Source organism: Camelina sativa, chromosome 4 (genome assembly GCF_000633955.1).
Source record: "Camelina sativa cultivar DH55 chromosome 4, Cs, whole genome shotgun sequence".
Classification (NCBI taxonomy): domain Eukaryota; kingdom Viridiplantae; phylum Streptophyta; class Magnoliopsida; order Brassicales; family Brassicaceae; genus Camelina; species Camelina sativa.
This window is the reverse complement of record NC_025688.1, coordinates 2227737-2298722: the sequence shown is the minus strand read 5'-3', so window position 1 is coordinate 2298722 and position 70986 is coordinate 2227737. Positions and strand designations below refer to the sequence as shown.

The 70986-nt window shown below is 35.7% G+C and overlaps 8 protein-coding genes, 2 long non-coding RNA genes and 1 pseudogene across 12 annotated transcripts; 5 read left to right on the top strand and 6 right to left on the bottom strand.

Moving 5' to 3' along the window:
- LOC109132648 lies at window positions 20084-22249 on the bottom strand. Its single transcript, XR_002037642.1, has 2 exons — window positions 21468-22249; window positions 20084-20388 (listed from the first exon to the last, which is right to left on the bottom strand). It is a non-coding gene; the product is annotated as an uncharacterized LOC109132648 (long non-coding RNA).
- LOC104779593 lies at window positions 22917-24491 on the bottom strand. Its single transcript, XR_766503.1, has 6 exons — window positions 24382-24491; window positions 24133-24272; window positions 23944-24005; window positions 23766-23840; window positions 23511-23556; window positions 22917-23124 (listed from the first exon to the last, which is right to left on the bottom strand). It is a non-coding gene; the product is annotated as an uncharacterized LOC104779593 (long non-coding RNA).
- LOC104783467 (zinc finger BED domain-containing protein RICESLEEPER 2-like) lies at window positions 28925-30217 on the top strand. The gene has a single exon (XM_010508621.1). It carries the CDS (start codon window positions 28925-28927, stop codon window positions 30215-30217), a length of 1293 nt encoding a protein of 430 aa, XP_010506923.1.
- Window positions 31816-33126, bottom strand: LOC104779592 (NADH dehydrogenase [ubiquinone] 1 beta subcomplex subunit 3-A). Its single transcript, XM_019244454.1, has 2 exons — window positions 32838-33126; window positions 31816-32107 (listed from the first exon to the last, which is right to left on the bottom strand). The coding sequence occupies exon 1, from the start codon at window positions 33076-33078 to the stop codon at window positions 32860-32862; it is 219 nt and encodes a 72-aa protein (XP_019099999.1). The 5' UTR covers window positions 33079-33126; the 3' UTR covers window positions 31816-32107; window positions 32838-32859.
- LOC104779591 (2-C-methyl-D-erythritol 4-phosphate cytidylyltransferase, chloroplastic) lies at window positions 33251-35474 on the top strand. The gene is made up of 11 exons (XM_010503963.2): window positions 33251-33540; window positions 33622-33693; window positions 33795-33850; window positions 34093-34172; window positions 34262-34344; window positions 34464-34541; window positions 34637-34705; window positions 34804-34872; window positions 34948-34994; window positions 35077-35167; window positions 35250-35474. Exons 1-11 carry the CDS (start codon window positions 33298-33300, stop codon window positions 35307-35309), a joined length of 948 nt encoding a protein of 315 aa, XP_010502265.1. The 5' UTR covers window positions 33251-33297; the 3' UTR covers window positions 35310-35474.
- On the top strand, window positions 35562-36188 carry LOC104779590. The gene has a single exon (XM_010503961.2). It carries the CDS (start codon window positions 35743-35745, stop codon window positions 36082-36084), a length of 342 nt encoding a protein of 113 aa, XP_010502263.1. The 5' UTR covers window positions 35562-35742; the 3' UTR covers window positions 36085-36188.
- On the bottom strand, window positions 37142-42054 carry LOC104779589 (protein STICHEL). Its single transcript, XM_010503960.2, has 7 exons — window positions 41879-42054; window positions 39586-41742; window positions 39273-39492; window positions 38493-39047; window positions 37785-38415; window positions 37591-37675; window positions 37142-37504 (listed from the first exon to the last, which is right to left on the bottom strand). The coding sequence occupies exons 2-7, from the start codon at window positions 41668-41670 to the stop codon at window positions 37388-37390; spliced, it is 3693 nt and encodes a 1230-aa protein (XP_010502262.1). The 5' UTR covers window positions 41671-41742; window positions 41879-42054; the 3' UTR covers window positions 37142-37387.
- On the bottom strand, window positions 46972-49587 carry LOC104779588 (PHD finger protein ALFIN-LIKE 6). 2 transcript variants are annotated; one of them, XM_010503959.1, is made up of 5 exons: window positions 49172-49587; window positions 49006-49038; window positions 48453-48681; window positions 47665-47791; window positions 46972-47584 (listed from the first exon to the last, which is right to left on the bottom strand). In XM_010503959.1, exons 1-5 carry the CDS (start codon window positions 49266-49268, stop codon window positions 47306-47308), a joined length of 765 nt encoding a protein of 254 aa, XP_010502261.1. In that variant the 5' UTR covers window positions 49269-49587; the 3' UTR covers window positions 46972-47305. The 2 variants fall into 2 exon arrangements, with proteins under 2 accessions (XP_010502261.1, XP_019099998.1); XM_019244453.1 differs by having other exon boundaries at window positions 46972-47578.
- LOC104783466 lies at window positions 52686-54732 on the top strand (annotated as a pseudogene).
- On the bottom strand, window positions 55906-58966 carry LOC104779587 (NAC domain-containing protein 35). 2 transcript variants are annotated; one of them, XM_010503958.2, is made up of 4 exons: window positions 58448-58965; window positions 57798-58066; window positions 56335-56758; window positions 55906-56238 (listed from the first exon to the last, which is right to left on the bottom strand). In XM_010503958.2, the coding sequence occupies exons 1-4, from the start codon at window positions 58737-58739 to the stop codon at window positions 56081-56083; spliced, it is 1143 nt and encodes a 380-aa protein (XP_010502260.1). In that variant the 5' UTR covers window positions 58740-58965; the 3' UTR covers window positions 55906-56080. The 2 variants fall into 2 exon arrangements, with proteins under 2 accessions (XP_010502260.1, XP_010502258.1); XM_010503956.2 differs by having other exon boundaries at window positions 55906-56758; window positions 58448-58966.
- Window positions 59360-59853, top strand: LOC109132647. Its single transcript, XM_019244452.1, has one exon. The coding sequence runs from the start codon at window positions 59375-59377 to the stop codon at window positions 59552-59554; it is 180 nt and encodes a 59-aa protein (XP_019099997.1). The 5' UTR covers window positions 59360-59374; the 3' UTR covers window positions 59555-59853.

Here is a 70986-nt window from a genome sequence, read left to right as displayed (position 1 = left end):
TAGACGCCCCCCAAAAAACAAATATCGCCATGTCCAGCTTCTGAATTTATCTCTAATACGCTCTAGGAGCGGTGTATAGTCGGAGGTTGTCATACGCTTGGTTAAGAGGGGCAAACCGAGATAGCGAACTGGTAGAGTTCCTGGAGCGAATGGGAATGAGCGAAGAATCTCAGTCTGTTCAGTGGTTGTGACTCCGGCCATGTACAGTGTAGATTTCTCTAGACTTATATTCAGTCCTGAGACGCCTACAAAGTGATGGAAAGTCTGAAGAATACCCTCAATAGACGTTTTGGTTCCATCAGTAAACACCAATAAGTCATCAGCAAAACACAAGTGTGTGAGACTGATATTCTTACATTGCGGGTGGTAACCGACACGTCTCTCCTTGGCTGCTTTATCAAGCAATGCAGACAAGACTTGCATGCAAATCACAAAGAGATATGGAGATAAAGAACAACCTTGTCTCAACCCTCTTTCACTGCGAAAAAGTCCAGACAACTCACCATTCACTTGAACTGAGAAGGAAGCAGTGGTAATGCAAAGCTCAATCCACTTGATAAATTGCATCAGGAAGTGCAGAGTGCGAAGAACACTAAGCAAAAAAGGCCATTGAACAAAGTCAAATGCCTTAGAGATATCAATCTTTATAGCACTTCTAGTTGACACAATATCCTTATGGTAATTAGCAAATATCTCAGAAGCCAGGAGGACATTCTCCATTAAAAGCCTATCCTTGACAAAAGCAGACTAATTTGGAGAAATAAAATCAGGCAGAAGCTGTTTAAGCCTGTTAGCAATAAGCTTGGAGATCACCTTATATGTCACATTGCAGCAAGAAATAGGCCTATAGTCCCTCATCTCTTTCACCTCTCTCTTCTTGGGAATTAGAGCTAGAATGGTTGTGTTTACACCCTTCGGTAAAAAGCCAAATTTAAAGAAAGATTGGACCGAGGCAACAAAATCACTCTTAATGACAGACCATGTCGCCTGAAGGAACTCCACGGTGTATCCATCAAGACCAGGACTCTTATCCCTTGGCATAGAGAATAAGACATCTCGTATCTCAGTCTCCGTGACATCCTGCACCAACATTGTCTGATCCACTTCCGAGAACCAATACGGTAATAGAGTCGAGAGCTCAGTCTCATCAATTGCTTGATAGTTAAGCATCTTATGTCCCAGAAATTCACGAAAAAATCTCTCTGCCTCCTGCTTAATTGTGTCTTGTGTATCTGCTATACTACCATCCAAACACTGAACCTCCTTTATCGCATTACGTGCTTCTCGGGCCTTAGTTGCACGGTGAAAAACCTTATTGTTCCCATCTCCAACCTTTAGCCAGTGTAATTTAGGTTTTTGTTTTAAAAACTTTTCCTCCAACCTTGCTACAAACAGCCAACAACTATAAGCAACCGCTTCCCTCCGCATTGTTTGATCAGTTGGATTCTGCAATGTTTCAGTCTGACAAGTACAGAGATGTGCAAACGCGTCTTTAGCTCTTTTTTGTAAATTTCCCAAACGATCACGACTTAACTTCTTTATGTGCGGTTTCAAGGCTTTTAATTTTTTGGAGAACCGGTACATTGCTGAAGTCGAGTGAAACAAACTCTCAGTACCATCCCAGAACTCTTTAACCATGGGCACAAAATTTTCATCCTCTACCAAAGCGTTGCAGAACTTAAATGGTCGTCGCAGTCGTGATTTTTCTCCCCCAATCTTAATGCGGCACCGTAAATGATCAGAGCAGCCTCCCGCCTCAAAGACACCATATGACTGTTGATACTCAGCCAGACAAACATCATTGACAAGAACTCTGTCAAGTTTCTTACAAATAAGACCAAACTCACGCTTATTACACCAAATGTACAGCGGACTGTGAGATTGCAAGTCACTGAATGAACAATGCTGTACAACCGTCTGAAAATCACGCATTCCCTGAGACATTGTAGGTTGGTTATCCGAGAATGCCCTTCAAAATTTCATTAAAATCACCAAAGACCATCCATGGTTTGCTACAGAACAATGGAGAGTCTAGGTGAAATTTCAAATCCTCCCACGGTGCTTTTCTTTCTTCAACACCATTAGCTTCATACACAAAAGAAACAAAAAAACTCATTTTCTGCTCTTTCCAGCAGAACCGAGCAGGTGATCAGTTGACTACTTGTGTAACACGACGTGAGACGAACATTTGAATTCCATACCACCCATATCCTTCCTCTACGATTGAAAGGATAGTTAGTTAAAGAAGACCAATCAGGAAAAACTGAAGCAAGAATATCTGCAGCTTTAGTTTCCTTTACCCTTGTTTCCAAGATACAACCAAACTGAAAATTACCTTTCTTTACCCAATCTCGAACTACGGAATGTTTAGACACTTTGTTGAAACTACGAACATTCCAAAAGAAACTCGACATAAGTTATTATTGGGTACCTGTCCTACTCTGATCTCGTAGAGGTTGAGTAGAAAGGTTGGTAACAAATTTATGAGCATTTTTTGAAGCACGTGGGACAGATTCCCGCATGGTGACAGTAGCTTTTCCTCCACGTCCGTTTCTTCCCACCGCAGGCGCAATAGAGTCCGCCTGTGCAGGTAAAGTAGAGTCAAGAGTAGCTGCAAGAGAACTACCAGTGGCAGCAAATATAGGGGGATTTGCCTCTATCTCCTTAGAGACATCCTGCACCTCCTCGTCCTCATCCTCTGCCTCGTCTTCCTCATTCCTCTCACTCAGAACCGAGTAAGAATTAGATAACAGAGATCCCTCCCTAGACTGCAACGACGGCAACATTTTATTTGGACTAGAGACAGATATATGACCCATTTTTTGTGGTGTGATCCACTCATGTTCTCCCCCTGTATCCATAGAGTCGGTCACATGAGCCTCTACTCTATCCAAACTTGCCTCTACAGACCGTCGTGTAATTTCCCAGTAGGAGTTCCCAGGTGACCAGACCCCGTAATCTCCTTTTCCTTCACCACACCCTTGGTAGAAACTGGTAGCTCAGTCAATACTGCTGTTGTCAGACAAGCAGCCTGCAGATGTCCCCATTTACGACACTGACGACATTGAGGAGGTAGCCAAGGATAATAATATGTAACCACAATATCTAACTCCCCCTCCTCTTCGCCAGCCAAGTGATACTCTACTGGTAAAGTCTTTGTGAGATCAGCCTCCACCAGAATTTGTGCTTCCTCAAAACTTGAGCATGCCTCTGTTTTTGGATGTAAGCGTAGGGGTGTACCCACTGCACTAGCCAGAAACTGCAATCCCTTATTAGTAAACATGGTGTACGGTACATTCTTCAGGACAACCCACAATGGAACTGATTTCAGTGCTGGTTGTGCTTCCTCTGCAAACGGCGTCCGTTTAGAGAGGATCATGGGAATACCACCTATGTTCCACATCCCATGATTTAATATTCGATGCCTGATACTCTCACTACGCACACGAAATTTGACAGTGGTTGCATTAACCACTATTACATCAATAAGTGAAGATTTATCACCCAGTCTCCAGATCTTATTGACAATCATATGAATCTTCCCCACATGGGAGCTTTTTCATTGAGAAATTTGCCGATGACGAAATCTTTCCACAATGGCTTTGCGTCAACAAACACATCCTTCGGAACTACCACACGCTGCTTCCCCTCAAACTCTGTAACTACAAAATCCTGTTTCGTGAAAGTATGTTTCTGCGCCGCCTTTAGCCATAACTTTTGTTCACCCGAACCCAAACCCATTGAAACCGTGGCTGAGACACCATCCTGAGATGACACAACCTTAACAGAACTCCTTTGACTCCTCTCGACGTCCAACTGTAGAGCCGAATCCAACACGGTGGACCGGACTCGGTAGCAAATGCGCACGAATGTTTACCAGCGAGCAAATGCGCGACCGCTCGAATATTTTAAATGGACTTGTTTTTTTTACGTGCAATCACTTTATTGACACTAGATTTCTGTTTTTTTTCCATCTTTATTTTTTTTTATTTTTTTTATGTATACACTATTTACATGCTAAATAATACTATGGCTGTGCGATGGTTGGACGTAACGTGTAAGAAAATACAATCCGTACTTTTAAATATATTTATAGGTCAGCTAAAAACAAATTAAGAACCAGAATAAAATATTTTCATATCTTTCTTTATACGGCAACGATCCATCCATCACTCAGTTTGCATGTGAATTTTGACAGTAGTAAAATTATATAATCAACACTTTATATATATATATATATATATATATATANCTAGATTTCTGTTTTTTTTCCTCTTAATTTTTTTTGTATGTATACACTATTTACATGGAAATAATATTATCAAGAACAAAAGTATGGCAGAGGAAAGAAAAAAATAATACTATGGTAGTGCGATGGTTGGACGTAACGTGTAAGAAAATACAATCCGTACTTTTATATATATTTATCGGTCAGCTAAAAACAAATTAAGAGCCAGAATAAAATATTTTCATATCTTTCATTATACGGCAACGATCCATCCATCACTCAGTTTGCATGTGAATTTTGACAGTAGTAAAATTATATAATCAACACTTAATAATATATATATATATATACATATACATATGTATATATATATATACACTTTTTGAATAATTTTCACACAACATAGTGATTAGTGAATATCTACTACTTCGGCCAAAATATGATGGGATGATTTGTTTCCAGCTTACCTATTTTAAGTCGTTTCCGAGAGATCATTTTATAAAGCCACTCTGATGTTAATCGCAGTCATATATAACTTAATGCATTTGGATGAAGTAATATAGATTTATGATAGTATGATACCTAAAAAACACATCAAGTAAAGAAACACTAACTTACGTTTTTTTTTTTACAATGATGGAATGGAAAAAAAAGTTATGAATCTTATTTATTCCTAACACTGGATCTCCTCCATTGCAGGTTACAATACCGGGTGATTTTACTGCCCGCTGAGAGAATCTTGAGCGAGGACTCATCATGAGGTATCAATATTAGATGGTATTTTTTTTTTTGGGTTATCAATTTTGTGACAAGAAAATATTCATAAACCTTTTAAAGTTCACTAAATGTTCATGAATTATCACATAGCTTAATCATTGTTGATGTGTATGATCAGGGTGTAGGATGGAGTTCGGCTCTTCCGTTGGTGAATCAGTTTCGGTCGATGGGCTATTTTGTGTGTTGCTGATGTGAAAAAACAATTAAGGTAGGTAAGTAGGTTAAAATAAAAGTAGTAGTAGTATATATATGGATGTAATTAACCTAGGTAAAGTTAAGGAGAAATGGAGTATGAAAGGTTAAGCAAAGTGGCTGGCCAAAACCTTCTAATGTGAATCTCTTTCTCATAACGTAGGCTTTAGTTGAAAATAGGGTTGACTTTCTCTCTCAAACACGCGATCCTTTTCCTTTTCGATCCACTTTCGCCGATCTCGGCGTCGGTCTCCACCGCCCTTTATGGGCAAACAAAGATCTAAAAAAAGCCTCCCCGCAGTACTCCCACTGGGTCCGCAACCTCTGTCTCCTCCCTCTCGACTCATACTCCGACAGAGTCTCCAATCTCTGCTGGGGAAGCCTCGATCTGCTCTCCAACAAAAGTATTGCCTGCATCCCCTAAGATGTCAGCCAACAATGAAACGTCCGCCACTGCCACAGTTCCTCCTGCAGGGACAGTCGTTGTGGCCCCCAGAAACCCTAGACCCCCAATTTCTAGGCCAGAGGCTACACCCGCCACTAACCCGGTTGTTGTACCTTCAATTGATGTTCAAGCTACAACTGGGGAGCAATTGTGCCCTAATAGTATTACCGTTCATGCGATTTCACCTCCAATTGTAGTTAATCCGGTGAATCCCCCGCAACTTGAAGAAGCTTCCCCATGGAAAGCTCTAATTAAAGACTCCTCTAATCCCCTGCAGAAAAGAGGTACCCCTTTCACTCTCGAATCAGGTGAAACCTGCGTGAATATCCCCAACACAGTCATTGAGAAAAACAAGAAAGCTTGGGATAGCTTTATCCTAGGCCAATTCTACGAAGAACCTCCCACCAGAGGTGTGGTGCACGCTATTGTGAATGGTATATGGAGTAAGCAACGTAGAGATATTACAGTCTCCAAAATGGAGGGTCACTCTTTTCTCTTTAAAGCCCCCTGCCTGAATGCTCGAAGACGAATTCTTAGCCAGTGTCTGTGGCAAGTCGATGGCTAAACGATGTTCGTCGCAAAATGGTCTCCTGACATTACTCCAAAGAAGCTGGAGCTGTCACTTGTTCCCGTCTGGCTTGACTTTCATGATGTCCTCATGGAATTCTTCAATCGTGAAGGTCTTGAGCATATTGCTGGTTTGGTAGGACACCCGGTATGTTTTCACCCTCACACGAAGAAGCTAATCAACATTGAGGTGGCGAAGGTGTACACGGTCATTGACCCGCGTAAACCACTCCCTGAGGCTGTCAACGCTAGATTTGAATCCGGCCAAATTAAGAGAATCCACGTTTCCAGTCCATGGTTGCCTTCTGTGTGCAGTCATTGCAAAAAGATAGGCCACACCATATCTAGATGCACCTCTGCTCCTCCTCTATGTAATGTTTGTGGCTCAGTAAAACATACTGGTTTGCTCTGCCCCCGAGTAAAGAAGGATAAAAGCAATGGTAAGGCCCCTATTCTTAGTCAACTGCCAATTGTAGAGAAAAGTGCCTCAGTGATCCCTCATAAACCCTCAGCTACTCATCTGATCCATGTGCCTCCTATCGATAAACAAAACTCCGCTGGGAAGTCTCAAGTTGTGCCACAAGTACAGGGAGAAGCGAGTATCAGTATGGTACCCCCTCAGTCTGCCTACCACACACTGCCTTCAACTCTCAGTCTCAATCAGGAGGGTGCAAACCTTTGTGTAGACCTGACAACGAGTCTTTTCTCTCATGTGCCTCCGGGGCTGGAGGATATTCAAGGGAAACACTCTGAGCATGATAGTGCCTCAGACGAAGATGATAACCCAGAAGCTGACTCTGATCATTTCCTCAAAGTTATCTCCAAGCGTCTCCTGAAGAAGAAGGATTCTCGAGCAAGGGTTAGAGGCCCTTTATCCCTCTAAATCTATATCCCTTTTATGGATATTTTTTGTCGTAATGTAAGAGGTTTAAACGACCCTGTAAAGCAAAGAAATTTTAGGAATTGGCTAAAGCATCATAAGCCTCTTTTTGGTGGGATTCTAGAAACCCATGTTAGTCCTGACAAAGCACAGCGTATCTTGTCTTATGTGGTGCGGCTAACTATCCTTTCTCAGATCTTGGAAAGATCTGGGTCCTTTGGCACCCTTCGATGCAGGTAACAATTTTGTCTTCTTCTCTCCAAATTATGGTCTGTCTGGTGAAGTTACCTTTTGTGTTTGAGGAACTCGTTGTCTCGGTAGTCTATGCTTCCTCAGTGTGTAGTGAGGAGCGTAAAGCCTTATGGCAGGAGCTTCAAGATCTATCTCACTTGCATCTCGTCTTGAACAAACCGTGGTTAGTCATCGGGGACTTTAACAAGACACTTTACCCACATGAACACTCTGTGACACCCACTGCCTCGTCTTCTAGAGGAATGCGTGCCCTCAGTCAATGCTTGTCCATTGCCAAGCTATCAGATCTGCCTTTCTATGGTAATACATTCACTTGGTCAAACAAACAAGATACAGGACACGTGGCAAAGAAACTAGACAGAATCCTTGTTAATGATGATTGGTTCCACTGCTTCCCATCCTCCATAGGAGTTTTCGGTGAACCTGGGTTCTTGGATCATAGCCCCTGCTGCGTCTTCTTGGATACAGAAAAACCGAAGCAGAGAGCCCCCTTCAAGTTCTTGACCCTTCTCAATCGTAATCTTGACTTCTCTCCGCTGGTAAAGTTGTGGTGGAATGCCCTCTCTTTTGACTGTTCCAAGATGTTGAAGCTCTCCAAAAAGCTAAAAGAATTAAAGGTAATCATCAGAGCATTAGCTAAAGATAATTACTCAGATATTGAAAAGCGTGTGAGAGAAGCATATGAAGACCTTCAGATCTCTCAACAGGCTCTGCTAAGATCTCCTTCCCCTCAGACGATTGAGAGTGAGAAAACTGCTCATAGACAATGGTGCATCTTATCTCAAGCTGAGGAATCTTATCTAAGACAAAAGGCGCGCATCTGTTGGCTTGAGGAAGGAGACAAGAACTCGAAGTTCTTTCATAGAATCATCCGTTCTCCTCAACTTCAAAACCAGATACTTTACCTGTTTGATCAAAATGACCAGATGGTAGACTCAAAGCAAGGAATTCAAAAGCTAGCGGTGGACTACTTTCAACATTTTCTTGGAACTGAATCTTCAGCCAACCCTCCCTCGATAGTGTATAGCGTCTATTGTTCCTAAAAGGTGCTCTGTCTCCGCAATACATGCTCTATCAACTCCTGTCACCCCTGAGGAATTTAAAACAGCGGTGTTCTCTCTCCCGAAAAACAAGGCGTCTGGACCAAACGGTTACCCTGTTGAGTTCTTCACAGCTCAATGGGATATTGTGGGTTCGGATCTAGTTGGTGCAGTTTTTGAGTTTTTCAATTCTAGCAAGATTCTCAAGCAGTGGAACTCTACGCTTATGACTCTTATTCCCAAGACATCAAACGCGGCAAAAATGACTGACTTCGGTCCCATTGCGTGCTGCAACACAATTTACAAGGTCATTTCAAAGCTCTTGGCAAATAGACTCAAGTCTGTCTTACTGGACCTTATCTCAAATACTCAGTCAACCTTCATACCGGGGCGTCTCTTAGTGGAAAATGTTCTCCTAGCGATAGAGCTTATCCAGGGGTACAATCAAGCGGATATCACATCGTGGCATGTTAAAGGTCGACCTCAGGAAAGCTTTTGACTCTATCCACTTGGATTTCATCATCAATGTTCTTAAGGCCATGGAGTTTCCAGAGCATTTTTGGTAATCTGATTAGAGAGTGTGTTACGACACCGTCTTTCTCAGTTTATGTCAATGGGGAATCTTGTGGCTACTTTAAAGGTGCAATGGGACTTCGTCAAGGGGACTCAATATCCCCTTATTTGTTCACCCTAGCCATGGAGGTGTTCTCTCAAATGTTAAACAGTCAATACAACAATGCCTGTATTGGACACCATCCTTCAGCAGAGAACCCGCAGGTAACTCATTTGGCTTTTGCAGACGACATAATGGTGTTTTTTTATGGAAGCTACAACTCCCTGGAAAACATCACTAAGGTCCTCCATGACTTCTCTAAGATCTCGGGATTGCATACGAACATGGACAAGACTGATTTGTTCATCGCATGAGTGAACCAGCCTGAAACCGAACGGATGGCCTCTATTGGTTTCAAGTTTGGTTCACTGCCCATTCGGTACCTTGGACTGCCACTGATGCATCGTAAGCTCCGTATGGCAGAGTACAGGCCCCTAATAGACAGAATCTCAGCAAACTTCTCCAACTGTTCTGCTCGTGCTCTGTCATATGCAGGAAGAAAGGAACTCATTTCCTCTGTTATATACGGCACCATAAACTTTTGGGCTTCTGCATTCATCCTCCCCAAAGGGTGTTTGCAAAACATTGAGAGTCTCTGTGCTAACTTTTTGTGGACAGGTGATATAACGAAATAAGCAAATGCAAAAGTAGCTTGGTCAACTCTCTGTTTACCAAAGGAAGAAGGGGGACTGGGTTTTAGACGAATGGCCACCTGGAACAGAACGCTATGCCTAAAGCTCATTTCGAAGCTTCTTTCAGCAGCGGATTCTCTATGGGTTCAATGGATTAAGAACAACAAAATAAGAGATGAGATTCTTTGGAAAATTGACGAGAAGAAGCATACCTCCTGGACGTGGAAAACTCTGCTTCATCTTCGACCCTTAGCCAATTCTTTCCTGAGATGCGTCGTGGGCAATTGACAACATGCAAGCTTTTGGTTCGACAACTGGACTCCATTCGGACAACTTATTCAGTTCATGGGGCCAACAGGGCCAGTTCAAACTGGTATTCCTCTAAATGGGATTGTGGCACTTGCTTCCTCTCTGAATGGCTGGCTCCTACGTCCAGCTCGATCTCCTCAAGCTGAAATGCTTCAGTTTTATCTAACAACTGTTCAGTGTCCGGCTCAAAGTTTGGACCAGGATTGTTTCCATTGGTGCACGCAAGGTAACACTTCTGGTACTTTCAGTACTAAACACACCTGGGAAACACTAAGGGAGAGACAAGAAGCACTTGTTTGGACAAAGCATGTGTGGTACAAAGGTGCTATCCCAAGACACGCCTTCATGATGTGGCTAACGCATCTCAATCGGCTCCCCACGAGAACCAGGTTGGCAAGCTGGGGAATGCAGATTGAAACTACCTGCTGCATTTGTGGTACTTTCCCTGAGACTCGTGATCATCTCTTCCTCCATTGCGAGTACAGCGAAGACATCTGGTTGCAAACAACAACGAGACTAGGGTACAATTCTTTTGTCTTTCACACATGGGAGGCATTTTCATCATGGCTCGACATACCTGATTCTTCCTCAAAGCTCTTCCTTCGGCGTTTGGTTGCTCAGGCAGTCCCTCTACGCCATCTGGATAGAAAGGAACAATCGTCTACATAACCACATCACGACACCGGCCCATATTCTGTTCAAGATAGTGGACAGGCAGATAAGGGATGCAATCATAGCAAAAAATCATCGGAAACCATTCAACCATCTTATGCAAGATTGGCTAAGATTTCTCTAATGCAATAGTTTTAGCACTTTCTAAGATAGCTCTTGTTTTTTAATTTTTTTTTTAGCAAGATCTTTCTTTTTGTACCCAAGTTATTGTATCATGTACAATATATTTTCTTCAATGGAAATTCACAAATTTTCAAAAAAAAAAAACGTAGGCTTTAGTTACGTGAATTAGTTTATGCAATAGTTTATTTTTGTTACATCGGAGATGGTATACAACAGCGTATAGTGAATTTCGTTTGGGTTAAAGTAAGTTGTTTTTCGTATCCCTATATTATTTCGATTCGGAAGTACACGACATTAAGTGTAGTCCATATCAGTACAAATTAATGCTAAAAATTATTTTCAATAAAGGTATAAATGTCTAATAAGAATCACAATCAATCGTAGTAATTATTCAAATAACCAAATAAGAAAAGTAATTTTTTAACTCATTTATGATATATTAGGTTATTTTCACATATAAAAAATATACACAATTTTTATATAAAATATAGTTCAAACCTAAAATAAAATTAAACTCGTACAATAGCATGGGTATTGATCTAGTTGATAATATTAAATAACGCATTTTGTGAACAAACTAATAGGAGTATATGAAAATGATAACTTATGAAATAAATGAGTAAAATGTTGTCATGTATTTCATTTATTTTAATTTTACTGAAACATTTACATTATTTTAAGCATTTTAAAACAAGAAAAAAACATATGAATTTATGGAGATGAGGATCGGGTTGTAGATACGGCTGGGGGGCAATGCTTGTACCATGGAAAACAAGGAGTTTGACCTGGAGGCCAGAGAATTTGGTTCACGGATAGCTTCGCAACTATGTTATGTAGATGAGAAATTGGCTCTGTTAGGGCAGCTAGTAGTCGGTGGATTGGTTTTGTATGGGTTTGGAATTTTAGATTTGGTGTAGAAGAACTAGGGTCGGTCCTAGCCTGCGCAATGTCGGACACAAAAAGAAGTAGAGTAACCACCATTGCTATTGCAGAGAGCTTTACAATCATCTTCATATTTTGATTTATGAATGAATCAAAATGTTTACTCTAGCTTCCCTATTTATATTGTTGTGACAAAACTAAAAAAGGCAATATAATTATTTTCGTTGACTAGAGTCATATCACGTGACCAAAAAAGATAATATATTTAATTTTGTTGACTAGAATTAAATGTTGTGATAAAAAAGGCAATGTAATATATCTATATGACTTAAAATTCTATATCTAATATATAATAATATCTATATACATTATACATTTTTCAATTACATTTGGGAAAAAACCTACAAATTTGAAGGTATTATTAAGTTTTCAATTTTTGAAAACAAGATTTTCATTCCCCACCCCTAATAAAATTTTCTAAACAATAGGAACCACTCTCAACACATTGATTTTTAATCCATGGCCGAGATTTTCGATCTCAAATTCTCGATGCAATGAGTTTCCCGACATTATATATTCAACATCAAATATAAGAAACAAATTAAAATGCCATCATCAAATAATTTCTAAACAAACTGCCTGTTAAAAAACGTGAGACCCACAAAAAAGGTAGTTCCATGGATCAGAATTAGACATAAGCCCACTAAAAGAGATAGTGGTTGGAGCGTTACAACCATTCTCTATAATTACCATCTTAATTGGATTAAGTTATTTCTTATTTAATTTTGTGTTAAATGCATTGTTTAAGACTTATCTGTTTCTGGTAAATGTTAAGAAAAAGAGCATATAAGATTGTAAAGATACCCACAAGGTGTTGAAAGTTCTCTTGAAAGATGGCCTTATCGAAGAACAACTGTTGTAGTAGCCACATAACCTTGTTAGACCAACGATAATAGATAACGAGGTAATAATCCACATTATGTACGAGATATATAGATTTAAATAAAATTATTATAAGATAATTATTATCCAATAACCAATATATGTTTGTGTAAAAAATAATATGTAGCTAAAGTTTTTTTTTGTTTTATTCAAATCTGCGTTTCTTTCCTGTAAAAGTTATGTCTCATACGTGAAATTTTTGAACGTAAAAAAAGTATTGATAAGATGTTAGTATTTATTACAACATGTCTTTTGTGTGGTTTAAAAATCAAATTCATATATTTTTATGTTTTATCGTATAATCATAAAAATTTTGCATGTTTCTTATAGAACCATAACATATATTTATTGATTTAAGAGTAATTTAATATTTATGTTAGTAATAATCGGATTCTAAAATAATTTTTCTGAAAACAATCTAATTTATTAATTTAATATTTTTAATTAGGCTATTTAGATCTTTTGAGTTGATTAATTTGTATATTTTCTATAAATGACGGAATATTACAAAAAACCATTATGAAAAAATAATGAAACTCCAAAATCTAAACATATTCGCCTATAAATACATTTCACCCGTGAAATATGTTAACATGGTAGAAAAATTATATATAAAATGTTAAAATTTATTGCAATATGTGTTTTTTTGTGTTTTAAAGATCAAATTTATATTTATAGTTTGTCAAGTAACTAACAATTTTGCACAATCTAATAGTTATTGATTTTAAATATATCATATTTTTTTTGGGTAATAAGTTTATTTATAATGATAAGAGTTATGTCTCAATACTTTTAATAGCAAATATAAGAATATACAATTAGAACACATATTCCTTTTCGATTATCAATATTTTCATTTTTTAATCAATAATCACACTACATATTAAGATTAGTTAGTTTATATACTAAGATATGTATAAGTCGACAAAAAAAAATACTGAGATTATAATAACTAATTAAAAACCCTTTGTTTAAATTATTGTGGTAATAATAATAACAAAAAGGAACATATAGATAAGTTATATATATGTTCTTTACTTTATTAATTCATTTTTTTATAATTTTTAATAAATATTTTACTTATATTGATTTTCAGAAATTAATATATTTTAGTAAAATTTTGCATTAAAATAATATGTAATTATTTAATTAGTTTGATACTCACAAACACATGAAAGCCCAAATATGTGTGAATGCCAATTTTTCTTTTACACATCGTAGTTTACAGTTCTTATCTAACAAGTATCTCCAAAAGTTTATGTATGCCTGCATTAACTTAAATTCGTTACATATATTTTATATTTTTTTTACTCACCAAAAAGCCTCTATACTATTAATTTGAAACCAGGAGTTAAACTTTAGGTAGAGAACTAGAGATTTTTTTTTAAAAAGGAGGAGAATGTCTTTCAAATTTTCTTTTCGATAATTTGTAGTTTTTAAATTTATTGTTTATATAGAAAGTGAAAATATAGTTTTTTATTTTATTTATGAGCATTTGATAATTTGTTATTCAAATTCATTTGAAAGTCCAGTCTTTAAGCTTGTAAACTACAAAACTAAAAATGTGTAATAGTAATATGTAATATATAATTCGAAAAAAAACTATCATGTTTTAAGTGTTTTGGGGCAACTTATGTTTGAGTTTTCAATTAGAGAGTTCAACATATAGATTTTGGAGTTTATAGTATCATCCTGATTTTATGTTTTATCTATAGATAGATATAAATTTATACAATTTTATAAGTTTGTGTGGAAAAAGTAGACTATTTTCTCTTTAACTTTTTTTTGTAAAATACTCATTATGTTTTCGGTTCCATCTTCTAATGGAATACGATAACCTCCAAAATAAAATACCCACTTCTAGTATGAATACAAGTTTCTTTGAATATCTAACTTACATCTGGTGGTATCAGTAGTGTTCAACCTCAAGTTATACGTTTAATTATATAAAATACCAAGCATTAAACAAATGATTAAAATTTGAAGTCCTATCTACATCCTCATAACCAATCATAAAATTGATAGTATATCTTTAATTTGGTATAATTTTTTTTTTTTTGAAAATTTGTGAATTTTCATTAGAGAAAATGTATTGTAGTAGCTACAATAAATGTTACACATCCGATAAGCCTTGTCAAAAAAAAAAAAAAAATCAAGGGCTATCGCTATAAGACCACCATTGGTGGAAAAGGGGCTTCTGTTCTATACAAACTTTAGCCAGTCTCTCAACAAATGCTTGAAAAGCTTCCTGTGACTCCTTGCAAAAATTGCATCTCTAACTCCTCTGTCCAGCGCTCTGAATAAGACATGCGGTGAAGTGGTGATATTGTTATGTAGCCGATTGTTTCTCTCCATCCAAACTGTGTAAATAACTAGTTGTGCAACAAGTCTCCTAAGGGTCCTGGTAGAGGTGGCATCAGAAGAATCCAACCAAGCTGATAAGGCCTCCCAAGTGTGAAACACAAAGGGCCGGTAGCCCAATCTTCTTGTTACTTGTAACCAAATTTCCTCACTGAGTTCACAGCGTATGAATAGGTGTTCACGAGTTTCAAGCCCTTGTCCACAAATGCAGCAAGTAGTAGCTATTTGCATTCCCCAGCTTGCCAGACGAGATCGAGTAGGGAGGCGATCTAGATGCGTGAGCCAGAACAGAAAAGCATGCCTGGGGGTTGCCCCTTTAAACCAAACCTGCTTTACCCAAGGGAGTGGGTCAGATCTTTGCCTTAGCGCCTCCCAGGTTTGCTTTGCGCTGAAAAAGTCTTTCTCTTCGCCATCGATATTCCAGAGAAAAGAGTCGGAAACAGGGCAAATGGCTGGTGGGGGGATTGTGGTGAGATAAATATGTAATTGCTCCGCTTGTGGTGAACGAGACGGCCTCAGCAACCAACCTGAAGGAGTACAGGCATCTGCAACAGCAGCGTTGAGTGGGATACCTGTTTGAGCTGGTCTAGTAGGGCCGATAAAGTAGATGAGCTGTCCAAAAGGAGACCAGCAGTCATACCAGAAGCTTGTCTGCTGACCATTTCCTACAACACAATGAAGAAAACGGATAGCAAGAGTACGCAGGCGCAAAAGAGTTTTCCACTTCCACGAGTTTGCCTTCTTCTCATCCTGAAGCCAGAATGTACCCTCTTTAATTTTATTATTCTTTAGCCACTAGGCCCACAGGGAGTCCCCAGTAAACAGCCTCCAAATGAGCTTAAGACAGAGTGTTTTATTCCAGGTAGAAATACACCTAAAACCAAGACCCCCTTCCGCCTTAGGAAGACAAAGTGAATTCCAGGCAACTTTTGCGGCTGGCTTCTTGTTTATGTCCCCCGTCCACAAGAAGCGAAAACAAAGACTCTCAATCTGTTTTATGCAGGCTTTAGGCAGGATGAAAGTCGATGCCCAGAAGTTAACTGTCCCATAGATGACTGATGATATGAGAGCCATACGTCCCGCATATGACAGAGCACGAGCAGAATAGGTTGTGAATCGGGAGGCAACTTTGTCAATAAGCGGTCTGTAGTCAGCAATACGAAGCTTGCGGTGCATAAGGGGAAGTCCCTAGTACCGGAAAGGAAATGAACCAAACTTGAAACCAAGAGAAGAAATCTCTAAGGTTTCGCAGTGGTTCACCCCGACAACATAAAGCTCAGTCTTGTCCTTGTTCATGGAGAGTCCTGACATGTCTGAGAATTCCTGTAAAACTGCAGTGATGTTATGCAGGGAATCCTTCTTGCCGTCAAAGAAGACCATTATGTCATCTGCAAAAGCAAGGTGTGTGACCTGCGGATTGGAGGTTGTTGGATGTAGACCTATGGAAGTATTCTCATAACTTTTGATTAGTAGTTGAGAGAACACTTCCATAGCGATGGTGAAGAGATAGGGAGAGATCGAGTCGCCTTGCCTGGGACCTTTCGCTCCCTTGAAATACCCACATGATTCACCATTGACTGAGACTGAGAACATCGGAGTTGTGATACACTGGCTGATTAGATTGAAAAAGTGAGGGGGGAAGTTCATGGTGTGCAAAGTGTTGATGATGAAATCTCAATGCACTGAATCAAAGGCTTTCCGGAGGTTAACCTTTAGTAAGCCACGAGGAGAGATTTTCTGGTTATAACCTTGAACAAGCTCCGTTGCAAGCAGGACATTCTCCACCAAGAGGCGGCCTGGAATGAACGTCGATTGCGAGTTGGTGATGAGATCCGGTAAAACAGCCTTAAGACGGTTTGCGAGGAGCTTAGTAACCACTTTGTAGATGGTATTACAACAGGCAATCGGGCGGAACTCACTCATTCGAGAAACATTGGGAGTTTTTGGGATGAGAGAGATCAGGGTGGAGTTCCATTGCTTGAGTATTTGTCCTGAGGCGTAGAATTGAAGTACAACATCTACAAGATCAGGCCTTACTGTGTTCCAGTGAGCAGTGAAAAATTCGACACTATACCCATCGGGTCCAGGAGCCTTGTTACGGGGCAGGGAGAACACTGCAAGCTTTATTTCCTCATGAGAGAAAGGCTTTGAGAGTATCTGGATTGCAGAGGATGAGCATTGTTGCGGTAAGAGAGCAGCCAGTTCGCTAACACTGGGAGGTGTTGCGTTGGATGAAGTTCCAAGAAACTCTGTATAGTAGTCCACTGCAATTTGTTGAATACCCTGCTTCGTATCCACCACCTGATTAGCATCATCAAGGAGGAAAAGAATCTGATTCTGTGATATACGCATAAGAACCACCCTGTGGAAAAATTTTGAGTTGCAGTCTCCATCCTTTAAGCTGAGTAGTTTTCTGTAGCGAAGGTTCAGATGATATATTTAAGCTCCTTCAGCTTCTTGGACAACTTCAGCATCTTCGAGCAATCGAAAGAGAGAGCATTCCACCACAGGCTTATCAAAGGGGCAAACTCCGGGTTTTGATTGAGGAGCGAGAGGAACTTGAATGGAGTTTTTACCTTTTGCGTGCCAGCGTCCAAGAAAAGACAGCATGGGCTATGGTCCGAAAATCCTGGCTCACTAAAGACACCGATAGAGTTTGGAAAAGTGGGAATCCAGTCCTCATTGGCGAGGATACGGTCTAATTTCTCTGCAATCAAGCCAACCTCATGCTTGTTAGTCCACGTGAATGTGTTACCACAAAAAGGAAGATCGAAGAGGCATGACTTGATCAGACAATCCCTGAGGTCCCTCATTCCCCCTGTAAGAGTTACCAAGTTGGGATTGGAGTGTTCCTGAGGAGATAGAATTTGGTTAAAGTCCCCTAGGACTGTCCAAGGCTTGTTCAACACTACAGGAGAAGAGGAAAGAGATTGGAGTTCCGCCCAAAGAATCTTTCTTTCCGCACAGGAAGTGGAGGAAGCATAGACGATGGAGACCACAAGTTCCGTGGAAACAAACGACAGCTTAACTAGACAGACGATCATTTGTAGAGATTTCGACAAAACAGTGACTTGGACCGAGGGGTGCCATACGACCCAAATCTTACCAAGCTCAGAGAAAACATAGTTATCCGAATAACACCAGCCCGGGACTACACTGGAGACAAAATTTTGAGCCTTCGCAGGGCTCACCCGAGTTTTAAGAATTCCACCAAAAAGAGGTTTATGTACTTTTAGCCATTTCCGGAAGCTTCTACGCTTTATGGGATCATTAAATCCTCTAACATTACGACAAAAAATATCCATATATGGGATATTGGTTTAGAGGGATAAGGGGCCTCTACCCCGAGCTCTAGTATCCTTCTTCTTCAGCAAACGCTTGGAGATAACTTGGAGGAATCTGTTAGATTCAGCTTCAGGATTATCATCATCCCCAGAGAGACTCTCTTGCTCAGAGCCTGACTCCTGAGCATCAATCGACCCACCTTTGGATGGTAAATGAGCAAAAAGATCCGAAGTGAGATCAATACACAACTTAGCTTCATTAGTTATCTGACCATAAGTTTTTACAGTAGCCTGCTTTGAAGGTACGCTTGTCGAAGCAGAGTTTGTTGGCTTGGTAGACGGCAGAGCAGAGCCGGTTGCTACATTCTTTCTGGAGGCCAGATAATCGGGTTGATGGTTCACAGGGGGAGGAGCAATCACTTTACCAGATAGAGATGCTAGCGCAGGTTCCTTTACTTCAATGATTGGGAGTTGGCTCTGAATGGGGGCTTTACCTGCTACCTTTTCTTTCTTTGCACGAGGACAAGATGTCGTAGCGTGTTTCATCGAGCCACAGGAGATGCACTTGGGGGGGGGGGGGGGGGNGGGGGGGGGGGGGGGGGGCTAACGTGCATCTTGAGACTGTGTGGCCAACCTTCTTACAATGACTACACAAAGAGGGGAGCCAAGGACTGGTAACTCGGATTCCCTTGATTTGCCCTGATTCGAAACGAGCATTTACGGCATCCGGGAGAGGTTTGCGCGGATCAATAACAGTATACACCTTTGCAACTTCAATGTTAAGAAGTTTCTCTGTGTGGGGATGAAGGCACACCGGATGTCCAACAAGGCCAGCAATGTGTTCCAGTCCTTCCCTATTGAAGAATTCAAGCGGGACTCCATGGAAATCCAGCCATACTGGTACCATTAACAGCTCCGGCTTCTTAGGAACAACGTCCGGAGACCACTTCGCAACGAACATCGTCTGACCGTCCACTTGCCAGAGACACTGGCTAAGTATTTGTCTTCTATCATTCGGGCAAGGGACTTTAAATAAAAACGAATGCCCTTCAATTTTTGAGACAGATATCCCTACGTTGCTTGCTCCAAATCCCATTGACAATGGCGTGAACAGCACCTCTGGCGGGGGGCTCCTAATAGAATTGCCCTAGAATAAAGCTATCCCAAGCTTTCTTGTTCTTCTCTATGACAGAGTTTGGTATAGTGACACAAGCCTCACCTGAATCAAGGATAAACGGAGAGCCTTTCTTCTGAAGAGGAGAAGAGGTTTCCTTTACCAACGCTTTCCATGGCTGGTCGTCATGTGTGGTTGGGTTAATGGGCTCCTTAGACGGAAGTGAGGCCATGGTCTTTGTGGTCACTGCAGCAGGACGAGGGGTAATCTCCCCTATCTCTCTATCAGGTGCGCTTTGTGGGGTGACAACCTTTGCGGCTTCAGCCCGAGGAATTTGGAGATCTAGGGTTTTCCATTGCTGGTACAGAGATTTTCGGGTTTGGTAAGGTTGGGGTCGAAATCAAGCTTCGGTTGTTGGCTGAGTTTAACACTTGCTCAGGCAACACAACTGTGGGCAGCATAATTGCGGGGGAACTGACGGACACATCCCCGGCCAATTTTGGCGATTCAGGCAAAGATTGTCTTGGAGGGGAGGTAGCAAAGGTTGCGGATCCAATGGGAATGCTGCGAGAGGGCTTCTTTTTAGCCTTAGGTTTGCCCATGAGGGTGGAGGGTGAAAGAAGAGGATCGCACTTTGTCTTGGTATAATTTACCACACTAACTATTTCGAAACGCAAAATGATATATCATTCTTTTACCAACCAAAAATGCAAGAACAGTGTTTAACTGTTTATGACCATACATATTTTATAATACAACACAACAAAGCTAAAAACTATATTTTATGTATGTTCATGACCATACAGAAACTATGTTTTTCAACAAAACTAACATTGAAATTCAAGTTGTGCGTTTAACACAAACAAACAAACAACAACAACAAAAATTGAAAGGTAAAAATGGAATAGATATATACGGAAAGGCTACAACTGAATTTTGACATCAATCATAAAGAAAATTGTGATTAAAACAAAAGGCTAGAACAGAATAAAGAAATACACATTGCATTCTAACTAAATACACCAATCATTCGATAGAGTTCCAACTGCAAAGACTAGAGTTCCAACTGCAAAGACTAAGAGACCAAAAGATAGGCATTAGTGTTGTAAAAAGATTAAGGCAGAGAGTACAACAAGTTGTAAAAACTAACATAATAATCATACAAGTGTATGATGCAAATTTTGAGAATGTCAGTTAACATGTTTGTACCCATCACCAAGGATTGAGAACATAACACGAAACAAATCCATTCATGATTTAACTAAAATACCATCATAATCTGCACGAGTCTCAACTATGTTCATCTATTTCGTAAAACAAGAGAATTTATGACATTTTCAGTTAGTGTATAGATATAGTAAACACTCAAGCCAAGGGGTATAAATCATAGAATCTAACACAGAGTTCAGTAGAGTATAATGCAGAATTCCAAAATGTGGTTTCACATGCTTAGAACAATCACCAAGGGTTTAGAGCATAACGCAAAGCAAAGACACTAGAGATTTATATTATTACCATAATTCAGTTAGTGTATAGATATAGTAAATGCAGAATTCCATAATTTGGTTTCACATGCTTAGAACAATCACCAAGGGTGTAGAGAATAACGCAAAACAAAGACATTCGAGATTCAATAGTATTATTACCATAATGTGCAGTACTATCACAGACATTTAAAAATAAGTAACTACAGTAGATCCCAAGATGCATCTATTTCATTATATGAAAAAAGTTTTTTATACATATAAACACCAAAACAGAGATATTAAGTATTTTCAACACACGATATTATGTTTCAAAAGCCAAAGTAAAACAGAGATATTAAGTATTTTCAACACACAATATTATGTTTCAAAAGCCAAAGTAAAATCAACCTTTACTCAGTGGATGATGCAAAATCCTAGGATGTCATTCACATGTTTAAAACAATCACCAAAGTTTTAGAGCACAAGGCAAAAAAATACTTTCAAGGTTCAAGGAACACAAACACAATCTATATAAGTTAATCTACGAGAGACTCTACATCCACTATATAGAATAAGAGAGCTTATGATACACAAGCACTGAAACATAGAGAATAGTAAAATTAAAATACACAATGTGCTCATCTAGAAACGCAAGCAATTTTTATGATTTTCAAACTGAAAATAATACCTAGTCTCTCGAATTGGAATCTGTTCCCAACTGCGTCATCAGTTGATAAAAGCACCAGAAGCTACCACTTTGGAGTTCAGGATGTTGTATGTGTCTCTCACTTGTGATTTTCATATACTAATTACAAACAAGATTGGAAAGTACTTGAACAAAAATAAAAAGGTTTGAAAGCATATACCTATCAAAAGTCTTGACAATCTGAACACCGTAACTTGAGAAGCACATACCTGAAAGGAAAAGAAAAAAGAATTTGTTAGTCTTCATTTTATGTGAATGTATATACTTACCACGTTGGGCTAAACTTCTTTAAGCCGTACGTTGGTCCAAGTTCTGGTCATTTTTACCATCAAACAAGTCACAATCTTGTCTTAAGATTTCTTTAGTCCGCTCCATCCAAAATATCGCAACTCATTTCCTTACATGCATGCACTACCCTTCCAATGTCTTTTGACTCCTTTGTCTTATGGTTTTTCCAAGCGGATGGTACCAATCAGAACTCTTTGGTTCTTTTATGTCTTTGTCTTAGGAATCATTAAGCCACAAGGTCAGTCATTCATGTCTTATGGTTTTTACCAGCCGAGGGTACCAAACTTTGAGAACTCTTTGGTTCTTTCTTCATGTCTTATGGTTTTTACCAGCCGTGGGTACCAAACTTTGAGAACTCTTTCGTCCTTTTATGTCTGTCTTAAGAATCAGTAAGCCGTCATTCATGTCTTATGGTTTTTACCAGCCGAGGGTACCAAAACTTTGATAACTCTTTGGTTCTTTTATGTCATTCATGTCTGATGGTTTTTACCAGCCGAGGCTACCAAACTTTGAGAACTCTTTGGTTCTTTATTCATGTCTTATGGTTTTTACCAGCCGAGGGTACCAAACTTTGAGAACTCTTTGTTCCTTATTCACGTCTTATGGTTTTTACCAGCCGAGGGTACCAAAATTTGAGAACTCTTTGGTTCCTTATTCACGTCTTATGGTTTTTACCAGCCGAGGGTACCAAAATTTGAGAACTCTTTGGTTCCTTATTCACGTCTTATGGTTTTTACCAGCCGAGGGTACCAAAATTTGAGAACTCTTTGGTTCCTTATTCACGTCTTATGGTTTTTACCAGCCGAGGGTACCAAAATTTGAGAACTCTTTGGTTCCTTATTCACGTCTTATGGTTTTTACCAGCCGAGGGTACCAAAATTTGAGAACTCTTTGGTTCCTTATTCACGTCTTATGGTTTTTACCAGCCGAGGGTACCAAAATTTGAGAACTCTTTGGTTCCTTATTCACGTCTTATGGTTTTTACCAGCCGAGGGTACCAAAATTTGAGAACTCTTTGGTTCCTTATTCACGTCTTATGGTTTTTACCAGCCGAGGGTACCAAAATTTGAGAACTCTTTGGTTCCTTATTCACGTCTTATGGTTTTTACCAGCCGAGGGTACCAAAATTTAAGAACTCTTTGGTTCTTTATGTCATTCATGTCTTATGGTTTTTACCAACCGAGGGTACCAAAACTTTGAGAACTCTTTGGTTCTATGTCTTTTGTCTTAAGACTTATTTAGCCGTTGGATAATCCAACAAAACGCAACCTCTTTTCCAATTCCCAACATGCATGCACTACCAAGCCAACAGTTCAGGATTTTGCTCGGGACAATGTCCCCAAAATAGAATCTGACAGAACACTATTAGATTAGTGTCTGCCCATGATCTTTTTTGGGTTTTGAAAAAACAAAACCAAAACAAAAACATCAAAAACTAAAATCCCCGATGCATAAGAATCCGCAAAACAAGAAGCCAGAACCAAATAAAGGCTTTGAATTCTTTGTTAAAGAGAGGATCTTTCTTTGTAAATGGATCAAGAAAACAAAAACCAAAATTAAAATCTTGATTCCAAAACCACAATAATACAAAAGCCAATTGCTTAAATACAGGAAAAGTAAATCTGATCAGATCATGAACTCAATCAGTTGTACTGGTTCGATTTCAATCCTCAAAACAAAACTGAAAAACAAAAAACAAAAAAACACAAAAACAAAACGAGAGAGACAGAGTAATACCTCGACGAAGCGGAGACAAGCTTCCATGGGTTTAGATTCGAAACCCCTAAAACAAAAGTTAAATACAACAAAGGATTAGTAAGATTTCGAAACCCTAAACAAAATCACGAAGAGGAAGAAGAAACAAAACGGATTGAAATAGCTTCTTGCCCGAATCAAACCAAACAACCCTAGATCAGATCAGTAAAGTAAATCTAGAAACCCTAAAAAAAAAACAAAGAACACCAAGAGGATCAGAGGAGGAAGAACCCTAACCAAATCAATCACGAAGGAGACCAAGCCCAGCCGATTGTTGTAGTTTCGTTCTCAAATCAAACCAAAAACAAAACCCTAGATAAATCAATACAACATACATAAGAGCGATTACAAAATAAACTTATCAATCCTAGAAACAAATTCAAAATACAGAGAAATTGAAATACATACTACTAACCTTAATTTGAAACCAATCATCACGAAGGAGACGAAACCCAGCCGATTGTAATAGTTTCATGCCTGAATCAAACCAAAAACAAAAACCCTAGAAAGATCAACACAACATCTATAAGAGCGATTACAAAAAAAAAAACTTAACAATCCTAGAAACGATTACGCGATTCAGAATTGAATACATACTACTAACCTTAAGGCTAATTTGAAACCAATCTCCCCACGAATCGTCGAAGACTTCTTCTTCTTCTTCGAGAAAAAAAAAAAAAAAAAAAGAGAGAAAAATTTGGGGAAAAAGAAGAAGAAGCCCAGTCGATTGTAATGGTTTCGTGCCTGAATCAAATCAAAATCAAAACCCTAAATCAATATAAGATAAGAACGATTACACAAAAATTTATACAAATCCTGAAAACAAATTAGCGATACAGATTGAAATACATACTAATCATAAGATTACTCAACGTGAATCTCCTCATTAGTCGTCGAATCGACGCATTCTTCTTCATGCGAAAACCCCGAAGCGAGAAAAAAAAAATATTGGGAGAAAAAGAAAAATTAAAGCGATATCGATATGTATGTATGTATGTATATCGCCGACATAACGCGTTTCTTTAACGGTTATTTTTGTATATGGATCGACCGTTGATTCATCGTATATTTTAATCTAACGATTCTGCATTTTTCACGATTAATAATGATATAGTATTTCTTTTTAATAGTTGGCAATATAAACAACAAACACAAAACCAAAAGCATTTTTATCTTAAACCGATTTGTAGTTATCTCGATAGTTTAAATGGGTTATAATTATATAAAGAAGGCCCAATAAGGTCCATTAGTTTTAAATTAATATTATCATTTCATAAAAAATATATTTTTGATATTATTAATTTTTAATACTTCAAATAGGTTTTCTCATTTTGTAATTGAATTATTAGATACAATGCATGAACAACTTTGTTTTGAGAGATTTAAACATTCTATAATTCTTGTTTAAAACTTCTAAAAATATATTTCAAATGAAAGCTTGATCTAAGTATGCATATTTTGTAGCAAAGAGGTTTTTGGTTGAATAAATTTAACATTCATTCAAAAGAAGTGTAAGTAGTTAGATAACTTCATAATTAAGCTTCTCAATTATATACGATGAAACACTAATATTTTTTTTATCAAGAATTGCAGCTTGGCTAACTCTTTAATAGATATAATTAAGATATATATTTTTCTTTTAAGTTAGCTCTTCTATTTCTTGAATATAACTCCTAAATTTTCTTTTATAATAATTTCACTTAATTTTTTTTTTGACAACTTCTAAATATTAGAATATGAAAACCCCCTTCCTCTTTGTCTCTATATTTTTCTAACTAACATTCTACAGTTTAATTCAATTATCTTCCATTTGATAGTGAAGAAAACCCCAATCTTCATCATATATAAATTTTTTATCTTTTAGGACAAATTTTCATGAATGTTTCTATAATATTAAGAAATATATCGATTATTACTGCAACTCGTCAAACTATTGACAAAATTGTAACGCCTAAAACGATACATGGTTTATGCCAAGAGGAAGAAATGGCTCTTTGATTCACTTCTGATGCTCTTTTATCTTTTATGCATCTACTTTCTTGGGACATGTTCTAAGCCTCTCTAAATCTCTTATGTGAATATTAAAACTGTTTTTGGGATATATATATATATATATATATAGACATAAGATGTTACATATTCTTTTTAGTTTATGTTTGTTTGATTTTAATGATGATAGACATGTGGCACTCTCTCCACTGCTGATGTGTCACTCATATGGAGAGAGTTAGCCAACTTTTATAGTATAGATTATATGAAATAATTATAAATTTGTTATATAGAAAAACAACAATAATACGAAACATTATTTATGTTAACATGTATTATACTTATTTAAAGCCCTCCTTAATAAAAGAGGCTTAATCCCAGCATGAGCAAGAATGCCAAGAAGAAGAAGAGTAACCACCATTGTTATAGGTAGGCCTGGGCGTTATACCTGTACCCGATTACCCGAATTGTATCTGATCCGAAAAACTCGGATATGGATATGCACCGAACCGAAGACAATAACCGAACGGTTATTGATTTATCAATCCGTCGGACATCGGACCGGATCGGATAATAACCGAAACCCGAAGAACACCCGAACTCATCCGATCCCCATTTCCTTTTCTCTCTCGATCCTCCGAGATACATCGATCTCCACTTCCCTTATCTCTCGCGATCCATACACCGGTATGGTTGTATCCATGATCTTCTTCCCTTATCTCTCGTGATTCTCTACATATAAAGGCAAAACACTTTCCATGGAATCCCTAATACAGTTCTCGTCCCAGTCTTCTCCATCAAAGGCATCAAGAAATCGATATCGGTAAGTCTATGATTCATATTCTTTCTTAGTTATTCTATTATTCTTCTTTTTCTTTGAGAGGAATTCAAGTTGTAGTGAAATCTGTATTTTAGTTGCTTGATTTTATGTTTTAATTTGCTTGATTCCTTAACTCCTAAATTAGATTAGCTAATGGTTTGCTTGATCCCGAGTCTGAGTATTATAGTTCTCTGCTCTTGTTAGAAGTGAGTATTATAGTTCTCTTCTCCAGTTGGAAACAAAGTTATGATCCATATAAGTTTGTTTTTCAAGTTTAGATAGAAACAAAATTTTGAGTAGTGTGAATGATAAGTATGATCCGTATAAGTCTTATACTCAATCCCGATTCTTAGTAGTGAGTATTATTGTTTTCTTCTCTAGTTAGAAACAAAGTTCATATGCTTCGTATAAGTTGGTTTTCAAGTTAAGATAGAAACAAAATTTTGAGTAGTGTGAATGATAAGTATGATCCGTATAAGTCTTCTACTCAATCCCGATTCTTAGTAGTGAGTATTATTGTTCTCTTCTCTAGTTAGAAACAAAATTCATATGCTTCGTATAAGTTGGTTTATTAACTTGCATTCTTTTTCTTTTTAGATGGATTCCTCACCATTTCCAGACAACATTGCCAAGGAGAAAGATGACCCAAATTTGATACCTGAGAGTGGAAACAAAAGGAAAGATGGTCCAGCAGATGGTGGAGGCTCAATACAACCGGACCAACCAAAGACAAAGCCGAGTACAAGATCTACTGTTTGGGGACATTTCACAAGATTTGATGACAATGTTAACTGATGTAAGTGCAATTACTGCCACAAGTCTTACGGTTGTGATTCAAAGTCAGGGACTTCTCACCTGAAGGCTCATATGGAGAGCTGCAAGCATTTTCAAGCATGGAGGCAGAAACAATCATAGACTGTGATTAACAATCAGGGATAGCTTCAGAGTGGAAAAGTTATTGAAGAAGTGTTCAGGGAAGCTTCGAATGAGATGATTGTGCTGTCAGAGCTGCCACTTGCTTTCATTGAAAGCATCGGTTGGAAACATTTCTGCAACAAAGTCAATCTCTACAAACCACATTCCAGAAGAACAGCTACAAAGGACATTGTTAGAATGTATGTGGAGATGAAAGCATCTCTGAAAACTTGGATTGTTGCTAGTAAGCCAAGAGTCTCCTTGACAACTGACATATGGGTTGCTAAAGCAACAGGTGATAGTTACATGGTAATAACTGCACACTTCATTGATGTTTCTTGGCGATTGAGGAAGCTAATTATTGGGTTCAAGTATATTACAGATCACAAAGGAGCAACAATATCACGGTTTCTTCTTGACTGTTTGGCTGAGTGGGGCATAGAGAAGATTTTAACTGTGACAGTTGACAATGCAACTGCAAATACTTCTGCTTTGAAAAAATTTCAGGAGGCATTCAGCTTAAGGAACAGTGAAGCATTTGTTTTAAATGGAGAGAGAGTGTATGCATATGAGGTGTTGTGCGCACATACTCAATTTGATTGTTAGGGACGGGTTGCATGAATTGAGTGAGAATATGACAGCCATACGCAACACAGTTCAGTATGTGAGGTCTTCTACTAGTAGATGTGATTCGTTTGAACAAAAAGTTGTTTCAGGGAAGATGACTAGAGGGAGTTTACCGTTGGACATCAAAACAAGGTGGAATTCTACCTACTTAATGTTGTCAAGAGCTATTGATTTTAGAGTGGCATTTGATAGAATGGAGGCAGAAGACAAGATNCCCAAATTTGATACCTGAGAGTGGAAACAAAAGGAAAGATGGTCCAGCAGATGGTGGAGGCTCAATACAACCGGACCAACCAAAGACAAAGCCGAGTACAAGATCTACTGTTTGGGGACATTTCACAAGATTTGATGACAATGTTAACTGATGTAAGTGCAATTACTGCCACAAGTCTTACGGTTGTGATTCAAAGTCAGGGACTTCTCACCTGAAGGCTCATATGGAGAGCTGCAAGCATTTTCAAGCATGGAGGCAGAAACAATCATAGACTGTGATTAACAATCAGGGATAGCTTCAGAGTGGAAAAGTTATTGAAGAAGTGTTCAGGGAAGCTTCGAATGAGATGATTGTGCTGTCAGAGCTGCCACTTGCTTTCATTGAAAGCATCGGTTGGAAACATTTCTGCAACAAAGTCAATCTCTACAAACCACATTCTAGAAGAATAGCTACAAAGGACATTGTTAGAATGTATGTGGAGATGAAAGCATCTCTGAAAACTTGGATTGTTGCTAGTAAGCCACGAGTCTCCTTGACAACTGACATATGGGTTGCTAAAGCAACAGGTGATAGTTACATGGTAATAACTGCACACTTCATTGATGTTTCTTGGCGATTGAGGAAGCTAATTATTGGGTTCAAGTATATTACAGATCACAAAGGAGCAACAATATCACGGGTTCTTCTTGACTGTTTGGCTGAGTGGGGCATAGAGAAGATTTTAACTGTGACAATTGACAATGCAACTGCAAATACTTCTGCTTTGAAAAAATTTCAGGAGGCATTCAGCTTAAGGAACAATGAAGCATTTGTTTTAAATGGAGAATGCATATGAGGTGTTGTGCGCACATACTCAATTTGATTGTTAGGGACGGGTTGCATGAATTGAGTGAGAATGTGACAGCCATACGCAATGCAGTTCAGTATGTGAGGTCTTCTACTAGTAGATGTGATTCGTTTGAACAAAAAGTTGTTTCAGGGAAGATGACTAGAGGGAGTTTACCGTTGGACATCAAAACAAGGTGGAATTCTACCTACTTAATGTTGTCAAGAGCTATTGATTTTAGAGTGGCATTTGATAGAATGGAGGCAGAAGACAAGATGTACAATGACTACTTTAATGAGGTTGAGATTGAGAAAACAAAAATTGGACCGCCTACAAGAGCTGATTGGAATGTCGTAGAAAGGTTAGTTAGATTTCTAATCATTTTCTACAATTCTACTTTGGTTGTGTCTGCTTCAACTTCAGTTGCTTCTTATAAGTGTTATGGAGAGATAGTGACTATAGAGAGGAATTTGATGTCACTAAGCAATAGTATTGATAGTGAATTGAAATCAAAAGCCGATGTTATGTTGCTGAAGTTTGATAAGTGCTGGGATGGATTCAGAAACATCAATGTTTTTCTGATTGTTGCAAGTGTGTTTGATCCACGCAAGAAAATACAATTTGCTAAGATGTGCTTTGACAAGCTTTATGGGAAAGATACAACCGATTCTAAGGAGATGAGTGAATCAATCACAACCTTTTTGACATCCTTGTTTAAAGAGTATAGCAATCGGCTCCAGAAAGTACCAAGTGGTCAATCATCACAGTCTTCTACTCAGACATCGACTTCTCTTAGCCAAGGTGAGTCCACTGATTTAATGTCTGATAGTATGGGGTATGAGAGGATGGACTTCGTGTATAAGGAGTTGGTTGATGAGATTGGGGTTGATGATGGTAGGGATGAGTTGGATGTATATTTAAAGGAAAAAGTTGAAAATCCTAGAACTATTGTTGGATCAGAGTGGGATGTACTGTCTTGGTGGAGGCTCAATAGTGGTAGGTATCCTGTTTTGTCAGAAATAGCTAGGGATGTTCTTGCAATGCAGGTGTCATCAGTTGCATCTGAAAGTGCATTTAGTACTAGTGGGAGGGTCATAGAGCCACACAGAAGTTGTTTAACTCATTACAGGGTGGAAGTTTTGATATGCACACAGCAGTGGATGAAGAATGAGAATCACTTAGGTGAGAAAGGAGTTGTTATGAATACACAATTGCTTGTCGACATTGAACTGCTTGATAAACCTGAAAAAGGTATGGCCAAACCGACTTTATTCATTCTTAGTAGTTTTAATGGATAACACTTATCACTTACTATTTCTCTTTCTTTTCAGAGTTTAAATGTCAAGACTTAAACTAGAAGACTTGATGTAGGCTAAACCCATCCTTGAGGTCCTCGACAATGCATTACTTGAACTACTTTCAATTCTCTTTTATCTTTTTACTCATCTTTGTTCTTTTGGATGATGATTTACTTTGGTTTTAAACTCTTAGGATGTTCTTGTCTTGGTTTTTTACTTTTTTTGGATGTTATTGGCATGGTTTTCACATTTTTTGGTTGTTATTGACATGGTTTTAAACATTTGAGGATGTTATTAGCTTGTTTTATTTTCTAAGTCTCAGATTGTTCACATTTCCAAAGAACAATCGGGTATGAAATATCTTAAATATGTATCCGATTTATGAATATCCGACCCGAAGTCCGATCCGACATTTAATAAATTATCCGTATGGATATTAGAATCCATATCCATTTTACCCGATATCCGAATTGTCCGATCCGAACCCAATCCGACATCCGAACGTCAATGTTTAATAATCCATATAGATATTAGAATCTATATCCATTTTATCCGATACCCAAATTATCCGACCCGAAACCCGCTCCCTATGCCCACGGCTAGTTACAGAGGAGAGCTTCACGATCACCTTTCTATTTTTGATTTATGTTTGATAATGTTTACCTTAGTTTCTTTATTTAAAATGTTGTGACAAAAATAACATAAATCAAGATAACATTTTTTTTCGGGTTAGTATTATATGTTGTGATTAAAAAGACCGTATGATAAATCTTTGACTAGAATTTTATGTTGTAAATATATAGCAATAAAGTTATATTTGTTGTTGCGGAAAAAAATGATTTCATTGGCGAGAGAAAACTTAGAGACAAATTCCAAGATTTGATGATGATTCTACTGTATATGTTATGACTTTCATGCTACATATATGATATAGATACAGACAGTAGCGGACCCACATAGAGCTTGGGAAGGTCAATTGACCGGGTAAAACTTTGAGATAACGTTTTTTGCATGTAAAGTTGTGAAGTTTCAGTTGCATGGTTGGTCATTTTTCGCACTGTTGATCTCCCCAAACCAAGATCCGAATCTTCCACACTATACTATCAGTCATTTTTTTTATTTATGACCTGGGTAAAAAAATTTTCTGGGTTCACCACTGGATACAGACATACAGTATGTTTTAATTTGGTTTTTGGTTACAGCTTGAGTTTTTACATTTGTCTGAAGGTAGTCAAACCTATATGACATTGGCACGTTGGTTCCCTTTACATCTCTCCAAACATAAATGTTTCAAACTTTCAAGAGTCTTCTTTCTCTTTACCTCTCTTCAAACATATATATATATATATTTCATATTTGATTGTATTTTTGACATCAAGATCTCAGTAGTGAAGTGAAGGCTCTTTAACCGTCGCCAATTAAAAAGGATCACTAGACGCGTTTTAAAAGTCTTCATTAATGAGATCTAGAGGCGAAGGAGAGACGCTTAGAACCACATTTTCGACTAGATACATTTCAATCTAGAGAAAATTTCATAAATACTTGGTGTACTTTTATGGAATATTGCTGTCAATCTATAAACAAACTATTTTCTTGAGTGTAAAACATGAAAACGCACAAAAATGACCTAGTTTAAAAATGCCTGTTTCTATTACAATAGAGGCAATATCTTAAACTGTCATCTCCGAAGAACTCTTATTAAGCAAAGACAACACAAAACACAACGAGAACACAATGAAAACTGTCATACAAGAAGATTATACAACATTCAACAGAGAGAGAGATCAGAGTCTTTGTCTTTCATTCACACAGCTTTATTGAGACAATCCAAGAAAAACGGTAAAATGTGAATCCCTCACAGCTCTTTTATCTGCCACAGTTCGAAACAATCTGCATCAAGATGAGTAATTTTTATTAGTTTACAACCTTTTTTACAAACAAAAGATTCAGAGCCAAAACCAAAGAAGGTCTCATAGAAGAGAAGATACAAAAACACCAATCTTTCAGATCATTAGTATAAAAGCAAAGAGACAACAGAAAGCTACTGTTATACAGCCATTATTAACACATGATCTGAAAGCCTTTAACTCAATCGAAAACAAAAGGCATGTTGATAACAAAATGAAGAAAAAATAAAATCTACCTACCTATCTATTGATCAAAACTAACTAGCAATGCTAACAACTGACATCAAAGCTGTAAACTTTAAAGAGTTCCCCTGAAAGAGAATCACTGATTGCCATAACCATAAGCATGTGACCGATGAATCAAGATTCAAAAAGCCAGAACCATTTGTTCTCACTCTAATTACTATGTTGTATTGTTTATTCAGCTTTTGCTTATACAAACTGCAAAGGAATGGATTCATCTCAGACCAATCAATACACACACATCAGCCATTGCCAATAACTGGAACATTAAAGCTGTGTTTAACTCTGATTCACTACAAGAACTTGATTCAAGGATTCTAAATCCTAAATGATATACAACAAATCTTAATCTTTCATCCTGAAAACGTAACATTTTCTAAAGTTTGTTTTCCCCCAATCTTTCACAGAGAAGTCAAAATCGATTAGGATCAAAACCTATAAAAAGCATTCGAGAAGATTTGAGAAATTACCTAATGGCTCTCTCTATCTCTCTCAGTGAGACGGAGCAGGTTGTTTCTGGTGCGATGATTGAGTAGATGGTGCCATGAGTTTGCTATAGATCTGCTCACCGACGAGGTAAACGCAGAAGGCACCAACACCGATTCCGAGACCTGGAAGTGCGTGTCTCATTTGATTCGATAGCATCGGATGCTTCCTCCACTCATCCCTTCGCCTGAAAAATTCTCCGGTTGTTCCCAACGGTTTCGCCATTTTTTTTTCCTCCGGTCTTCGTCGTCGGTTTCTACGTTTTTTTCATTCTCTGTTTTCGCTTTGATGTGTTGTTTTTGTTGTTTTGACTAATGGGCCTTATTAAAAGCCCACAATATTAATGGGCTTAATGTTTTCGTTGGCCCTATATATATACTGGTTTCGCCGATGAACTGAGAGTTTTCATCATCTCTCCTCTCCGGCGAGATAAGTTAAAAAAACATGGCGATGCTTCAAGCGAATCTTGGCTTCATTACATCTCCGGCATTTCTATGTCCGAAGTTTGCAGTCAAACCGAGCTCAGTTTCTCTGGGCTTTAGCTATCGCTCCCAAGGCAATCTCTCTCATACTCTATTGTTTCCGAATGTTGCTTCAGTTCAAAAACTGGATCTTTCGAGAAGGGTTAGCAGAAGAGATGCTCAATCAATTTCAATCAGGTGTTCTTCGTCTACTGGATTTGATAATGTAAGTTCAGAATTTGTAATTAACTCAAAATTTTTGAAGCTTTTTGCTCTCTAGTTTAAGTTTTTTTTATTGTCTCTTTAGAGCAATACTGTTGTGAAGGAGAAGAGTGTCTCGGTGATTCTCTTAGCTGGAGGTCAAGGCAAGCGAATGAAAGCAAGTTTTTTTAATTCTTAGTCTCAAAGTTTCAAACTTTATGCTCAAGTTGTTTATATGGAATCTCATTTTTGCTAGCATTTGTTGGTTAATGTGAATAGATGAGTATGCCAAAGCAGTATATACCACTTTTGGGTCAGCCAATTGCTTTGTATAGGTAACATTTCGTACTTGCAAGTCAGTTACTGGTAAAGTCTTTCATGTGTTTGAATCTCTGTCTGAGAACTAATAACACTCTCATCTGATTGATGGAAGAATTGTAATTTGTTGTTTTCGATTTGGTCAAGTCTACTTGTTTATTAGTATTGTACCATTTAAAAGCATAAGAACGTATAGTTTTCTTGTTAAGAGATCTAACTTGCTTTTGTCTTTGTTAAATTTTATGTTTGATTGTTGAAGCTTTTTCACTTTTTCACGCATGCCTGAAGTGAAGGAAATTGTAGTTGTTTGTGATCCATTTTTCCGAGACATTTTTGAAGGTTTGGTCTCTCTTTCTCTCATTAGTTGTCTTTTTGATTGAGATATTCCAGAGATAACACTGAGCCTTTTTTTTTTTTTTGATCTTAAGAATATGAAGAATCTGTTGATGTTAATCTTAGATTTGCTCTTCCTGGGAAAGAAAGACAAGATTCTGTTTACAGTGGACTTCAGGTTCATACCTTCATTCCTTTGATGAACATATCCAATGAATCTTTTCCTTAAAAGAAATTATTATACGACAACTGTTTGTTCTACTTCATATAAGCTTCGAATTTAATATTTTCTCGCAGGAAATTGATGTGAACTCTGAGCTTGTGTGCATCCACGACTCTGCCAGACCGTTAGTGAATACTGAAGATGTCGAGAAGGTATGCTTATGAAAAGTAGCGAAAGATTAAGGAGAATGAAACAAATTTCTTGAAGTCCCTTTAGAATTTTATTGAACTGTTTTGTTTCATTGAAGGTACTTAAAGATGGTTGTGCGGTTGGAGCAGCCGTACTTGGTGTTCCTGCTAAAGCTACAATCAAAGAGGTACGAAGTCTTCAATTTATTTGGCCAAAATCTAGTGTTAGTTTCTTTCGGTCATATTCTCAATTTCGATATTAGACTTGTTCCATTGTGATATGCAGGTCAACTCTGAATCGCTTGTGGTGAAAACTCTCGACAGAAAAACCCTTTGGGAAATGCAGACACCACAGGTTTTACATTATTTTTCATTCTTTGCTGATTGGTTTTTGGTTTCAAACCAACTTCAATGTATCTTTTTTCGCTAGGTGATCAAACCTGAGCTATTGAAGAGAGGTTTCGAGCTTGTGAAAAGGTGTGTGTACCTTAAACTGATTGAGGTCTGGATTAAAATACAAAAATGACTGCTTAATATTTGTGTTCTATATCTAAAACAGAGAAGGGCTAGAGGTAACAGATGATGTTTCGATTGTTGAATACCTCAAGCATCCAGTTTATGTCACTCAAGGATCTTATACAAACATCAAGGTAAACAAACACTATAACTTACGTTTTCTTTTTTTACAACTATGGATCTTATTTATTGCTAAAATTGTCTCCTCCATTGCAGGTTACAACACCTGATGATTTACTGCTCGCTGAGAGAATCTTGAGCGAGGACTCATCATGAGGTATCATTAGAGGATTCTTTTTATGTTTATTAATTTTATGACAGGAAAATATTCATAAACCTTGTAGAGTTCACTCAATGTTCATGAATGATCACATAGCTTAATATGGTAAAGAAAGACAAGATTCTTCTATTTTACGGTTTGGCTCTTCAGTTGTTGTATCAGTTTCGGTTGATGGGCATGTGTTATATAATATGTAAAGCCCGAATGTTATATGGGCTATTTTGTATGTTGTTAATGAGAAAAACAAAATCTAGCAGATAGGTTAAAAGTAGTAGTATATATATGGATGTAATTAACCTAGGTAAAAAGTTTAAGGAGAATGAGAGAGGTTAAGCAAAGTGGCTGGCCAAGATCTTCTAATGTGACTCTCTCTTTCTCATAAAAGAAAACAAAAAATTGCACTAATCAGAAAATATATTCAGCAGCTTAATGATGTTTGAATCTCCAAGCAAGAAGAGATGGAACGTGGCATCAACCGCTTCATCTTACAGAGAGACAATTGTAAGCGGAAGATACAGTAAGAGTTGTAGAGAACAGAAGCAACAACAACGAAGAGAAAGAGTCTTGTCTAAGTCGTCTAAGTGGAAGGTTTTGTTGATGAAGCTTAAGCTGTTGCCTTCTCCTCGTTCTTCTTCCGCTAAGGTCGTGGCTTATGACCCTTACGATTACTATTTGAATTTTGATCAAGGGCCAGGGTGGCACGACCACGATGAACCTGAGAATCTTTCTAGGTCTTTCTCTTATCGCTTCGCTGATCCCACTCGGATCTGATCTGAGCAACACGCTTGCTATCTTGTATAATGTTTCTTACTTTTTTCTTTGTATACTTTGTTTTTCAATGATGAGATCATGTATAGGTCCATTAAAGAAAACGTAGAAATCGTATATTCTACAAAAATAGTTGTCGTAACTCTTTCTGAATGGTAAAGAAAGTACAATATTTCTACTACGTACGAACGTGTCATAGAAAGGAGACATTAAACTAATGCATGAATAAAAAAACAAACCTGAGGCAAAGTTTACATGAAATTATAAACGATGGCTATACAAATACATTCACGTGTGACAAAGAAGTAATAATAGATGAGAATGAGGAACCCTAATAAAATGGAAAACCACAAGGTAAAAGCTTCTTTGGGTGCTGAGTTTTCTAGTCAACAATTCAATAATACGTGAGATTGTAAACAAATATGTATTGTTTATAGGGGATTCATAGATAGGGAAACGATAAATGAGCTTTTTTTTTCACCAGCCTAAGTATCAAATAAAATAGTATTGTAAAATCTGTGTAAAAAAGAATGGGGCTTACCCTTATGAGACACAATCGTCTCTTTATATAATAGATAGATCTCTTATTATACATTATATGAATGAGTCCAGCGTTAGGGATATTGGAAACCCGGAGAACAATTAAGGTCGAATTGGGAACTGCTTCCCATCAATCTTCGGATCCTGCTTTGGTGAAATTAAAGAATTGGTTCAGCTGGGAAAAGCAGTGGTCGATGGATCTGTTCAAAGTTGGTTTCGACTTTTGAATTTAGGATATGGTGTAAGAGAAAAAGGCTCAGTCCTAGCTTGGACAAAATGTCGTCCCTTGTGGAAAGTAGCCAGATGCATGAGGAAGTAGGGTAACCAATGGTATCGTAGTCCGTAGAGAGCTTCATGTTCATCTTCGTATTTTGAGTTGTGAATGAAAATGGTTAGCCTAGCATAAAAATGGTTGGCCTAGCATAAAGTCCCTTTAGAATTTATTGCACTGTTGTGTTTCGTTAAAGGTCCTTAACAATAGTTCTTGTTTTGAGAAATGAAAACAAAAACTTGAAAACTATTGCTCAAGCTTAACCTATTGGTCGATTCTTTATTTCATAGTAACATTTTTGAAGTTTTATAAGATAGATAACAAAAATGGAGTTGTTGAAACCCCATAGGATAGGAACTTTACAGTAAATAAATTAAAACTGTCCTTTGACATAATATCATTATCGAATAGAAAAACTATGTGGAAGTGGAAGAACATATGCTAAATTAGAGCTTGAGGGAACAATTTTGTTATCACGATTTGAGAAACTTAGTTTCATCTTCTAATGTTGTTACCTTCTGCTTTCCTTGGCTTAGCACATCCATTAAACAGAGAGAATCGACTCTTCTGATTTCTCCGGGAACGAACAGGAGTTCCCTTAACCTGTTTCGACTAATCAAATCCGCAAAACAAAAATAAATGAGAAAAAAAAATTAAACATCGGAAAGAAGGAATCGATTCGAGTTGTTAACACAAACCTTGCTTCGTCTCTGAGTCTTGTTTGTGTTCCAACAAAATAATATATTACAACCAACTCTTCCTGATCCTGATTCGTATCCTCCTCTACACAACCAAAGCCAAAATGTTCATGATATTATTATGACAATACAAGATCTTATTTGGTTTTCTTTTGACAGTTTAAATCGAAAAGGATCAGAGTGAGGAAACTTACAGATTGTCTTTGTTGTTTCCGAAGTTAGTATTATGAAGTAAGCTTGGGGAAAGAGGACAGTTCTCTCCTCTTTTACCGGTTAGATTCTCCTGAAGCTCACCATTGTCGCCGATTCTCAAAAGCTTAACTTCATTGTTTAAATCATCTACCCAATGGTGTGGGGTTAGTCCAGAAGAAGAAATAGCAGAACCTACATTAGGTTGTTGGCGATAAGTGTCTTCTTCTTGAGGTAGAATCTGATTCCTTTCGGGTTTTACCCGTATTATTGATCCAGGTGTGTCTTTATCAGCAGTTTGTAACCATGCGGTTTCTAATCTTTGTTCTCGGATGATCGATTCTATCCTTTGCATTGGGAGTTTTGATCTGCTTTCCTCGCTGCTACCAACTTCAGCATCTGATTCAGCATTTAAACCAGCGATGCTGCTATTTAGATGCCCACTTTTGTTTGTCATTTCTTGTTTCCGGGTTTGGTGAGGGACCACGAGTAACTCGGTTTCAGGCAAGAGGATTATCCTGACCTCTACGCTTCGCCTTAGTACCATTTCGATCGAGTTTGTAATACTGCTTAGAAACCTTTCAGCTCTCAATTTGATATCGGTTTCCCCAAACGCGATATAAGCAACTAGAATACCTGCAAAGCATATCCATCTTTTTAAGGATGCAAAAATTTTAAAAGTGAAAAGATATATAAACTCTTTGGATTTTTACCTTCAACTTCACTGATCGATATAAGTTTCCCATGAGTATAGAGCAGCTGCCTCAATGTCTTGGAATGACATCTTTCTATACATTTTCTCCATATATCGTTAAGTTTCTCTGAACTTCTTTGATTAAGCATCATGGTGCTTGCGATGCTATTGTCATGTGAGGCGATGGAAGCTTCGCTCTCTATAATCTCGCTAGATGACGAGGATTTATAGCAGTTGTTATCGATAACCCTGGAGAATGCTTTCGCTTCATGGGAAGGATTCCCGTTCCTTCTTATAACCGAAGCTGGGGATGCTGACTTACTAAAGTGAAGCCCTCCGATTCTCTGTTTGTAAGCCATCACTTCCCTAGAAATGCTTGACGCATCGTCGGTTGCTCTAGAGCTTTGCCTTCTACTACTTCCTGTATGTGTGGTGCCAGGAGAAGGCATTGACCCAAGCTGTAGCAAAGTTGCTGTGAACCATGTTGAACGGTCATTAGAAACTCTAAGCTGCTTCTCCGCCTCAGAAAGAAGTTTCAAAGCATGCTTTAGTCCCTCCATATCCGCTTCAGTCACTACAAAAACAAAGCAAAGGATTTTGCCAAAATCAGAAAAAGTGGTTAAAGACTCATAATAAAGAGTAGTATTGCTCTCACAAGATTAATTGGATTAAGGGTGTGAGAAAAAATGGAATGGGCAAATGATCTAAACAAGCTAACAGATCATAACGCATCAAAAAGCTAATATTTTAGCACAGATGACCACTACGGATTTCAAATACGTTGCTGGATGGAACTTACAGTTTCGTCCATCAAGGAAGGCGTTGCTGTATTTTTCATCTACGACCTTGTATGTACCAGCAATTATATCCATGATAAGACTGGCGAGTTGAGACATCAAGACTATTGGGTCAGCTCCAAGATCCAACAACTCTCTAGCTCGCTTTACGGTCTCTGCGGTGTCAGAAGACAATGCTAATTCCAAGAGTTCCAACAATTTTTCATCTGAAACAACACCCACCTGCACAAAAACATGTTGCCACATTTTTTCACATTAATTAAATTTACTTTTTTTTCCAATGCACGGTTACATAGAAGAATTAGAAAGACTTACGAGCTCGTTTACGAGAGCAGTGGTAATGCGTTTTCCCAGCAAACTCAGCTGCTCCAACATTGTTTCAGCATCCCGAAGTGAGCCATCCGCGTTCATAGCAATCAGGTCCAACGCATGCAAGTCTACATCAAGATTTTCGTCTGAAGCAATTTTCTTTAGTCTCACTACTATGTCAGAATCTTTGAGTTTATCAAAGAGGAACTTCTGGCACCTTGACTGAATGGTCCGAGGAACATTGTCAAGGTCAGTCGTTATAAATATGAAGACAACTTTCTGCAGAAGGTTCTCAAGAAACTTAACAAAAGACAGCCACGTCTTCGATGGTAGCAAATGACACTCGTCTATCACAAAAACCTTGTACGTTAAGGAATTCCGTGGAAGTATCGTCGGTAGGTTTTTTATAAGGTACCTTACCTTATCAGCTCCCTTCTTATTAGCTCCATCAAGTTCCCAAAAATCCTTACTTTTCCCAGACATGAAATCATTGCACTCTTTACAGTATCCACAAGGCTTCAATTCTTCAGTGGCCACACAATTCAGGGCGGCTGAAAAAATTCTTGCGGTTGATGTTTTACCAGTTCCTCTAGGACCCTGGAAAAGATAAACAGGAGCGATCCTACTCCTTTTCACAGCGTTCATTAATGATTGAACCACTATACTCTGTCCAATCAATTCCTCAAAAAACATTGGTCTGTACTTTTGGCTGAAGCTTCGGATTGTTTCCGGTGTACTTCCTTCTTCTCCTTCTTCATCTAACGCAACAGCCTCCAAACCATCTTGACTTCTATAACTAGTAGACCACCTCCTCCCGTCTAATCTACTCTGAGCCTCTAAATCAAGCTCTCCGTAATTGGTAGAAAGCTCGTCATCACTAAGCCCGGTTCCTAAAGAAGACCCTCCTCTACCATCACCGCCGTACGTGAGTAAAGGTAAAACACCTTGTGCACTTCTGGAAGCAATTTTTTGTTTACTATACCCTCCAGAAGAATTTCTATTATGCCTACGATACACAGATTGACTCCCACACAAAATGCTACTTCCGGTTCTTCTCAAAGTATCCGAAAATGATGGAGAGCAGCAACTTCTGCATCCACCTCTATGTTTCATCGCCTTCTTCGTCCAGTAACACGGAATGCCGCAACCTTGCCTCCCTGGTAAATCCAGGTTATCATCCAACTCATCGTCACCATCATTCAGCGAAGTCGTGGTACCATCCCAAGATCCAACAGTGCTAGGATTACGAACAGCATACATATTGTACGAGCTAGTAGATAAAGCCGGTGTGCTATTATAAGTACAAGAAGAATCCTCTATTCTATTAGATGTCAACAATTTAGAAGAAGAACGTGACCAGTTCTTATGCTGAAGCTTCAAAAGCAAAGGAGACGCACCAGTCACCTTGCTCAAATCCTCCTCTGTATCATCAGATAACTCAGCAGAATCTCCTCTCCTTACAGCTAAACCAGATCCAGGATTACATTTTCTAGTAGAAACAATATCATCTCTAGGTTGATGATACTTCGACAAAAAATCCAAACGAGACGAGCTAGTTTTTTTCTTACTCTTCTTCTTCTTCTTGCTACAACCAACATTACTCTTCCTCACCTTAGACAAACCTTGTGAGGCTAGACTCGTATCTCTACACCTAAAACCCACTCCAAGATATGAATCACTCTTGGAATCACCACCGTTCCTAGCATCACTCACATCATCATCATTGACACTAGCTTGTGTCCACGAAGAAGCCTCTTCTTCTTCTTCCTTAACATGATTCTTATTAGCTAATCCACTTTTCTCACTAGAAGATTTCTGAGTTTTCCAGTTATACAAGAACACCTTCTTCTCTTTACCACGATTAGTACTGCTACTCTCTCCTCGAATCGGGAACTGACTCGAACTCCCAGCGTTTCTGCTACTCGCCGCCGGAAGGTCCAAAACGGCGACGGATCTCGAGGAATCGAGAGGAGATTTCCAGGAGGAAGTAGTGCCTGGATCGCGTAAAACACGGCCAGCTTTTCTGATTTGAGTCAGCTCCTTCTTCATCAGATGCAATTTACTCAGATCCGATACTCTCGAACCTGACATTTTTTTTTCCCTCCTCCTTCTCTCAGCTTCGCGTTTCCAGTGCCATTATTTCAAAAACAAAATGTGGAAATGCTTCAAGCAAATAAGAAGATAAAAGAATCAGAACAACGCCATGGAAACGAATCGTAAAACAGTAGATCCAGGATTCAAAACTAAGAAAAATCGAAGAAAACACTAAGAGGAAGAAGCAAAGAGAAATAGAAGCTACTTGTTTATTTCTTCCAGAGAGAGAGTTCGCCGGAGCTCTACGGTTTAGGGATGATTATAAATACATGGCCGGCGGTGGAACAAAAAGAATGATGAAATCTCGGAACTGACCTGTGACTGCGATGGAGAGAGCATGAAGGAAAGCGAGAGAGAGAGAGAAAGAGAGAGAGAGAGAATAATATTTTCAATTTAAAAATGGAATTGATTTTTATTATTTTTGTGGGTAAGAAAAGTGAAAAGTGAAAACTGTGAAAAACACTCCCGGAGAAAGTGTGGATTCAATCAGCTATGGCTCGGGTCTCGTCAAAGCCTTGTCTAGTGTGACTCTGTTTTCGTGTGCGTCAATGTATGTATTTTTTTGTTGTTTGTTGTTATTAAAGCTGTTTTTTACTAAAAGAAATGTGTCAGTAATAATTTTGATAAATTTAGTAAGGAAAAAAAACAAGATAAATTTAGTTTAAACGAAGGAAACAACTAAAAAAATGATGAATAGGGAACAGTTTGATGTTATTAATGAAAATGATTATAATTTCATTTATAAATGGTAAGTTGAAAAAAGGGTAAGAACAAAGAAAGGTTACCTTAATGTAAGGAATAATTTATACATTAAGGTAAATTTTCAACTAGACTAATTTCTTTAATGCTTTTCAAATTTCTATTCAAACTCAATAAGCGTTATATCCTTATTCTACGGGTTATGTTGAATAAATTTTCATAATACAATAATTAAATAAAGAATATATAGATTCATTGTGTAATAACTGTTAACATTTATAATTTGAATTTTATGTTGTTTTCTTTTTAAAAAATATTGGTGTGGTATGTGAATGAACCATTTATGATTATCATAACTAGGACTAGGAGAATAAAAATAATTATCCAAAAAAAATAATACAACAACGATGAGAATAAATTAGGTTGTTGAATGTTAGTAGCTTTTATGACTATATATAGTCATAGATAGTGTTTGTTGAATAATTACTTCTTCTTTTTTTCGTGACGTGCGTTTTGCTTTTATAGGGTATCATCTTATGTACTGATGTCATACTATTTTTCTATTGCTCTTATATTATTATCAAATTTTAGTTGTATTTTAAGGAACATTAGCATGAAAAATATGATATATTTGGATATCAGCACTTTAGTTTTCTGTTTCAGTTTCAATAGAATATATATATATATATATATATATATATATATATATTTTTATTATTATCAAAGAGATATTATCATTCCGTTAAATAGAAAGTAACATACAAGGCAAGTATTGACTAAAATACAACATAGAGTAAGAAAAACCAAAGCATATAGTAATAAAAGTACAAGGATAGATAGGAGCATTCGATGTGAAGAGCTTGAGAGCTATGAACCACATGCTAGAAAGCAGCATGGAACTTGTGAGGTCAAGGCAAACCGATGCAGACTCCATAAACAAGTCAAAGGAGTAGAAATCCATTGTCTTGAATCTTTGAAGACTTGGCGGAGATGAGAATGGTAAAGCTGTATTGCCAAAGGGTCGAGCAGGGGAGCTGTGGCTCTGATAACCGGTTACTACAGAGGTAGTTGTTGGTCTACGGTTGATAGAGCAGGACTTGATGAGGTTGTGGTAACCACTCCTCCTTGGACTGAGGGTCATAATGCCACTAGTCTTCAAGATTATATGCAGGACTTCAACAATTAGTTGGTTTGCGGTTTAAAGATCTTTGAGATTTGGTGAGGTATAGGTAGAGAGTTGGTGAAACATCGGTAACCCCCACTCCATAGAGGTGGGATCATAATGCCAAACTTCACCAAGCAAACTCCATAAGTGGGATCATATCTAGGGTATCCGATTAACATGGTTTTCAAAAGACTCCTATGCCATTCTAGCAACAATGGTGGTTTAAGGTTCAAAATCAGTCTTCGGACTAAAAAAACCAATAAACTAACCAAAGATTTCTTAGGGTGGGAAAGAGTAGAGTTCAGACCAAACCCGGATACACACTGGTCTCGACACAAATGATTCTCAATCATCCTAGAAAGATCAAGTGTTCTGCTACCGAGGTTAACTCGACTTGACCAAGCAGAAAACACCGATACTAACAGATTTGATCGTGATATAATGTTATCGAAATGGGGTTGGATTAGGTACCAGTTCAGGGGTGTGCCATAGTTTAACCAAAGTAACCTATCTACCAGGCAACTGAGTTATGAATGGAGAACAAACCTAGGCCAGAGAAGTAACAAACGGGGAAACAGAGAGCGCCGGAGTTGTGAAATCATTGCCAAGATCTTCCATGGCTCCGACATCAAAACAAAGCTCCCGTCCATCTGCATCCAAGTAAAACACTTGGAGAGTGGATGTAGATCCGAGGAGCGGAGAGTTGTTGCGATTGATTGCGGGATGCGCCAGATCGAGGGATAGAATTCAAGGTTACCGGAGCGGTCAAGGATTTGTGGGGGCGGTTGCAGGGTCAGAGAAGCAAGTTCACCGAGAGAGGTAGTCGGAGGTGGAGGAAGGAGGGTAAGGGGATGAAGCTCACGCATCGTCAGAGTTGAGATCTGAAATCTCAAGGAGACTCCGGTAAAAAGAAAACGGACTGTACCAGAACTTTATGAACAGAGAAAAAAACAAATTTTACAGAACCAGAGCCCAGCAACGCCGATCGGTCTCAGCGCCGCCAGGAAGAGCTTTCTCGATGGTTGTGCCAGAGAGGATATCAGCTAGAGCAATAAAAAGACTTTTATGTTTTCTTGAATATTTTTTATTAAAGACTTTTATTTCTGGTAATTAAACCAAATAATACATCATATATGGTCTTTTATTTCTGGTAATTAAACCAAATAATACATCATATATGGTCTACTATATATATATATATATATATATATATATATCAATAAAACTCCACCGTTGTTAAGAAGCACTCAAAAACTTACTTAAAGATTAGAGGGTTTCTCATAAAACCTAACCTAGTCCTCCTTGTAATTATTTGTAATCAAAACAACTTGCAATCGAAAAACATAATGAAAACTAAATAAACAAAAAATCTTGCAACATTAGTTTGTCATAGCTTCAACAACTTGTATGCTCATTTCATATTGTTCGGAAATCAGAATTAAAGGAAAGATAACTACAAATGTTACTTTCTGTCTTCTGATCATAAAACCACATTCCGGTATAAGTATGGGATTTTCTAGCTAATTGTACATACAATTGTACATAACTACGATATGGAACCAAATAAATTCGGCAATTGATATATACGAGCAATGAAAGCCCTGAGTCTTTTGCACTGACAAATGTCGTTACTGTAAAAATCTAATGTGCTAGCTGTTTCAATGTTTGGTCCGTTGTATACGCCGAAGAAAATGTAATCCACACATGACTATTTGTTGATACTATTAGTATTTTACTACTATTATTGTTTTGATTCCGTTTTATTGTTTTCTGACGACAGTTGTTGTTATTCATAAAGCAAGCACCCTTGTTACTTCATGTCGATCTCTACGTGCATAGAGAAAAATGAAATGCTTTATTAATTATTATTATTATTTTTTTGATCAAAGAAAATGCTTTATTAATTTAAGGAACAGTTTTGATGCAAAAAAAGGGGTAACATTTTCTGATAACGTAATTTCTATTAAATCCAAAATATCAATATTAAATATACTGTCTGTAACTGATATATAACTGTGACCACCAGAGCAAATTATTAATAACGTTACGTAACTAACCTAAGGTAAAGTTTGAGCTAATTTTCAATGATTTGGTCAAACATTATAAAGTTTATAAAAGGATTAGATGGAAAATCATGTGGACGTACACATTGATAACTCACCACTTACAAACCATGTCTTAAATCCCAATTATTGCAATCTAATTATAACAATTTCTTCTTTTTGTCAACTCTATCTACAAGGATAATGCGCCGTACGTAGTTTTACTTCACATATCATATTTTTTTATAGCATCATTACCAAAAATATGGATTTGGACTTGGGAGACTCGATCTCTTAATTCTTATAAGAAGACTAGTTATTATATTTTTGGTAATCCACAAGAATATTAGATACATCCCACGTACAGGTTTAGAAAGAAGAAAATAACATGCAATTTCACTATCTGAATAGACAAATCCTAGATTGGACGACGATGACGACAAGAATATATAACCACAATTTTAAGAGCGTCTGAAATCCGATAAATTCTAATAATAAAACCTTATATAATCATAGTACAGTTAGCTTTTGAATATCAAACATAATATATTCACTACAATGCTTTATGTTTTGGGTTTTTTTTTTGGTTTTTTTTTTTCTTCTTTTTTGATTCGTCTTCATACCAAATTTGGAACAAAATTCAACTAATTGTAAGTTGTAACTTATATTTTAGGTTTGAAGGTGAGCTTTTTTGATATTAAAATCTAGTCGTACGGTACTTAGCAACAGAAACGAAAAATATATCCACTACCAAAAAATTGTGGTTCAACAGATTAATTTTGGTCATGACCTTTATTATTGTCATCTTGATTTTGGCTCAAAGCTTTAACTGAGAATGAATAGATTGACATTGATCGATCTAGTGATATTACCAAACATATATCAACAACACGAAATATGTGGTATATCTGAAGATGACAAGTTTGTTTACTTATTTGAGTTTATTTAGAATTGGCATTAAAGAAAGCTTATGGCTTACTTATAGGTTGGGTTCTTTTTTATTTTTTTAGGCAAAGGTTGGGTTCTTTAAATAATGCTTTTATAGTTTGCATGCAAACATTAGCATAAAACAAAAAAAAAAAAGGCCTAATAAAAGCACTTGCAACGGTTTTGTTAGATACTGGGAGGCCCCTGTGACCCTGTCTCTTTATGGTCTTTACTTCTTGTGATGATAATGACAATGGCATACGCTTACCGAATACCGAAACACAAATCATTGTCTAACCTTAGGCTCAAATTGACCTAGTCAAGTAATTTAGTTTTGGGCTGTCAGAATCTGTCAACTTCATTCTCTCGTGTAAATACTTTCAAGTTCTCAACAGTCAACACACAACAATATATTGGTACACAAGAGTATGAGATAAACGATGTTTAAAACTATAAAAAACCACATAACAGTTTCACAATTTTTGCAAATTACTGATCAAACTAAAATAATATCTTAAACAGACCAAACAAATTAGTACTAGTAGAATTAACATTAACAACAACAAAAAATCCAAAAGAAAAGAAAAGAAATGAAAAGACATACACAAATTATAAATAGTCTTAAACCCACAATAAAAGACTAAGCAATAGAGTAAAAAAGAAGTATCTTATTTTTTAACCTTCTTACATCTTCTAAGTCCCTTTTACTGGCAATTTCTTATAAACTGGGAGCCTTCATCTCCTTCTTCCACAATTTTCTCCTAACTCGTTTTACCTTTTTCAAATTGATTATTGAACTTCAAGGTCTGGATCTCTTGTTACTGCAACTTGGGCATTTGTAATGCTTGATGTTTTCTGCTTTTGCAGGTGTTATCTTCACACATTTCCCATGGAACCATTTCTCACATGCATCGCAGCAAATCCAGAACTCATCTGTACCGTAGCTGTCTCCACAAGCGCCACAAACAGCACCTTGTTCATCGTCTTCTTCCTCGTCTTCACTTTCATCTTCATCCTTTGGTGGTGGCGATGGCATCTTTGCAACCTTTGTGACAGATTCGGTTTGGCGAGACTGCTTCTGAGGAATTACAAAGAGATAAAATTTAGCAGGGAGACACAGAGATATATTTGTTTAAAATGGAGAAACAGAAGAGATACCTTGACGCCACTAGATTTGCTTTTGCTATTGTTGTTGTTACCAGATAGTTCCTTGGACTGCTTTGCATTGCCGGTCACAACTTCGAAGATGGTTGGCAGCTCGTTTATCATCTGGAACAGCCTCTTCCTGAAAAAGAATCGGTTCATCGCATAAGCTGAAAGGCAAGTAATAACCAAACTGCTCTAACAAACTTAATTCCAATAGAACCACACATACAGAGACTTTGATTCATGATCAAAACCCAAGAAAAATCCATAATCCCCAACTCATTCAGCTCAAACTTCCTTTCAATATAAAATTCAGAATCCCCAACTCGTTCTGCTTAAACTTCCTTTTAACTTAATTTATTAGCTAACTGATTCAATGAGTGTTGCAAAGCTACAATTCAGTGCAAACTGCCTAGGCCAAATAACAGTGATCCTGCACTAGACTAACACAAGAAAAACTGATCAGAATTAGAGGCACAAATCACATCTATGGACCAATATATATCTCAATAACATTGATCCGGTTTGGGGTGAATCATAACACTTGTCCCTTCAAATCTGTCTCATGAAGCAAAATGCAGAAACGGAAAACGACTTGCAATAAGATTTTAACAGAATCCAACCCATAAAACAAGATCAATTGAGTTAAAAAAACAAAAAAAAAGCGAGACAGAGAGATTGTTATTAACAGGCACCAAGAGACTAAACATGCAGATTCTAAATTGGCATCATCACCTTACCACATATATATTAAAGTTGCAACCCTCAAGAGACTGAAGCTGTTGAAGAGAGAATCTTACCTCTCGTTCTTACCAAATCCAAAACGTGCACCAAAGTAAAATGCAACAGAAAGAAGCCATGAATCGCTGTGAACGGCAACCAAAGATACCCAGTCCTTTTCTTGCATGCCATCTCTAGCGAAATTGATGCCTAAAGCTGGTTCAGGAAGCTCAGGAGGAACTTCCTCGACAGGGAGATTAACCTCCCATGTCTCATTTGGAAGCCCATAGAGGCACAAGTTCTCCTTCTCTGCATGAACAAGGATGAAAAAAACTTTAAGAGAAACCACACAACTCAATCTTTAGATGCTAATAATATGTAGAAGATCACAAAACAAAGTCTCCAAATAGGTTGAGATATAGCAAAATCATATCTGTACTCTAGAAAACCAAAAGACAAAAGCTTTTACTTTTAAACTGACATCTTAACTCAAGATACCAATGGACACAACCCTATAGAACAATAAAAGGATATAATAATAAATTCGAAGCTAACCCAATAGAGAGATTTAAACACAATTTGAAGCTAAGCAAGACTAATAATATATATAACACTGGTGAAGAAATAACTCACCAGGATCACACGTTTGGTAAAACTTCACCATATCTGCATACAACAACACAAAACCCAGAATCGTCAAATCTCACGAAAATAACAAAAACCCCATAAAAACAGGATTTTTATTCATAAAACCAGAATCGGACAAAGTGAGAGAGAAGGAGAGAGAGAAAACTCTCACCGTTAGTGAGGGCTTTGATAAGACCAGCTCGTCGACCTCTGAAGTCGCTAAAGACCTCTTCAACAGTACGAGGTATAGCATGAGTGATTCCCTCCATGTTTCACAGACGATGTCGCCGGAGAATTGGATTTATTATAGCTTCAGAGTCGCCGGAGAATATGAATTTCTCCGGTCAAAATCAGAATCTGAGGACGAATGGTTTGAAAGAATCGAGAAGAAGAAGAAGAAGAAAACAAACCCAAAAGGAAAGATATACACTTTGGGTTTCGGATTTGGGGGAATTAAATTTTTGTAAATCTCTCTCTGAAGAAAGATTTAATTTTGGGTGAAATTGAGAAAAAGAAGAAGAAACCCTAAAACGAGAAAACAAAAAACAAAAGGGACCGATCAATGACAATTTTGGGGGCTGTGAACTTAAAATAAATAAAGACAACTTTGTGTATTTTATTATTTACGTGTTAATATAAAATTCATTTTATTAATTCTGGTCTACATATCCTAAATTACATATACATTATGAAACCTAAAGATAATAAATTATAGAAAATAATTAATGTAATATTTAATTCTTTCTTTTACTTACTTTAATTTATTTCTAATTAATAAATTTCGAATCTAATTAGTTGTCAAAAAAAAATAGAATCTAATTCAATTTGAGTACAATTAATTTATTTAGAATTATCTAATTTAATTAGATTAGCATTAACTAAATAGACTTGGTGTAATTTTTATAAGTTTATTTATTGTATTTTAATTAATTAATTTTAGTTAATTTTGATTATTTTTATTTGGTTTGTTTTATATAATTTAATTTAATTTTTTCTTAACTTATATTTTTTTGATATTATATTATTCTTTTGTCTGGATCATACATTTGATCGCTAATGATTACGACTGAAAAATATGATCTAGTGTCACGTAAACAAATATATTTTAAAGAATTATTTTATTTTTATCATTAACTTTACAATAAAAGCTGATCACAAGAATTATCAAGAAAAAGAAAAGTGATCACGAGAAACATTGTTTGCGTATATATTTTAAAGACTCGATCACAAGAATTATCAAGAAAAAGAAAAGTGATCACGAGAAACATTGTTTACGTATATATCTTAAAGACTCGATCACAAGAAACATTATTTGCATATATATCTTAAATTTTTTATCACGAGAAACATTAATTGCATATATATCTTAAAGATTTATAAAACTTATATATAAATATATTTATATTAGGTTTAAGATTTTTAAAAAAAGAATTGAATACACTTTTAAAAAGTAGGCAGAGGAATCGAAGTTAATCGATAATTTGGTTCTTTTCCAATTTGTTTTTAATTTTCCTTTCTATTAAAATTTAAACAAAAGAAAAAAGTTCAAGGCTGAACAGGCAAGCAATCTAAACCGAAACAGACAAGATATTTCAATCCAGGTCCAGTTTTGATTTGTTATAGAGATAGCATGTCTAGCCCATTAAAGAGTTATGGATTTTTGGTGGCAGCAACCTAGTGGAATGAGATTTGAAATTTTCAAGTTTTGAAATTTATCATCATCGTATTCTTTTATTTTTATTTTCTCAATTTTCACGATTATACAAGAAACAGATCATTCCTAAGGTTACAATAGCAAGATAAGGAAAACAAAAACACTAGAATTACATTTTCTAATAAAAAAATGATGTGTGTGTTTCTCTTTTTTTTTTTGTAAACCGATGTGTGTGTTTCTTTAGATGTAAGAAATGGACCAAGTGTAATTTATCCGATTCTTTTGGGTTTGAATATATTTTTTTTTGCGTTTAGTACGTTGCTAGAGAACACGTTTAATTACCGCAACTATAATCTAACTTGTCTCACTGGGGTGGATCCAGCGTATACATGGGTGGTGCAGGTGCACCATATAGATTTTAAAAATTATATGTATATTATATGATTTTTATAGCATGTACCACATTGAAATTCAAATTTGCACCCTACGTAATTATTCCTGCACCTTGTACGACAGAAAAAAAAAATTATCCCTGAACCTCGATAAGGCCTTGATTGGAAGAGTATACGAAGAAGCTTTTTTTTATTTTAGTATCCAATCAACATTTATTAGGAGAGCATATAAGGGAGCATTTAGAAGCTACAGATGCTTCCTATATGCTCTCATTTGAAGCATTTCCCAAGCATTTAGAAATAAAATTTAAATATATATTAAACTAATTTTAAGTAATTAATTTATTTTGTAAAAATAGAAAATTATGATTTTATAAAAGATAAATTTATTTGTTATAAGATAATATATATGAGAAACTACTTAATGTTATTATTAAAAATAATATAATAATTTATTTAATATATTAAAATATTAATGTGGATATAACGTTTATAATATATATTTTTGTTTTATTTTAGTTTAATATTATATATATTTTAAAAAGTTATTGAAATTAAAAATGTTAATATAGATATAAACTTTTATAAAAAATTATAATATATATTAATTATTTGTAATTAATGTGTAACATTATAAATATATATAATGAAAAATTATTAAATTACACATTTATATATATATATATAACAATTTATAAAATTGATTAAATCTAAAATATATTTTTTAAAAATCATATAGCAATGAGTGATAATTATTTTTTTTAATGAAACACATTTAAATTATATATTTTTAATTAATATCATATATTTAATATAAATATAATATTTAATACTCTAGTGCTATACCAATCAACTAAATGTGTTATATTAGTTAGAGCATACAGCTTATGCAGCTTAATGCTTATGCTGCATAATGCTAATGTTATAGTATATGTGGTTCCAATCAAGCCCTAAATGTTAACTTTATAAGTTTTAAAACCCAATAGACATAACAAATTTTAAATCCACTTAATTTTTTTTCCTTTTTGGTTTGGTGGAGGATAATAATAGGCAATTTTCTTATAAATCTAACTAAATCTCTCACACAAATATTTTTTCTCCATACTTTCTAAACTACATAAACATAAACTGTATTGAATTCTCTTCTTAACGGTGAAACAGGAGATTAGAGAAAACAAAAAAAACTCATAGGTTTGACAAATTTATTGACAACAAACGGGTAAGGTTATGAAAAGTTCTTGTAATTTTTAATTCTTTTAGTTGATTAATCTTTTAAGCTAATAATTGCAGTAGTTTAGGGTTTCTAATTTTCTATTGCTCGTTTCCCAATTGGTGTATATATACATTTGGTACTTTAGTTTATGTTATTATGTTTATTACTTTATAGATGTTTTTATAATTAATACATATTTTTTCAGATCATGAGCATTGAGCGATTTCTTAAAAGAAAATCAGTTTCAGACTTTGACATTAATTTGGACGACTGCCCTGCCACAAAGCATACTTGAGGAATCCTGCTAAAAAAAAGAATATTAGATTATCATCCAAACCAGAGAGACGAGGTAAGACGTAAATACTTAACTAGAGGTCCATGTCAACCTTGAGGTCATATTTTTCCACAAACAAAAATTGGAACCGCAATGAGGCGTTTTAATCCAGCTTGGTTTGAAAAGCATGGTAATTGGTTAGAGTATAGTATATCAGCAGATAAAACATTTTGTTTGTGTTGTTATTTGTTCAAAGTCAATATACCTAAGCAAGGTGGAAATGATGCGTTTGTGACAAAAGGCTTTTCTAGTTGGCATAAACCTCAGAATTTGGGTGATCACGTTGGTAAAACGTCAAATAGTAGTCATAATATTGCTGTTAAAAAGTGCGATGATTTGAGGAATCAAAGTCAGTCTATCGTGCATGCTTTAAATAAACAGAGTGCTACAGTGAAAAATGAGTATCGCATTCGGTTGAATGCTACGATTGATGCTTCTAGATACTTGTTGCGATAAGGGTTATCTTTCAGGGGTCATGATGAGTCGAAAGAGTCTGCTAATAGAGGAAATTTTTTAGAACTCGTGAAGTACACAAGAGAACATAATGATGCTATAAGTAAGGTTATTTTGGAGAATACTCCGAAAAATAACCAGATGATTTCTCCGATGATTCAGAAAGATATTGTAAATTCTTTTGCTAAGGAAGTAGTGTTATCCATCATAGAGGAAATTGATCATGGTATATTTGGTTTATTGGTTGATGAGTCGGCTGATGTGTCTGACAAAGAACAAATGGCTGTTGTTTTTCGATTTGTTGATAAGAGTGGAACCGTCAAAGAAAGATTTATTGGAGTCATTCATGTAAAAGAAACGTCTTCTTTATCTTTGAAGTCTGCCATTGATGCTTTGTTTGCAAAATATGGGTTGAGCTTGAAAAAAGTTAGGGGACAAGGTTATGATGGAGCAAGTAATATGAAAGGCGAGTTTAATGGGTTGAGATCATTGATTGTCAGAGGAAATTGGTCAGCTTATTATATCCATTGTTTTGCCCATCAACTTCAGTTGGTGGTAGTGGCAGTTGCAAAGAAGCAATTTGATATTGGTGATTTTTTTTTGATATGATATCTACGTTGTTGAATGTAGTTGGAGCTTCTTGCAAACGAAAAGATATGATTCGAGAAAGCCATCGTAAAAAGGTTCAGGAAGGAATTTGTAGTGGTGATATTAGCACTGGAACTGGACTGAATCAAGAGCTTTCTCTTCAAAGACCTGGTAATACTCGTTGGGGTTCTCATTATCGAACATTATTACGCGTGGTTGATTTGTTTCCTTCTATTGTTGAAGTACTTGAGTATATCCAAAATGAAGGAGTTGATGACTCAAAAAGACGCCAAGCATATGGTCTTCTCAAGCACTTTCACACATTTGATTGTATCTTCTATACGCAGCTAATGTTACTTATATTGGGTCTAACCGAAAATTTATCAATGGCTTTGCAAAGAAAAGATCAAGACATTTTGAATGCCATGTCACTAGTGGAATCAACTAAGCGAGAGTTACAAAACCTTAGGAATGATGGTTGGGATTCATTTATGGATAAAGTTTTTTCTTTTTGTGAGAAACATGATGCTGAAATACTCAATATGGAGGAAGACTTTGTTGATTCGAAGAGGCCAAGAAAAAAGACTCACATAACCAATCTCCATCAATATAAGGTTAATTGTTTTTATACCATTTTGGATTTGCAGCTTCAAGAGTTTAATGATCGTTTCAATGAGGTAAACACTGATCTGCTAATTTGTATGGCTTCATTGAGTCCAATTGGTTCATTTCGTGAGTTTGACAAGGGAAAATTAGTGAGATTGGCCAAATTATATCCAGAAGATTTTAGCGTTGAGGAGTGTTTATCTCTTGAGCATCAACTTGGAATCTACATTGAAAATGTAAGAGAAGATAAAAGGTTTGATAATTTGAAAAATCTTGGAGATCTTTCCCGTTTAATGGTGGAAACACAAAAGCATCTTGCACATCCTTTAGTTTATCGGCTTTTAAAATTAGTATTAACTTTACATGTTGCTGCTGCAAGTGTCGAAAGGTGTTTTTCTGCAATGAAACTAGCGAAAACAGCAACTCACAACCGTATTGGAGACCAATTTCTAAGTGATTGTCTTGTATGTTATATTGAAAAAGAGTTGTTTGATTCTATCACTAATGAAAGAGTGATAAAGAGATTTCAGTCTATGAGTGAGCGTAGAGTATGCTTGTAAACTATACTTTAAATTTTTTTTAAACAATATTTTTTAATTATTAAATAAATTTATGCACTCGGTGAAAATTGTTTCTGGATCCGCCACTACTCTCACATAATGATCAATGATGTGGTAGTGGTATATATGTACTCTACGAACTCGTCAATATAGATATACACGCAAATACGGTTAGACAAACAGATTAAAGGTAAAACAAAATTTGATTAGTGCTATTTGATCCAGCTTCAAATCCAGTATATATATATTGCTGTCAGATGTAAAGAGACTATTATGAGTTATAAGATTCATACATTTTTCAACAGGAATAAAATATCCGTTATACATATAAACTATTCGGACACGCATCAATTTATTAATGATTTACGTAAAAATGTTTAACAAAAATTCATGAAGTTTTTTTTTTTTTTTGTCAAACTTTTTAATATCTGATTGTTTCTTAGTGGGAAGAAAGTGAGATACCAGAGGTGGTTTATTTATATTAATCGCACATGCCCATAGTTCAAATAAAACAATATACATTTAAAAGATTAACAAAAATTGATACTGTATATATAACTGACGACTATTCATGCTGGTCCTATAGCTTACCATATCACGGGAACAACCTGCTCTCACCAAATTTGTACGTCCTATGTTTATTTATTTATCCGTCAAACCCTAACTATTCTTATTATACTCACGAAGACAAAAACTGGCTAACGTCTTTTAATATTTCTATCTTATAATCAGTTTTGTTGAATTATTAAGAGTTAGCCGATTGTTGTTTAACTATAAAGTCGCACTATCAGGTAATTAAACACTTTGGATCTAATGTACACGACAATGCCACATGAATTTTAGTTAGTAATAAATAGACGACAGAAAGATTTCAAAATTTTTATTTATGAAATTTTAAATTGGAACGAACAAAATCAAATTCCACTAGGTTGGTAAATTTGAATCTTTTGATATGGTAATTATCATTGTTATTACATGAAAATGTGTTCAAAGAAGTTTATTTCTTCTTTCTTTCGGTTCGGTTGAATACTTTTTAATGCGGATTCGATACCTTTGTCATACTTAATATTCATAATTAAATAGCATGAAGAAAATAAACTTTAACATAATAAGAAAAAAACTTACTTAATTAACTATATATGTTGGGAATCAGTTCCATTACATAGCTTCGCAATGATCAATCATAGTCTATAGCTATATCGAATATGTTTAGAATTATATAACTGGGTACGTATATAAATATAGCAAAGCGGCATTATTTAAAATCAAGGTCTAGTTAAATTACTTAAAAGGATTATTAGTATAATGATCTCTGTTTCCATCTGGTATTATTGGATTCCACATATCCCACAAAGCACTGTTTGGAATCGTCCCTGTTGGGATCATGCTCATAGCTAGCGTCGCCTGCGTTTGAGGCGTTAGCGCCGCAGCGGTTGTGGCTGCCGCAACCAATTGTAACGCGTTGGCGTTAGCATTTTGTTGTTGATTATGGTGAAACTGTTGAGCGATTTGAAAGTATTGGTGATTGATGTTACCTCCGTCTGGTATCTGGTAGTTAACTAGTCTTTGAAGATCGTCAACAATGGCGGCTTCATCGTCTTCTTGATTACTCGTAGAGATTATCGATGTGTTGTTGCTTGCGCCGTAAGACATTGGACGATATATGTTTTGATTGGCTAAAGCTATGGTAACGTCAGAGTTACTGTTTGTGGTGGTTGTGGTGCTGCCGTCGCCTGAATATTCGGTGGAGAGCTTCTCGAGATTGTTGATGTTGTTGGTGTTGTTGTTAAGGTTGTTCTCGGAATGATTAGAGGACGATGAATGGTGTTGTTGTTGTCTTAAGGCTTGACGAGATGATGAGTTATGGTTATTGTGATGTCTTGTGGATAGAGAACGTGGTAAGGATGGATGATCTTCTACTCCTGGCCTTTTGTACACTCGGCATAATGATATTTCAGCCTATATAATTCATACATGAACGCATTGTCAATATTGACTAACAATAAATTATATAAAAAAATAAAAGACTATGGGATGGAAAAGTAAAATTTCTCGACAGTATATCGAGATGATTTTGAAATTGAAGAATCACGAACTTAGCATCAGCCAGAAAAGAAAAAAAGCGCATAAACTTATTGACATTTTAAGAACTAGTTTATAAACATTTCTATATCTTTAACTATGTATTATAATTTTACCAGTATAAGTTGATGTGCAATACATATATACGCATTTAGATTGGTAGACTTATGTCAAGCCTGGTGTTTTAGCTATCTAATGAGGAATCATGCATACATCTTACATATACATTTTGTTATTTTTATGGTTTTAATTGGTGACAACATACAATTCGAAAGAGGCCAAAAAATTTACCAATCTGTCCATTGTCATTTGCCATAATACTTGTCCGGTCTTCTCCATACATTTATATGTATATAAATTTGAAATTTTCGTAAATAGAAATGTTTATACAATATTCATATATGCCAAATTATTATATTTTAAAATATTGAGCAACTTAAATCGAAGACATGAATGTGAGAAAGAGCAGGAACATTAATGTGATAAAGTGATAAAACTGTAAGAAAAACTAACTAAGACTTCAGAAATTAAGGTATATATATATATATGAATGTCGAATGTGGTACCTGTGTGTATGCAGCTATCCATTAATGTATTCTACTATAACAATGGGCCATGGCTAGTAATTTAAAGAGTTCACGCATATGGCATGAACATTTCTAGATTTAAGCGTAAACGCCGCCTGACATTTAGACCATTCACAAGTATTTTGATCTTATCGAATCAAATTCCAAAATAAAAGATTTTTCTTAATAAAAGAAAGAGAAAATAACTACAATCAAATTCAAAATGAAAGAAATTCAAACAGTTTAGGGATTGATTTCAATTTTGAAGGCCTCACCACACCTAGCTAGGGTTATAATTATATTTATGTACGTGTGTATGGGATATATATAGACTTAAATTGAATTAATACCTTTTGGTACTTCTCGGTTTCATGGTGAGGAAGACGATACTCGTTCATGATCCAACTAGTACGAGTGCCTTTAGGGGCTTTCCCGGAGTAGAAAACTAGGGTTTTCTTTAATCCGATTGGCCGAGAAGTCTCTGATCTGATCATCCGATCAGCTCCTGTGGCTTTCCAATATCCTGAAGTCGTTACTCGGTTTGGTCTATCTCCATTTCTATACTTCCGATCTCTTGGCACATAGAAGTACCACTCTTTCTCTCCTATCGCCGCCATAGCTGCATACACATATATATATCTCCATCAAACATATATATATATAAGTCTATGATAACACACACATGCATATATCTACATCTTATGATAGAGATGAAAGAAGGTTTATTTAGGTTAATTAAGAAAGGAAATAAAGAGGGAAAAGTGTTTAAAGATATTGGAAATATCCAAGATCGACATAGTAATAATCCATAAGGAAGCTACATATATAGGTTTTAAGAAAATAATAGAGAGAGAAAGTGATAAGAGAGAAGTAAGTTGATTGCATCTATAGATCTTAACATATGTATAAAATTTATGATTCCCAAATAGTTTGAGATAATTTATGTATATGTGTGTGTGTGTGTGTGTGTGTGTGTGTGTGTTTGTGAATATATAATTACCAGGAAGTTCCCAAGGATCATAGCGGTAAAGATCGAGGAAAGTAATGAGTTCTACATTGAAGCGTTTGCCTTCAACTTTTCGGCGAAGGTAAAACTCTATGAGTTCTTCTTCGGTGGGATGGAATCTGAATCCGGGCATGACCATGTCATGATCGTGATCATCAGCTTCATCATCATTTTGGACATTACTCTCGTGGCCGCCTCTATGATCATCTTCTTCTATACCTTTTTCGTTATTGTTGACTTGGTTACTCATGGGGATGATGCTTGTTGTGGAGGATACAATTGCCATATATAAAAAGAGACTATATATGTATATGTGTATGCATGTGGATTAAGATGATATGATGAAAAGAGATTAAGGGTTTGTTTGGTTTTTATACTGACAAGAGAAGGAAAAGTAAGAGATGAAATTGAGTGGTGTTGGGTAGAGATAAGAGGAGGAGGAGAAGAAGAAAGGAAGACTGTATAGAGATGAAACGTCGTCGTGTTTGGGAGTTGAGACCAAACTAGAATAAGACAAAGAGAGAGAAGAAGAGAGTTAAGGAGAAGANGAAGTGTTTAAAGATATTGAGAAATATCCAAGATAACATAGTAATAATCCATAAGAAAGTTACATATATAGGTCTTAAGAAAAGAATAGAGAGAGAGAGTGATAAGAGAGAAGGAAGTTGATTGCATCTATAGATCTTAACATATGTATAAAATTTAGGATTCCAAAAATAGTTTGAGATAATTTTTGTATATATATATATATATATATATGTGTGTGTGTGTGTGTGTGTTTGTGTTTGTGAATATATAATTACCAGGAAGTTCCCAAGGATCATAGCGATAAAGATCGAGGAAAGTAATGAGTTCTACATTGAAGCGTTTGCCTTCAACTTTTCGGCGAAGGTAAAACTCTATGAGTTCTTCTTCGGTGGGATGGAATCTGAATCCGGGCATGACCATGTCATGATCGTGATCATCAGCTTCATCATCATTTTGGACATTACTCTCGTGGCCGCCTCTATGATCATCTTCTTCTATACCTTTTTCGTTATTGTTGACTTGGTTACTCATGGGGATGATGCTTGTTGTGGAGGATACAATTGCCATATATAAAAAGAGACTATATATGTATATGTATATGCATGTGGATTAAGATGATATGATGAAAAGAGATTAAGGGTTTGTTTGGTTTTTATACTGACAAGAGAAGGAAAAGTAAGAGATGAAATTGAGTGGTGTTGGGTAGAGATAAGAGGAGGAGGAGAAGAAGAAAGGAAGACTGTATAGAGATGAAACGTCGTCGTGTTTGGGAGTTGAGACCAAACTAGAATAAGACAAAGAGAGAGAAGAAGAGAGTTAAGGAGAAGACAAAGACTTGTCAAATTGAGGACAGGGTGTCCACGGTTTTGTTTTCTTAGCCGTGCCTGGACCTTTCTCTCACTCTCCATTTCTAGTTTTTTTTTTTTTTTTTTTTTTTTTTTTTTTCTTATTATTAAATTAATACTACCATTTATATCCAATTTTTACTACGCGTGGTAATGAATTTAGTGGAGTCGAATTCTGATAGGATCAGTTGCAGATGTAATGTTGTAACCAATTGACTAAAAACACTTTTTTCAATTTCAAATGTTACACACTGATATTAAAAATATATATATATATATTTTTTTTTCTAAGTTAGGTTAGGAATATTACATAAATTCTTATGAAAATGTCATTTTCTCTGCTAAATCTTGAGAACATGTCATTTTTGCTAAAATCTTATAAATTTGCTATTTGTAACACTTGAAAATGTCTATATTTATGTTTTTTTGGATAAAATACATATTTTATAACAAATATTAAACTCTACGAACAAATAGCTATAATAAACTAATTAAACCCAAACATAACATATCACAAATATGTTTAATCATATTTTTGTAACCTAAAGAATGGTAAAACCATAAGATTTTAGACAAAATGGCAAAATCTATAACTGCAATCACGAAAATGGAAAATTCATAATTGATTTAATATTTAATGACATTTGTTTTTATAACTGAACAAATATTTGAAAGATAACTAATTGACATTTAAAAAATAGATATCATGGTTAATTACTACTTCATTTCTTCTTGAAAAAATTAATCAACATTCTAAATATCAACAGAAATTATAGACCAAAACTCTGAAAGTTCCATATTTTATCAATACAGAAAAAGGATATCATTGTTATAAAGACTAACTGAAATATCGGATATTCATTAAAATAATGTTACTATTTTGAATTATTCTAGTTATTTATTCATTAATTGAGAAAAAATTCTGATTGGTGACCTATATAACTAATTAAATAATAATATCACGTATGCTTACTATGTCACTCGTCATAAATATATTTACGTGTTTTTCGTATGCTTCACGAACGTTCTCTTATTGTTTCGCTATATATTTTTAAAATGATATATTTTGGCCCACCATATCTTCATTACTTGATATTGTTTCAACAATTATGAATGTAAAACAAACTGACCATGTTTTTTTTCTTCTATGCCAACGCTCCATATGATTATTATATAACTTACTAAGAAGCTGACCTTTAGAGTTACATATGTTCTTAAAATTAAAGTTGTATTCATAAATAGCATCTGTTTGTTGTACACATGATACATACACTTATTTACCCAAACTATAGGAAAGGTGTGGTTAACCGTACCCAATTAACATAATATAATATTTACTGTAATAGCTATTTGTGCCTATGGTTTATTGTGTCAAAATAGGTTTAAATTAATAAATTTTGTAGTTATAAATTCGGCTGCTCTGTAAATAACGTAGCTATCATCATCGTTTTGTACCTTAGCATATACCTTTGAACCTTTCACAAGTTATGTTATAAATGTTTATTATAAACTTTTAAAAAAAAATCTAGAATTTCCCATGCGTTATATATACTCTAATCTAGTTGTTATAAACATCATAGTTTAAATATATGTTATGTCATTGCGAATTGGTGATCGTAGCGGTATAAGTATTAGCATATATAATTAACTAAGCTAAAAACTCTAGTCAGACTGTAATATCTATAAGTTGTAGATAGAAAAATAGATTGAGTAGAGAATCTTTATAAGTAGGTTTGAAATAGAAAAAATAAATTAAAAGATATCAACGTAGATGAGGGAATGAATGAAAGTGAGATTGTAGTGGGGCTTCTATGAAACGAGAGTGGGGTTTCTGGAAACCTTACCTTACTCTACGTTTTAATGACATACCCACTAATGAGATAAAAAAATTATGAGTGAGAGAGGGAAATCGGTTTCTCACCGTAGCATTTTATTTTATTTTTTACTTTTTTTTTCCATCACATCCTAGCCGTATTCAAATATAGTATTTTTTTTTCTAATTTTTTGATTCAGATAGAAAATATCTATTTTTTTATTATTTAATATACATTTTGGTTTAATTATTTTAAATATATTTCATATATATGTAATAATTCTGTATAACGATTATGGAATAGGTAGGATTCTGTACGACAAATTTGGTGTACACTACAGTTGTGTACAACAATTTTTTTTTTTTTTTTTTTTTTTTTTGTGTGCGTGTGTGTGTGTGCCACAGAACAAAAAGAAATGCAACGTAGGTTTTTCGAAACTGTGCATGTGTAATAAAAACGGCAAGATGTTTGGTTCTTCTTTTTATTATATTTAATGGCTTTAATACGCCGTCGTTCTCGTAACAGCGCGTCATAGACTCATAGCCATACGCGCTTTTAACAAAGGTGGGCCCGCAAGTATATATATAAATAAGTAGATAGCGATGATATTGGGGAGTGATGTGATAAAAATTAACACTTCGAAGCTTCTTCTTCTCTCCCTTTTAGTAAATTCATTCTAGTGAGGTGAAGCTCTCTCTTACAAAAAAAAAAAGTGCGCATTTTCTCGGATCTCAGATCTTAGATCCAAACCCTTCCCCCCCTCCATCGTTTCCATTGATCCAAAGGTAGATTTTGATTTCTTCCTCTTCTCGATTTGGGTTTCCCTTTTTTTTGCGAGCTGGATCTATCTGTAATCTCGATTTTGAAATTTATGAATTGGGTAAGATGTTGCTTAATTGGGTTAACGAAACGTAGCTAAAATTCATGGTGGGATCTGAATAGGTTTCAGGTTTATGTGTTTTATTTGTTTCCATGGATCTGNTAGGAGAAAAAGGATAAAAGCTCCATGAGTTCTTCAAGGGAATGCTCAACTCTTGAAAGTTTTATAGTATTTGAAGGATCTATTGGGGCCAAGGTAGATTCGACCATGAAGGCGGGCTTCGCGAAATCCTTGATCAACGAGTGATCATAAGTAGTTCTAGCGACTAACGCAATCGAGCTTTGAAAAGAGTGTTCCACAAGGGTAACACTAAGTGGGTGTATCGCCAACATGAGAGGTAAAGTGATTAGGACAACGTCCTTTTGACCTTTAAGATCAAACCTCATGGCATTAGAAGGAGCTTCAACCGAGGATCGCAATAGAAGGGTGCCTAACCGTAGCAAAGCAGGTGAGTCCTCCCTCAAATGAGGCTCATGGCCATGAAGGTTAAGGAGCTTAACACAAAGCTTGCAGCCGGTTTGGCCCTGAGTTATGAGAACAGACCGAGCTTCCTATCGTTTGTTGATATGTGATAATTGGGTACAAAGGGTGGAAGCTTCAAATTCACGCAGCTTGTTGGCTTAGACTTCATATTAGAGCTCAGTAATAAAGGCATCCACACACTGCTAAGTAACTGGCCCGGCAAGGATAAATCTCAAACCATTCTGTAGAACACATCATGCTGCTACCGAGGAAACCTCGACTTGACCAAACAACTATGATCGAAACTAGAGAAATTGAGTAAAGTCCCAATGTCATTCACGGATCTAGATAAAGTAATCCAAAACCCGACCAGCACAAACACATCACAGCACAATAAGCTTTGGTGCCCACCTTGACTGATTTTCACAAAATTAGACTTGATTTTCCAGGGATACAGAGGTGGCTGGTTGATAAAGCATCGGTAACCAACACTCCGTGGAGGTGTGATCATAATGTCGTTGCTTTTCAACATCTTCAGCTGAACCCGACGCAATGGTATCAGGATTTCAAAGATACAATGCCAAGAACCGTTCAATGGGTTCAAGTCGAACTTCAGATGGAAACTACATCCATCTAACACAGAAGATCGGAACGCCATATTAAATTGGTTTGGCAAGCAGGAGAGAGCAAAGGACTTGTACCATATGCTTATTGAAATTTGGCAATAGCTTTCGTTATAGAAGGCAAAACCGGCATGGGGCAGTCGAGCAGAACAAACCGAGAATAAAAGCTCAATCGAGCTGAGGTTACAACGATTAAATTCCTTCCTAAAGTACCTGGGCCAGTAAGAATGGGTACCTGGTTTAGAAGAGTTGGATATGGGCCGAGAGTGAAGTCTTAAAAGGCCAGGTCCAATAAAGGGAACCACCAATTAGATTAGGTCAACCACTGCCGCCGTCCTCATCATCGCTGGTACAAGCGTTGCCGACTTGTAGATCCGGTGAATACGGTGAGCGCCGAGGTTCACAAGGCAAAAGCACACCGGAGATCGAGGGGGAAGGGTAACCCGTACTTCAGATTCTAGCGGATCTAGTGGTAATTTGGATTCGAGGGATTTTCCTCCTGTCGACTTCCGGTCTGGCGTGAGCAGGGCATGAAGAAGATGGTTCACAGAGATCCATCTATGTACTCTGTCAGTTTTGCACTCGACGGAACACGATAGGGGAAGTGAAGGAGCAAAGAACATGGTAAGCAGACAAGGGAAACAGAGAAAGCACAAGCGGGGGAAACAGATAAAACACAGGCCGTTGGAAATGAGTCGAAGATTTGAACAGAAATCCCGACGCTGGCGAGCTAGAGCTCCACCGGCGTCAAGAGAGAGGAGGCTTTTAGATTTCTCGATAGTCGTGCCTGAGAGAACCTCTTTTGTTGTTAAAAGCGTGCATGTGTACAACAATTTTGGTGTACGTTATAGTTCTGTACAACCAATATTATTGTATGCTATGGTGTACTTTATGATTTATGTACAACATTTATGAATTATACCGTACACCATAAAATATAGCAAAATCGTTGTACAGAACCGTAATGTATACAAAAATCAATTTACAGAATTTTACCGTACACCACAATCGTTATACATAATTTTGCATATATTATTTTTAGTATGAAATATATTTGAAATAACTAAAACAAAATAAATATCAAATTTTAAAGAAAAATATATATTTTTCGTATCTAAAATTTTTATTAAAAAAATCATATTACTAAATATTTAAATAAATAGATATGATGAAGTGTGATGACAAAAGAAAAAAAAATATTTTCTCTTCTTTTTTTTCACTCTCTCTTTCATAAATCACACTTTTTCTTCCTCTCACAATTTTATCTATCACATATTCTCTCTCACAAGGAAGACTAATTATATTAAATTTGGAAACGTTCTAAAATACCAAATTTCTCTATATTATATTTTTATTTTCTAAATTGTTTTTATTTTTTGTTTTTTTTTTCAAATGTTTCAGTTCAGAAAAAAAATCTATGAATGCATGCATCTCATTCGCAACAAATTTTCATTGGATTGAGCGCAGTTCAGAGTTTGTAGACCTTTTTCTATATGGATGTCGCGTAATAGTTTAATTTTTAAGGTTTTCTTATTTAAAAAGAAAATATAGTACCAATTTAATTTATATTGAGTCATAGACATGGACTGATGGACCCTTTCGAATATTGATACCACTAATTATATAAAAGGGATCGAAATAAGGAAATCACAAATCCGAGAGCGAGTTTAAAAAAAGATTAATGCATAATTAATGCAAACGACTCTTCTTTGGCTTTTGGTTAGGGGGCGAAAATTATGTTAGTACCTGCCAGAAGATTATGTTTACATTTCTTAAACCCATAAAATCTACTGTATATTTTAGTAAAATTTGGTTTTCACAAGTGTATTTTTAATATTTAATTTAAATTAACATGTATTAGTATTTCCTGGTTTGATAATAATACACATGTATCTATCATATTATATATACATACATTTGCAACTGATCAATGCTTGTTGTGGAAAAATCCAATATGAATTTTTTTTTGTCTCCGTATAATTTATTCTTACCATTTTTTTTGTCACGGTATTTTCTATATACTAACATAGTATACTTTAATTCCGTTGAAAATAATATAAAATAACAAAAGTTAACTTAAACAAGATGAGCTATATATTTTCATCTCTCATACTATACATTTGTCTTCATATCGTTTTAAACAATTACGAGTTAGATTGATTGTAAACAATAAATGATATTGAATAAATATTTATGCTACAGCCTGGAGTGAAAAAACCAATCATTTCATGTATAAACATTATTAATTTCTTTTATGAAGTACTTGTCGCCGATTGCATTGTTTTCTTTATAAGAAGCATATATATGTTGTCTCTATAAACGATTGCAGTTTAGTTATCTAGAAGTTGTGAGTTTTTGATGGGGACACAGTTTTGCACTTGGAAACTTTTGAAAAACAAATGTTATAGACCTGCTAATTAGCTGTAAAAAATCATACTATGCAATCACACCTTAAGTAGCTTAAATCAGTTATAATATGAAACGAAAAAGATTAAAGCGGGTTCGAGAACAAGAATTTAAGGATTTGAAAAGAGGTTTAAGAAAGATGATGCTAGAATTGGTTAAGTAATAAAAACCCTAAAAGTCTTATGCCATCACTATCAAAAGTCTTTTCCTAACTAAAATAACACTTTTAACCAATAATCGAATTCTTTTTTTGTCCCAGAATAGAATTTATAATTGGATTTGGTTACACATCAATATAATCTCATTGGTCATCAGTTTTTGTAGTTAGGTGATTTAGTTTACTTTTACTAGAAATAATTGAACTTTAGTATTTCATTATTACACCAACTTTATTATTTTATTTGTATAATAGTCACACTCTTGTAATTATGAACCCTTCTTTTCGCAATTATTTAAAAATATTTCAGTTTTTTTTTTGTTTTTTGGGATGTATCTAGATTCCAATGACATGCATGGACTGATTTTCTATGTATAAAATATATGCTCTCCGAATTATGATTCGGATCGTACGTATCTTTCACATTCTTGTGTGTTCTAAATTTTTTATCACTTACTAGCAAAAACATAATTTTGATTTGGTTAACCACCAACACTATTTCATTGGTCATCAAATTTTATAGTTAAATTTTATAATGGTTGCACAAAAAGATAATAGCTTATAATATAAAATATCTGGACCTTTAATTTTTTTTAAATAATCCACCAACTACATTCTTAAATTAATATTACTATATTATCTGTCAAACTTTTAGTATTGACCATTCATCGCATTTATTTATTAGCGATATACATATCAAAGTCTGTATACTCGAAGTATCCTTTACTTTCAAAGTCTCTCTTACTAGAATGTTGTAATTAAAACATACATTTTCAATTTTAGTATAATAATAATAATTCATAATTAGCTTTTGTTGGTTGAACCATGACTATTTTAAGAAGTCTATATTTTTTTCTCGTGATTAGTTTATTTTGGTCTTGGTCTCACTCTCACACGTAGTCGGAAAATATCTAGAACAGTAACTGGTTTTTCCTCATAGTTCGATAACTGTTTCGTCACAGGTGTTTAGACTTTAGATAAGGTCTTTTGATGTTCAGTGAAATCACTTTATAAGCCTCTAAATTTTTTTAAAAGCATCAACTAGTAATCAATATATATATTTGATTAGAAGACTACGATACTTAAAACAGTGTCACGAGATACTAATGATTTAAGTTTGCTAAGACTCTTGTTGCCAGAATGTTTCTCAAAGGGGTTAATCATACTCATAAAAAATATTGTTAGCCATAATCTGAAATCGAATTATCCTGTTAATTATATCTAAAGTGGATTTTTTTTTGTTAGTATTTAAAATAAATGTCGTCAAATATGTCTTAATATCTAAAGTAGATTTATATTTGGATTCTAAAATTAAACATGCTAGCTCTATTTCCATTTGAGTTCTGAATTTATAAAATTATTATTTTTTTTTACCTCAAACTCGATTGTTTTAGAAAAGATATAAAAATTCAAGTAAAATACACGATATGACTCTTCGTTCGGGTAGAAAAATGTCAATTCTAATTTTCTGAACTATAAAATATCATGTAATTATTATACACATAATCATGTCTTGGGAGCCACAGACATTTCGTGGACTTGGCCTTCTTGGCGGTTGTCAACCCTTTCTCTTGGCTCTTTTTGCATTTACTCATTTGTTTGTATTTTTATGTATTAATTAATATCTTACACGTCCCATTTCACTTTCATATTTTTTGCATATCCTACACTTTGGTTTCCATATCCAAAACTAAATATCCCTCCATATGAGTTATGAATAGTTACGTCACATACAAGAATTACCGATTCGTCTAGCTGATTTTGAAAGTTTCATAAATGAGTCATTTAAAATGACGAAATGCTTCCTTAAATGCTCCCCATCTTCGCAAGGGAAAGAATTTACAAACTAATAAATTTACAGCCACCCAAAAATAAAATAAAAATACATGCAACTTGACAAATATTCTACGTATATTTAAATATTTTAAGGAAAAAAGTGCTCTATAAATGTGATCAATAGGTGACGCCAAGATCTTATATCATGATGAGCCGGCCTATGAATACAAAGGCATCGTGCTTGATTGAGAAGATACTTGCAAGTTGTTCGAAAATGATAGGAGCAAAAGTAAAATTAAGGTATGACCGGACATACAAATACAGCGATTATATAATTATTATAAATTATTCATATCTCACGCTGATAAAAATATCGTTGAAGCTCAAAAAATGTGATGACGACAAAATTTGTGTTAAAATTTTGGCGTATTAGGTTTATTAAATTTGTGTTATTAATTGTAAAAGTTTTGACGATTGACAAAACGATTTTGGGCCTCAAAACAAACAAATGTGCTGATTAAACATTTGTCAAACGAACAGTAGTATATTACCAATAGTTTTTTTTTTGGGGTCAAAGAGACAAAGACCAATGTAGTAAAATACTAGAAACCCACTTAAATTGTAGATTAATGTGTTTTGATAGAGAGTGAAATTAATAAAAATGGTATGGCCAGAATTAAATAAATAAACCAAAATATGGGGATGGCCATAGAAGAAAACCGACCAAATTGCATGGAAGAATAAGACCGACGTACCATTTTACGATTATCTTATGTGTGTGTTGTATGGACCGCCCACCCAATAATGCAGCCACAAGTTGATCGCAGAATGATTTGTCTTCATTTACACAAAATTACAAATTCTAACTTTTTAAAAAGAAATTTTAATTGTGGGGACAAAACTTAATGCACGAAAATGACATATATATGTCGCATCTCTTCTACGATCCAGACATTCAATATATAAAATGCTTTTGATAGTTTACGATATTTTGGTATATATAGAATCTTTATGTGCTCAAGAATTTGTTTTGACGGACCAGGCAGCATAACCTCGTGGAGAGATTCGAGAGCTTAAGTCTATAATGAGAAATTATTGAACGTTAGAGATTGCGATATGATAAGTGTTCGTATCTTTATAAATTCGATAATTATGACTAGTGAATTAATGAAATGTTGGATCACTTTTCTATTTACAACGTAAGAGTAGATTGATGAATTTATATAGTTGTATCACTTTTAATTGCGTGTAAACCAAATATATATATTTAAGAAAAAATAGTGATTATTCTTCTCTAGCTACAAACATATTTAGCAATCTTTGTATTTGCATTACAAGTTGGAAACAAAAAAAGTCGTTATTTGAAAATTCCTTTTTTTTTTTTTTGGATTCAAATGCGATTGATTCATTTTACGAACAAAGGATAAAATTCGAAAACAACGTTACGTTGGACAAAAAAATCAAAACTTTCTCTAAATTTATTTAACTGCCACTTGCTGTTGCTGTTTATATTTAGATTATACTCGCTCGTTGAAAAGGAAAACGTACACGGTGACATGTTATATATAAAGTGTTCGAAAAAATGTTCTAGGCGTCTGCCTCTGCCCCGTCTAGGCGCTAGGCGCTATAGCACCTAGCGCCTAGACGACTGTTTTGACCGCTTAAAATTATAGTATCATCATTTTAATGTATTTTTAAAATTTTAATTGCACAAATTTAAAATTTATAAGGTTTATTTCTATAAACATAATTATAAATGTTTAATATATTGTTTAAAATGAATTGAAATAATGTTTTTGTCTATTATTTTGTTTTTGATTTAATATTTCTATTATTCTTATACATATTTTGTATAATTATGCATATAATATCAGATATAAATTAATTTATAGTGTAAACGCCTAAACCAACTAGATTCCGATTAGGCGTTTTCGGCGCTAGACATTAAATCACCGCCTAGTTAACGCCTAGCGCTTTCTTCAACATTTATAAACACTCACCAAGCAAAATTTGAAGAACCTAGAGAGCCAACAAAAAAAAACTGCATGAAGTTATTAGAAGATTATAGTCCATTGGTTTTGTGATATCAAAATGTCGACAACACGAGACTGAGAGTTCAAAAACAAGAATGTGAGAGGTGGCGTCATGAAAATGGATAAGTGACGTGGGAGGATCTAACCAGACGATAGACAACAAGACAAGAGGTCCACCACCACCGTCGGATTTAAAGACGATGGGGTCAATGAAAAAGAATGCTTGACTCTCTGACTAGAGACGGACCCAGGACTCGACTCTGACAGTCCGTTGACTCTCTGACTTCAAAAATCCATTCTTAAATAACACAACAAACCAACTTCTTGTTGAGTGTTTTTTTTACTCCTAAACGCATTTCAGCTCTAGATTGTTCTTTTCCAAGAATCACGCGGTAGGGGACCTTAAGATATTATCTTAGTTGTTTTCATAAGAATTGACAAAATTACGTATATGTATCTTTATAAATATATTCAGAATACAAAATATAATTATGAGAGTAAATATATACGAAGTTATCTAGTTCAATCCTAAGTTTAGTGTTAAGAACTTATCTCTCGATTCAAAATGTTTGTTCCCATTGATGGTAAACATTCTCAAAGATAAGAATGGAGCATCCAATAAGTTTGTTAGAAATACTGAATAAATAACAAGTACTATTAGGACATATAATGGTCGGAGAAGTCGGACCATGAAGTGTACTGAAATAAAAGAAATGTCTCTTTGTAGGACAAAAAAAGATTAAATAACAAGGCGGATATCTCGTGAAATCTCTTCGTCCGTTTCTTCCGTTGACTTATATTTATTAAATTATCACCAAAATATTTACACTTTTTTCTTGTTTTTGTACGTTTTTTTTTCCATAAATTTTATTTCTGTAATGTTTCCATGTTCTTTTTGGATCTATTATTCTCTGTTTATCGTCACTTCTTCTCTCGTACATCCATCTTCTGCTCTGTCATGATATGTATCTACGTGTGTGTAACTTTGTCTACACACGTGTTTTTATGG

Bases quoted from the DNA above. Each gene is read 5' to 3' on its own strand.
- LOC104779587 (XM_010503956.2), bottom strand. From the start codon at position 58,739: ATGGCAATTGTATCCTCCACAACAAGCATCATCCCCATGAGTAACCAA. The intron at 58,067-58,447 runs GTAATTATATAT...ATGTGTATGCAG, and splicing joins TGATCCTTGGGAACTTCCTG to CTATGGCGGCGATAGGAGAG. The intron at 56,759-57,797 runs GTATTAATTCAA...TGAATTATATAG, and splicing joins AAACCGAGAAGTACCAAAAG to GCTGAAATATCATTATGCCG.
- LOC104779592 (XM_019244454.1), bottom strand. From the start codon at position 33,078: ATGGCGAAACCGTTGGGAACAACCGGAGAATTTTTCAGGCGAAGGGAT.
- LOC104779588 (XM_010503959.1), bottom strand. From the start codon at position 49,268: ATGGAGGGAATCACTCATGCTATACCTCGTACTGTTGAAGAGGTCTTT. The intron at 49,039-49,171 runs GTGAGAGTTTTC...TGTTGTATGCAG, and splicing joins TATCAAAGCCCTCACTAACG to ATATGGTGAAGTTTTACCAA. The intron at 47,585-47,664 runs GTATCTCTTCTG...GTAATTCCTCAG, and splicing joins GCAAATCTAGTGGCGTCAAG to AAGCAGTCTCGCCAAACCGA.
- LOC104779589 (XM_010503960.2), bottom strand. From the start codon at position 41,670: ATGTCAGGTTCGAGAGTATCGGATCTGAGTAAATTGCATCTGATGAAG. The intron at 38,416-38,492 runs GTAAAAATCCAA...TATGCTTTGCAG, and splicing joins ATCGATCAGTGAAGTTGAAG to GTATTCTAGTTGCTTATATC. The intron at 37,505-37,590 runs GTTTGTGTTAAC...GGATTTGATTAG, and splicing joins AGACTCAGAGACGAAGCAAG to TCGAAACAGGTTAAGGGAAC.
- LOC104779590 (XM_010503961.2), top strand. From the start codon at position 35,743: ATGATGTTTGAATCTCCAAGCAAGAAGAGATGGAACGTGGCATCAACC.
- LOC109132647 (XM_019244452.1), top strand. From the start codon at position 59,375: ATGGAATCTGAATCCGGGCATGACCATGTCATGATCGTGATCATCAGC.
- LOC104779591 (XM_010503963.2), top strand. From the start codon at position 33,298: ATGGCGATGCTTCAAGCGAATCTTGGCTTCATTACATCTCCGGCATTT. The intron at 33,541-33,621 runs GTAAGTTCAGAA...TTGTCTCTTTAG, and splicing joins CGTCTACTGGATTTGATAAT to AGCAATACTGTTGTGAAGGA. The intron at 33,694-33,794 runs GCAAGTTTTTTT...TAATGTGAATAG, and splicing joins GTCAAGGCAAGCGAATGAAA to ATGAGTATGCCAAAGCAGTA.
- LOC104783467 (XM_010508621.1), top strand. From the start codon at position 28,925: ATGAGGTGTTGTGCGCACATACTCAATTTGATTGTTAGGGACGGGTTG.